This window comes from Lactuca sativa, chromosome 1, assembly GCF_002870075.4.
Source record: "Lactuca sativa cultivar Salinas chromosome 1, Lsat_Salinas_v11, whole genome shotgun sequence".
NCBI lineage: Eukaryota > Viridiplantae > Streptophyta > Magnoliopsida > Asterales > Asteraceae > Lactuca > Lactuca sativa.
This window is the reverse complement of record NC_056623.2, coordinates 195,442,018-195,514,106: the sequence shown is the minus strand read 5'-3', so window position 1 is coordinate 195,514,106 and position 72,089 is coordinate 195,442,018. Positions and strand designations below refer to the sequence as shown.

Sequence of the window (72,089 nt, the reverse complement as noted above, 5' to 3'; positions counted from 1 at the left end):
CTCTTGCATCAATTCAATTGAACAACATCCTAGGCTCTAATACCACTAATGGGTTTTGAGCATATCTACATTCCTATGTGATCATGTAACCCTAGTTGTTTTGGATCTAAGTTTTTCACTAACTGAACATGAAAATTGAATACCAAAGCAATAACCCTAGATCTAGCATACAACATTTGAAATTCACAATGAAATTGGGGTTAGAAGATTACCTTACTTGTTATGTAGTAATAACAAGAACAATCCTTGAAGATCCTTGACTCTTGAAAGCTTAGTACCCCAAGTGTTGCACCTCTAATGGAGTTACAAACACCCAATGCAAAGGATGAAGGATAGACAAGGAAATTTCAGTTAGGGTTAAGATCATCTGCATAGGGCTGAAATTCCTAGGGTTTAGAGGGTTTATATATGGCTAGGTTACTTAGTCTTGAAGCTGGACTCGAATAAGGAAACCCTAATTCCAACCTTAAGCCCAAAGCGACCCATGGAACTCCATAAGATGCCTTGGATGGAATCTTATAAGCCCAAGCAATAAAGTCCGTCCACTATCATCAAGAAGTCCTTAGGCCCAGTTTCACAACTATCAATGATTTGCAAAACAACCCCTCCATTATTAATCAGTTCCTTTAATCCCAAAATTAATATAAAATTGATTTTTGATTAAATGCCAATTAATAATATGATATCCAAATAATATATTAATCTTATAATATATTAATAAAATTATTTTGAGTAAAAATTTATTATTTCAAATAATAAATCCTACTCTCTCTCCACTAGTCATCCTGTCAAGTTGCATGAGTGAAGAAAACCCAAATGTACCATGCTACAGTCAAATCAAGTACATACCAATTATAGTTATGGGCTTAGACACCAATCCAACATGAATATGATGAGACCTTTTCACTAGTGACTAAGATAAAGTCTATCAGGATAATGTTTGCCATAGCTTCCTTTCATGATTATGTGTCACACCCCAAAACCGGAACGGCGGAAACGTTCTAGGATGGATGACGTCATGTCAAGTATCACAATACATGCATTATAGTAATCAAAGTACAACAACCATTGCATTAATAGTAATAGTTTTACATGGTTTACATATAATACATTAAAGCAATACAAGTAATAATATAGGTACAGCTTGGTACTAAACTGTCTTCGTCAAAAGCTCTGGGGATGTACCTGTCTAATGCTGACCTGAGAATACAAGTTATTTGAAAAGCGAGTATCAGCATTATTACAAATGCTGGTGAGTTCATAAGTATTCAGTGTCATTTTATTCAAATTACTTTAATAAAAGTGGTAGTTCTAGAGTATCCATTAAGTTAGAGTCCTTTCCAGAAAATCCTATATTTTCTTTAATAAAAGCAGTCTTCTACCAAGACTGGACGGAGTTTATGTGGTAAAAAGTAGTTTTCCCTTAATCGCTATCATTATCAAAATACAGAATTTGATTATTTAAAGAAAGCAAGAGAAATCAGGGAATAACATATGCCTTAGCAGTGAAGACTGTTAACTAAGGCAAAAGGAATCATAGACTCCAGGAGAGTATCGAACAAACGACACGCATGGCTCAGTCTAACAAAAGGAGACACAAACCCCAGACGGTACCAAATGAAAGGTACGGCTAGCAAGGTCTAAAAACAGAGGATACAGACCCTTGACAGTATCAAATGGAAGATACAGCTAGTAGGGTCTTAAAACAGAGAATACAGACCGCAGACAGTATCAAATGAAAGATACAGCTAGCAAGGTCTAAAAACAGTGTGACTCTGAGAGTGAGTTTCCAGCATATAGTGTAAATTGCTGGTGAAATACCGTTACCTTAAGGCCATGAATTATAAGGTAACCTGGGATACTCGTAACCATACTAACCGACACTAGAGTACTTGACGCCCTGCAAGCGTCTATAAAATATGACATTTGTCACCCCTTAGCTTGGTAGGCCGTGGACTGTAGCTAGCAGTCAGGGTGCGGGGGTGTCAATCCCGTATAGATCTATACACACAATGTCTGCTCTCCCTACAGGAGACTCTGGTTACCAACTAGACGACGGAGAAGGCCGTGTCCCGAAGATGCATCCCAAATAGTGGGTAGTGGGTTTCCAATATAAGTGTTGAACTAGAGGTAGAGACTCATAACTGAACTGACTAGAGTAAACCTATATGGCTATGCTCGTATACATAAAATATAACTAATGAATCAAACGACCTTCGGAGTGTATGAATGGATTTAAGGCACCTATATGGACCAATTTGGAGTTTACGGCCCTAACCAAGGGAGTTTACGGCCGTAAACTCCTATGGACATATTCCTTGGGTTTTTTAAGGGCTTAAGTGATAGAGAATAAATCCTATGTATTTTTCCAAGTCGAATGAAGGAGTTTGGGCACCATTTGGGCACTTACTGGGAGTTTACGACCCATGAACCACCTCTATGGGAGTTCACGGCCGTGAAATCCTATCCCTTTGGTTTTATTGAAGTTTAAGGCCCTTACAACAATGGTATTGCATTCAAGCTATTTTTCCAAGGCCATAGGGGGTGTTTAGGGCATTTCTAACACATGGAATTGAGTTTACTCCCCATGAAGGGGAGTTTACGGCCCAAGCAAGTTCTTGGGCAGTAAACTCAAGTTTACTCTCCAAAAACTCGTTCCAAGGTGTTCTAAGTCCGAATATGTAAGCCTAAAAGTCATATCTAAGCCTTAGGGGCAATTTGGAGGGGGTTTGGGGCTTAAAAACTCCATTAAATGGTGTTTACGGTCCAAGAGTGTTCTTAGGCCGTAAACACATCATTTTGTCCCTAATTTATGTTTTAAACTCGAATTTGCAGACTACATAAGCTATATAACAAGTTATGATAGTTTACCTACTCGTTTGGGGCTCGAAACGGACGATTTTTGGCTCAGGAAAAAGTTGTAGAGAGAGAGTTTAGAGAGAGAGTAAAAAGGTTGAAATGGAGTTTACTCTCCCTTATATAGGGTTTGGAGTTGAAGCTCAGCGGAAATTTACCCGATACTGTCGTTACACGGGGCTTTTGGTCGCACCCGATTTAGTGGTCGTAATAAAATTTAACTTTTTCCAAATTAATATGGAAATGTAAAGTAAGTGTCTTTATTTCTTTTATCACGACGTTAACGACATATAATATAAATAAATAAAACATTTATTTATTTGGCGACCTCTAATTAACGGAACTTTTATAAAATGGAATATTTCGTTAACGGTAACGGGGTAATGTAACGAAATAAACTTTGGGTTGTCACATCATCCCCCCGTTAGAGGTAATTTCATCCCGAAATTCAGGTCTAGGCAAGGAAGTAGGTATGAATGATAGAGGCAGGAGGGTTCTTCCTATTCGGTTTGTCCTCGCATTCCCAAGTGAATCTCTGGCCTGTGTTTGTCATTCCAACAAACCTTCACCTACGGGATGCGGATTCCGTCTCGTGCAGTTAGCGTTTTCCAACTGGTGTACCTACGAGGTTAGGGTTCTCAATGGTTTCTATCAAGATGAGTGGGATACGAAGAGTGACGTCGGGCAACACTGATCAAGTCTAAGGAGTGGATCGATCTGGTGTGAAACTCGTGGGATATCTGAAAGTAGTAGTGGTCTGACGAGGGGTGGACCAAATCTCCGTGAGGATTCTCAGATGGTCCTAAGCTCTAGGAAGGGTAGAGCTTTTCAGTACTTAGAACATAGTGTACTTCTATGGCAAGATCATCACTGGCGTGACCACCATTCCGAAGTTCCTAACGTTCTCACTCGTACTGGATGTGTAGTCCTTCAGGTTGGTTCTTAAGAAGCTCAAGTTGTCCTTGGTTTCACGTTTCCTGTCAATTGGCTTTTAGAGGCTTTCTAGGTCATTGGATGGGTTGTGTATCTATGGTATCTTTTTACTGTAGAGTGGCTATCTCGACCTTGTGCAAAATGAACCTGCACTAATGAATCTTGAGATATCCCTAATGGAAATCCTCAGGGTCAGGGAGATAGGGTTTCACCAGACGAGTGTTGGACTATCTCGGGAGGTGGTTCTACTATTTCTGCATGAGATAGTATTCGTGGAACACCTAATAGTCCAATGAATCTCTAAGACTTTGGTTTATTCTAGTGCGGAAAGCGCATGCTCCTACATAACCCCTCAACTAACACCAAGGCTGGTGTTAAGTCTATAATCTCTTCGGGATCTGGGTCATGAGGCTTAACGCAACTATTTTCGCACTTTGACCAAGTATTCTTGGCTGCGGAGGTTATCCTGTGGTTCTCGGTATCCTAGTGTTTACTTCGGAGAATGAAATCTATTGTCTACAGGGCGACGACGATTTCCTCCATGCGAGAGGTTGGAGGGTTATAGGCACTACTTGTTTGTAACAGGGTGGACGAAGTGCCTGAGTAGTGCGAACATCTTCTGCAACTACTTTTCCGAAGTTCCTGAGTGTTTCCCGGTCTAGGTCAAATCTAGTGAGTATAGGTTTCCATTACTCGGAACTTTAATCCCTTTACTAACTGAGGGTGTTAGCTACTATGTGGGCTTAACCGGTATGACAACAAACTTCGGATTTATGGTCATTATAGTAGCTCAACCTGCAGTGGTTATCTTGACTCCAGCTCCTATTTTATGGAATAGGATGAAGGGCTTTACCATGAGGTTCGTGGTAGAGCTCATACTTGGCTTAACCACTAATACTTGGTGTATGCAGGCCCTAGATAATTGAGGTCGGTAGGATGTTCAGTTGTGCGACTCCACCCCAGACCCACAACCCAACGAGGAACAGGGAGTAGGGAGGAAACACACATCTTAAATCTTTTTGATCTCAATTATATACCACCCTTACGCCTATACCTGGTTATAGTGGTCATTCCTATGAGTTCTATTCTCTGGGTTCACGAACCTGATGTGCGAGGTGCGAAGGGTCTTTCTGGGGAATCTATGGAGTATGCTTCGGATGGTTATCATCTTCTGGAGTATCTTGCAGTGTCCTTCGCTTCGGTTTCCATATGACTAAGAGGGGTCGTTCACAGCGCGCGGTACCTTTCTCCTGGGTACTTCGGAAGGTTTGAGATAAGAGGGACGACTGACGGATCGCATTAGGTTTGTTTATTTGTATTATGTTTAGGTTCGGAAGAACCTTTATTTGCCGACATGGCTACGGAGAAAGTTCTTTTTACACAGCACTAAGGATGTACACATGGTTGCACGAAGTCGAACCATGATCAATAGAGTCGTCGAAGTTGGCATACTTCGACATGATATAAAATGAGGATCAATAGAGTCATGTGTCGAACGAGCACACAAGTTCTAGGCGTCTCGGGTTTCGTCCTGTGTATCACTGCCGCGGATACTCAAACCGATAGAGTCGACGCGGAACTATAAAGTGTTCTAAGTGTTTCTGAGTAGAGTATCTTTTCATGAATGGATTCTCACGAGGCATTTCTATAATCGCCTAACATATACTAGTCATGTATAGTTAAGGTGGGGAGGACTGTTGACTGAGCGACTCCGCCCTAAATCCACAACCAAACGAGGAACAGGAAATGAGGCGGCATTCACTCACTCTAGGTCTATCCATCTTAACTATACATGGCCGTAACACATACATTTAGCCATTATAGTTTTACCTAATGAATTTTAAATTTTATAACAGTGTTGCGACTTTCTCCTTAATGGGGAAGTATTTACATTTGAATTAGCCTTTTTATATTTTGCGTTAGTTATCTGAGATTGAGAGACGTACCAAAAATCTATTGGGTTCCTTGATGCTTCTCCTTAAGCTGTAGAGTTAGGCTCCTCATGTGTCCTTGTCTTTTCCTTCGGTTAGGCAGTCCCTTTCGAAATGTCCAATCTCACCACATAGACGGCAAACTGGATTGGTCGTCACGTTGGTGATTGATGCAATACGCTCCACCGGAGTTCTGCATACGCAAGCAGTATGCCCCTTCATGTTGCACCTAGCACATAAGAGTTCCCGGCATATACCATGATGATGGTAGCTACACTTGCTGCAGTGGGGAAGGTTTTCTAGGTATGGTCTTTTTGAAGTCAGGAGGGAAGGATGGACAGGGGTATTGACTGCCTCAGCTCGTTGCCCTCCGGAAGGTCCTTGAGCTGAGGTACCTCCCTCCTCGATCTTGAGTTTTCTCTTTAGTGGAATCGGTTGAGGTTCTTGGGTGGCTGGGTATGCAGGGGTTGGTTGCTGCTGTCCATTGCTAGGATTGGAATTCCCAACAGGGCCCTTGCTAACATTGGCGTTCTTAGCATTCAGGTGATCCATGACAGCTGCTACGGCTGCCGAGACTGCAGCTTGGAACGTAGCTTCATCGAATAGGAGAGTAGGTTTCTTGCTTGCGGTCTGGTTACGCTTCTTCGGTGGCATGGTTTTCTACACGGAGAGGAATGAGAGACGATGGCTAGCTCTGGACATATCTGTCCTGACTGTATTAGGCATAAATTTTTCTCGTGCCTCGGGTACTGATTGTCTGAGTGTCAACCTACATCCCTATGATGTAGTCCTAGAAATCAAGGTAGGAGTATGGGTATCGGGAAAAGGCCATAAGATGCGAGTCGTTCCTACTAAGTTACCTTTTATACTGGGAAAGGTTTCACTCTCCGGCCTGGAGAGATTTGAGAACAGTTCGGAACAAAACCGCGGAAAGAGAGGCTTATGAAGGCTTATGGCTAAATATTCTCAATAGAGGTGCGGGGATCCACTCTAATCGTGTAACTAGCAACGGGAAACGACGATTTACCTAACACATAGCGTAAGTAATGTAATCACTAACTCACTATATTGTATTGTTTTAAGGGTGTATTAGCATGACGAACACGAGGGTAAGACACTTCTTGGGTTCCATGTACTATCTGCCTCGTATCTTTGATTGGAATCGGCATTGGTTTCCTTCGGGTAGTTACCTAGGGTTCTTTTCTCATGAAGACACATTGAATTTCTACTCCACCTTACTCCCGAATCCGACTCCGGCTGTCATCACTTCATGAAGGATGACTGGAAATTTCGGAAGTTTAGGCGAATTTCTCACCGATGTCCCTAAAAAGATATAGGTACTTGGTGAATTCAATAGTCTCAACCCAGTTCATTTATTTCCGAACAGTAAATCTTCTCAATGAACCTCTTCTGGGTCTGCATCAACTCTTCTGTCAAGCATTGAAGTGGATAGGGTTGTCTACAGGGTTCGTGCGAGAATGGAAATGTCTAAAGAATCCTAAAAGATTATTAACATTTCACTGGATGATCCATATCGAGTCCTGCTACGATTACACAGGGTATACAAATCATATATAGCTTAGATCCGATAGGCCTTCGAATATGTGATACTACTCTATATCCACATCCCAACGAGGAAAAGGAAGTAGAGCGAAACCACACATTCTTAGCTTGTGGGATCCTTATTATATATAACCTTGGGAGTACACTCTCTGTAATTGTAGGTATATCAATAAGGATCTTTTTAGTTCTTCACACAAGGTTAGTTATGGATCCTAAAATACCCCTATGGTATTTTAATTTCTTGTTTGGTTCTTATCTTCTGAATAAGGTTATGGGATTAGTGTAAATCTTTTAGTGTTCCAAAATACTCCTATAGTATTTTGACTTTATGTTTGGCTCTAGCATTCCTAGTTGGTAAGTTTCAGACATGTTGCACACCACTATCACTCCCAAGCACATGTTCATCGTATCTCGAATAAATGTTGTTGATCAGGTTACATTTATTCCAGCTTACGATTACATAACTGCCCAGGTTTAACGGTAATGCTCAACATCCAAAGACTTTTATTCTTGTTGTTCTTGTGATACTTGTCTTCGAGTGTTTAGGTTCTGGATGTTCTTATACTTTGGTAAAATATGGTTATATTTTAAAGTATAATTCTTGGTCAGAGTGTTTTATTGTAACGCCCGTAGATCCGGGCTAGTCAAATTAGAGGCAATAAGTGTCGAAAACGACTTTTCGACAGAAGCTTATAAATAATTTGAACCAAGTTGTAGTATATGTCACTAGGTTTCCGTACATATAAAGAACGCAGAAATCCGAGTTATAACGAAGAAGTTATGACCCGTCGAAGTTTCGTGACGGAACCGGCTCGATACCGGGAGGCGTAAATAGTGAATTTACGATAGAGCGAGATTTAGCCTTGGCGCTCTAAACGAAAGTCGTAGAATATGTTAAACTAAGAACTCCGATAAAAAGAAAGCCCAAATCTGACTTCGTATGAAGAAGTTATGATTTTTTGAAGTTTCGGATTAGCAGTGTACAACCCGAAATTCAAATATTAGATCAAGCGATTTTTAGCCGACACGACCTGAACAAGAATCGAATATCTCGTTAAGAGTAGCATAACGAGAAAAAGATGGGCGAAAACGGACGTCGGATGAAGAAGTTATGAGGAATTAACGGACCAATCTTGTCCCGGTCTGCTAAACATATAACTTTAAAAATAAAGTCAAAATTAGCCGACAGAGTCTAAACGAAAGTTGTAGAGTACGTCTCCACCTACGCGTGGATATAAAGAACGTCAAAAACGGAGTTCGTATGAACGAGTTACAAATTATAATAGCATATTTACGTATTAAAATAAAGTATAAATCATATATATGTACACATATATATACATATATATATATATATATATATATATATATATATATATCATTGGAAAGGTATCGACGATGCGGTCATTATAACACTAATGTTGAGTTCTTTCGACATTAGTTTAGTGCACATATTACATATATATATATATATATATATATATATATATATATATATATATATATATATATATATATATATATATATATATATATATATATATATATATATATATATATATATATATATATATATCATTAGAAAGGTATCGACGATGCGGTCATTATAACACTAATGTTGAGTTCTTTCGACATTAGTTTAGTGTAAATATTGTTAAATCTATTTAAAATAGTATTATAAAGGGGTGTTTAGTTGTTTATATAACTATAAGGTCATTAAGTAATTATGGAGGGTAGTTTTTGTAAATTCAATTACTATAAATAAGATACTTGGGCTCTCATATTTCTTGCACCATTCTCTTGATTCAAGAGTCTTTCTCTCCTTATCCCCCGAGCATTTCGGTCCCTCGTGATTCGACTTCTCTTTCTGTAGTTTTAGTATAGTAAGGTGAGCGCTGAAGCGCTGCACGAATCTTTCTTAGAAAGATTCAGCGACGAAGTTCTGCCCCTGCAGAGCCTGACTCCTAGCTAAAATCCCCTTGTAAGTAAGTTATGCTTACCCTATTTTAAATATAGTTTATATTTAAAATTAGTATTGTTATTATAAATTTATAATAAATATTTGAGCTATTATTATAACTTATATAAGTTTCGTTATAATATCTTTTTAACTACTAGCGGTACGGGGAATCTGGTTTAAAGGGCCGCATAGGGTTGTTGGACTTCAGAAGTGCTATATGCCAAAATGGTCCTGCCCTCCGGTGTTTTATGTCTGACCCATGTCTGTACATAGTGGTTGGAAAGTATTGTTTAAACGCTTATATAATAATAATAATAATAAGACTAATAATTAGTCACGGTAAATATTAGACTAAAATCTAGTGGTAATAATACTAGGTTTCGTCGAAGGAAATTATTTTAAAGTAAACGAAGCACTGTCTGAGTACCGAGTCACCACCTTCTCAGGTGAGTGCATAGTCCCTTTCATCTTACACATAGATATGAAGTATTTTAATATAAATTATGTGTTGTGTGTGCATATTGTCTGAATACTTGCTGTTTATGCTGGATGAAAGATTTTTCTACATGTTTTAAATGATTTAAACTATATATGTATTTTTTATCTACAAAATGTGTTGGGTAAAACATGGGTAGATGAAATAGTTGTTTTGTGATAACACGATGGGAGACATCAATGTTGTCAGTGATCCAGTCATCTAGTGGAGTATAGATGATGACCATGGGCGATACTAGACGGTCCGGTGGAACGCTAGTAAGCTCGTAACCTGTAGGTGTTTTTGAACTAGGTGCTCATTAGGTATTTTGAACTGAGTGTGTTCACTACGTATCTTTGAACTAAGTGTGTTCACTAGGTATTTTGAACTAAGTGTGTTCACTAGTTACTTTTGAACTAAGTGTTTACCAGATGTTTTTGACTACGTGTTAACTATTTGTAATCTATAAGCTTTGGTAACGATGGACTTCGTGCTGATTCCTTAGGATAATCCTTAGGAATGAATGAACAAGAAATAGCTGATTCTTAGGGTAGATCCTTATGGGTAAAGAAGATAATGGGGATGGGTAATTGGGTTTAATTGCTTGATTGTTTAAACATAATAATTATATTATTGTGGGTTGAAAACCCTATGTACTCACCAGGTTTCCCAACCTGACCCACTCAGTTTATTTATATTACAGGTGTTGAGATGAAGTTACATTACACTGAGAGATTAAAGAGATGTAGATCACTAGTGTAAATAAACGTAAGTTTTGTTTATGCTTATGTTTTGTATTGACGATGACATCCCAAATGTTTTAAAACGAATTAAAAATACTTTTCTTCGGGAATGCTTTGATAACGTATTTATCATGTTTTACTGGGAACAAATTCCGCAATATTGTTATTAAAAGAGGTACTCTGATTTTTATAAAGCATAAACAAAATCGGTCTTTTCTGGCCGTGAAAATGGGGATGTCACAGTTGGTATCAGAGCATTAGTTTAAGCGAACTAGGAATAAGGATTTATTTCTAGACTTAAACTTAGAATGCTAAGCGATGATTGTGAGGCGTGAGCACTAGCTTATTTTAGGAATGATGCCTAAATTGCTTTTATGTGCTAAATGATTTGTTATGCTATATTTTGATCGGATCCATGGTCTGTTGCCGACCGGATCTAGAAACCTTATGTGTTTAGGATTCTAAACGTACGAATACGATATTAGAACTAGCATATAAACGTTTCGGAGTGATAAGGACGATTTAAACGTCAATCCTACATAAAGATCTAGATTCACCTTATTCGGTGTATAGATCAAGATGGCAAGGACCCGTAGCGGAAACGTGAATGCAAATGAGAATAGGAACCAACCCCCAGTGGTTCAGCAAATACCTGTTGTAGAAGAAGTTGCACCTGAGCCAGTCACCATGGCTGGAGTTCAAGCCATGATTCGGGCTATGTTAGCTGAACAAAGGGAGGAAATGAGGCAGATGTTGAATAGGGACGAACCTACTATGCCCATTGAGCAACCCGAACTGATTCCCGAGCAATCTGAGGAAGGGAACTACAGCCGCCAAGTGAGTCAAGTGGAGACTCAATGTGAACGAAGGGACGGCCCGGAGAGGAGAAATGACAAGGATGGGCGAATGTACAAGAATTTCTTGGGTACGAAACCACCAAGTCTCTCAGGAAGCCCAAAGCCTGTTGAGATTATGGATTGGATCTCCGAGATGGAGATGGTGTTTGAGAGTTGCGACTGTAGCAAGAAACAGAAGACTGTCTTCGCTGTAAGACAATTGAAAACAAGAGTCTTGAGCTGGTGGAAGCTACTGGCAGATACGATGCCAAGAGGAGAAGCCCTAAGGATGTCATGGGAAGAGTTTTTGGAACAGTTGAAAATGCAGTAATGCTCAGAGATAGATCTGATAGACCTGAACAACGAGTTTTAGAACCTGAAGAAAGGGAAGATGAGTGTTGATGAGTACGCCACCGCATTCACCGAGAGGATGAAGCTATTTTCCTACTTGGTTCCTACTGAACTCTCCAAGATTGATAGGTTTGCTGACGGATTACCCACTGACTTTGGCCCAATGGTCAAAATGGCAACTACCTTGAAAACAGTTGTTAGGGCAGCTAAGAACGTAGAGGCCCAGATAAGAGAAAAGGGTCTAGAAAAAGATAAGGCAGGAGAGAAGCGGAAGTTTGAAGGATCTTCAAGGTCCAACAAGGAGAGAAAATTCTCAAAGCCTGGAGGAGGAGGTGAAGCAAGATGGTGTGATAAATGCAAGAAGAAACACCTTGGAAAATGCGGTGAAGAGGTGACATGTTTCAAGTGTGGAAAGTCTGGGCATTACGCCAATGAGTGTACATCCAACAAGAGGTTGTGTTATGAATGTAAAGAAGGGGGGCATCTTTCAAAGAATTGCCCAAAGAAGAATGAAGCAGCAAGGCCAAACACGCCACCAAGGCCAAGGGCATTTCACATGATCCTCGACGAAGCGGAAAACCATGCGAAGAATCAAGGATGAGGACTTCATATCCGAAGATCAAGTTATGCAGTAGCCATAGTATCGTATGATGTAGCCTATTAAAGGCATAGTCTAGGGTGAACTTGAACACCTATGTAATAGTTTCAAGAAATGATAAAACCTTTGTTTTGTTATCTGATGTGTTAAACTGTTATGTGATTTTCTTATATGGTGACTTGGAAAACTGCGAGACAATACTTGGGACGAGTATGAGTAGGTGTGAAAGGTAGTAGATGCATATACTACCGGAAGCACAGGACTCATGCTTGGATCAGGGTAAGTCACAAAGTTACCAAGAAGCTAGTAACTGATTTCGTTTTACTCAAGTATGTATTTACCATCGTTTCGGTAATGACTAAAAATATTGTTGATATTCCGACCCTAGTGGTAATATCAACTCGAGTCCGACTAATATGAGTATGTTACGTGGTTCAGAGAACCAAGTTCGATGTAGCACCAACTCAAGCCGGAAGAATTAATCAAAGCAACCAGTAGAGGTATCATGAAAAGTTGCTTGTAGCTAGAAATGTTACATTTTAAAAAAATGTGATTATATCACATTAGAACATGAAGGAAGGTATATCCTGTTTTGGAATTTAACTCTAAGAGACCTGACTCTAAATGAGCATCACATGAAGATAGGTCATCATCTGGAGTCTAACCTGAGATAGAAAGCAGGTGCACAATCGAGTACTGCTTACAGTCAATAAGTCTAAGAGATAGACTTGAAGGAATATAGAAGTTATAATTATTACCTAGGATGAAGAGATGACGCATGGAGTCATTATACGAACCCTATTTCGTTGATGATTCCGGGGCGTAATCATCCTAATGGGGAGATAATTGTAACGCCCGCAGATCCGGGCTAGTCAAATTAGAGGCAATAAGTGTCGAAAACGACTTTTCGACAGAAGCTTATAAATAATTTGAACCAAGTTGTAGTATATGTCACTAGGTTTCCGTACATATAAAGAACGCAGAAATCCGAGTTATAACGAAGAAGTTATGACCCGTCGAAGTTTCGTGACGGAACCGGCTCGATACCGGGAGGCGTAAATAGTGAATTTACGATAGAGCGAGATTTAGCCTTGGCGCTCTAAACGAAAGTCGTAGAATATGTTAAACTAAGAACTCCGATAAAAAGAAAGCCCAAATCTGACTTCGTATGAAGAAGTTATGATTTTTTGAAGTTTCGGATTAGCAGTGTACAACCCGAAATTCAAATATTAGATCAAGCGATTTTTAGCCGACACGACCTGAACAAGAATCGAATATCTCGTTAAGAGTAGCATAACGAGAAAAAGATGGGCGAAAACGGATGTCGGATGAAGAAGTTATGAGGAATTAACGGACCAATCTTGTCCCGGTCTGCTAAAAATATAACTTTAAAAATAAAGTCAAAATTAGTCGACAGAGTCTAAACGAAAGTTGTAGAGTACGTCTCCACCTACGCGTGGATATAAAGAACGTCAAAAATGGAGTTCGTATGAACGAGTTACAAATTATAATAGCATATTTACGTATTAAAATAAAGTATAAATCATATATATGTACACATATATATATACATATATATATATATATATATATATATATATATATATATATATATATATATATATATATATATATATATCATTAGAAAGGTATCGACGATGCGGTCATTATAACACTAATGTTGAGTTCTTTCGACATTAGTTTAGTGTAAATATTGTTAAATCTATTTAAAATAGTATTATAAAGGGGTGTTTAGTTGTTTATATAACTATAAGGTCATTAAGTAATTATGGAGGGTAGTTTTTGTAAATTCAATTACTATAAATAAGAGACTTGGGCTCTCATATTTCTTGCACCATTCTCTTGATTCAAGAGTCTTTCTCTCCTTATCCCCCGAACATTTCGGTCCCTCGTGATTCGACTTCTCTTTCTGTAGTTTTAGTATAGTAAGGTGAGCGCTGAAGCGCTGCACGAATCTTTCTTAGAAAGATTCAGCGACGAAGTTCTGCCCCTGCAAAGCCTGACTCCTAGCTAAAATCCCCTTGTAAGTAAGTTATGCTTACCCTATTTTAAATATAGTTTATATTTAAAATTAATATTGTTATTATAAATTTATAATAAATATTTGAGCTATTATTATGACTTATATAAGTGTCGTTATAATATCTTTTTAACTACTAGCGGTACGGGGAATCTGGTTTAAAGGGCCGCATAGGGTTGTTGGACTTCAGAAGTGCTATATGCCAAAATGGTCCTGCCCTCCGGTGTTTTATGTCTGACCCCTGTCTGTACATAGTGATTGGAAAGTATTGTTTAAATGCTTATATAATAATAATAATAATAATAATAATAATAATAATAATAATAATAATAATAATAATAATAATAATAATAAGACTAATAATTAGTCACGGTAAATATTAGACTAAAATCTAGTGGTAATAATACTAGGTTTCGTCGAAGGAAATTATTTTAAAGTAAACGAAGCGTTGTCTGAGTACCGAGTCACCACCTTCTCAGGTGAGTGCATAGTCTCTTTCATCTTACACATAGATATGAAGTATTTTAATATAAATTACGTGTTGTGTGTGCATATTGTCTGAATACTTGCTGTCTATGTTGGGTGAAAGATTTTTCTACATGTTTTAAATGATTTAAACTATATATGTATTTTATATCTACAAAATGTGTTGGGTAAAACATGGGTAGATGAAATAGTTGTTTTGTGATAACACGATGGGAGACATCAATGTTGTCAGTGATCCAGTCATCTAGTGGAGTATAGATGATGACCATGGGCGATACTAGACGGTCCGGTGGAACGCTAGTAAGCTCGTAACATGTAGGTGTTTTTGAACTAGGTGCTCATTAGATATTTTGAACTGAGAGTGTTCACTACGTATCTTTGAACTAAGTGTGTTCACTAGGTATTTTGAACTAAGTGTGTTCACTAGTTACTTTTGAACTAAGTGTTTACCAGATGTTTTTGACTACGTGTTAACTAGTTGTAATCTATAAGCTTTGGTAACGATGGACTTCGTGCCGATTCCTTAGGATAATCCTTAGGAATGAATGAACGAGAAATAGCTGATTCTTAGGGTAGATCCTTAAGAGTAAAGAAGATAATGGGGATGGGTAATTGGGTTTAATTGCTTGATTGTTTAAACATAATAATTATATTATTGTGGGTTGAAAACCCTATGTACTCACCAGGTTTCCCAACCTGACCCACTCAGTTTATTTATATTACAGGTGTTGAGATGAAGTTACATTACACTGAGAGATTAAAAAGATGTAGATCACTAGTGTAAATAAACGTAAGTTTTGTTTATGCTTATGTTTTGTATTGACGATGACATCCCAAATGTTTTAAAACGAATTAAAAATACTTTTCTTCGGAAATGCTTCGATAACGTATTTATCATGTTTTACTGGGAACAAATTCCGTAACACTTTTATTAAAAGAGGTACTCTGATTTTTATAAAGCATAAACAAAATCGGTGTTTTCTGGCCGTGAAAATGGGGATGTCACATTTATCCCTTTTGTATTTATAGGCTATATATCTTTTATGAATTGATATACTTAGCTCACTATAAACAATGCTCAGATACCAATTTGTCACGCCCCAAAACCAGAACGGCGGAAACGTTCTGCGGTGGATGACGTCATGTCAAGTATCACAACACATGCATTATAGTAATCAAAGTACAACAACCATTGAATTAATAGTAATAGTTTTATATGGTTTACATAAAATACATTAAAGCAATACAAGTAATAATATAGGTACAGCTTGGTACTAAACTGTCTTCGTCAAAAGCTCCGGGGATGTACCTGTCTAATGCTGACCTGAGAATACAAGTTATTTAAAAAGCAAGTATCAGCATTTTTACAAATGCTGGTGAGTTCATAAGTATTCAGTGTCATTTTATTCAAATAACTTTAATAAAAGTGGTAGTTCTAGAGTATCCATTAAGTTAGAGTCCTTTCCAGAAAATCCTATATTTTCTTTAATAAAAGCAGTCTTCTACCAAGACTAGACGGAGTTTATGTGGTAAAAAGTAGTTTTCCCTTAATCGCTATCATTATCAAAATACAGAATTTGATTATTTAAAGAAAGCAAGAGAAATCAGGGAATAACATATGCCTCAGCAGTGAAGACTGTTAACTAAGGCAAAAGGAATCATAGACTCCAGGAGAGTATCGAACAAACGACACGCATGGCTCAGTCTAACAAAGGGAGACACAAACCCCAGACGGTACCAAATGAAAGGTACGGCTAGCAAGGTCTAAAAACAGAGGATACAGACCCTTGACAGTATCAAATGGAAGATACAGCTAGTAGGGTCTTAAAACAGAGAATACAGACCGCAGACAGTATCAAATGAAAGATACAGCTAGCAAGGTCTAAAAACAGTGTGACTCTGAGAGTGAGTTTCCAGCATACAGTGTAAATTGCTAGTGAAATACCGTTACCTTAAGGCCATGAATTATAAGGTAACCTGGGATACTCGTAACCATACTAACCGACACTAGAGTACTTGACGCCCTGCAAGCGTCTATAAAATATGACATTTGTCACCCCTTGGCTTGGTAGGCCGTGGACTGTAGCTAGCAGTCAGGGTGCGGGGGTGTCAATCCCGTATAGATCTATACACACAATGTCTGCTCTCCCTACAGGAGACTCTGGTTACCAACTAGACGACGGAGAAGGCCGTGTCCCGAAGATGCATCCCAAATAGTGGGTAGTGGGTTTCCAATATAAGTGTTGAACTAGAGGTAGAGACTCATAACTGAACTGACTAGAGTAAACCTATATGGTTATGCTCGTATACATAAAATATAACTAATGAATCAAACGACCTTCGTACGGACATCCGATCCCACCAGACCACATCTCAACGAAGAAAAGGAAATAGGGCGGACAAACCTTCCTAAATCCTTCAATCATTATTTATATGCACCTATACAAGCACAGGCATACATCTAACTATGGTTGAGTGTGTAACAAGTGGAAACATATCGTGAAGTATAACCAAATTGTGATGTATAACCGAATCGTGTGGAATAACCGAATCGTGAATTATAAGCGTACAGTGTGGAATAACCAAATCGTGAAGTATAAGCGTATAGTGTGGAATAACCAAATCGTGAAGTATAAGCGTACAGTGTGGAATAACCGAATCGTGAAGTATAAGCGTACAGTGTGGAATAACCGAATCGTGAAGTATAAGCGTACCAAATATAAGTGTATCACGAAGTGGAAGCGACAACAGGTGAAGTAAGAGCGTCTAACAGGCATAAGCGACTACAAGTATAAGCGAAATAGAGGCAATAACAAGCATAAACGCATCACGAAGTGAAAGCGTTATCAAGTAGGAGTTTAAACTAAGAGGGAGTATCAAAACATGGAAGAAAACCTTTATACTTGAGAAAATCACAACTTGGTGTTCTTTTGCTAAAATAAGTTTGAAAACCTTTAGAAATTCTTTGGAAACTTTTCATAAACCAGTTTAAAATGAACTTTGATAAAACAGTATAAGTAAGAGTTTTGAACAAGTGAAAACCTTTTGGAAAACCATTTAGAGTATCCTACTTGGTAAAACAGTTTACAGTGTGGTAAATCCTTGTGCATGCGGGTTATCAATCACATGTGATTGATATGATAACTGGCATGTTTAACTTGTATTCCCCCTATAAAACATGTAAAAACATTTAAAAGGTTCATTCAGGGGTATGAACTCACCTGATATAAGTGGATCCGACGAAGGTGCCGGTTGGGTGCTCAGTGTCAAGTAAAGACTTGGACACACTTAGTGACCTATTTAACATATGATAACATATGTTCACATACAATTAGTATATATAATACTAATTAAACAAGTATACGCACCCTAAAGATCGGAAAACACTTTGGTTAAGTGTTTGGCGTGTCCCGGGTAACATTTAAGGGCTAGAATGACTTAGGAATGGAGTTTACTCTTCAAGAGTAAACTCTATATATCGAGTTCACGGGCCTGGGACAACTCCCCATGAGTTTACGGCCGTAAACTCATGGTGAGGGTGTTCTAGGATGCTTAAAGTCCTTATATCAATTGTGGAATTTTGCTAGGTCCAAATATAAAGTGTATGAATAGATTTAAGGCACCTATATGGACCAATTTGGAGTTTACGGCCCTAACCAAGGGAGTTTACGGCCGTAAACTCCTATGGACATATTCATTGGGTGTTTTAAGGGCTTAAGTGATAGAGAATGAATCCTATGTATTTTCCAAGTCGAATGAAGGAGTTTGGGCACCATTTGGGCACTTAATGGGAGTTTACGGCCCATGAACCACCTCTATGGGAGTTCACGGCCGTGAACTCCTATCCATTGGTTTTATTGAAGTTTAAGGCCCTTACAACAATGGTATTGCATTCAAGCTATTTTTCCAAGGCCATAGGGGGTGTTTAGGGCATTTCTAACACATGGAATTGAGTTTATTCCCCATGAAGGGGAGTTTACGGCCCAAGCAAGTTCTTGGATAGTAAACTCAAGTTTACTCTCCAAAAACTCGTTCCAAGGTGTTCTAAGTCCGAATATGTAAGCCTAAAAGTCATATCTAAGCCTTAGGGGAAATTTGGAGGGGTTTTGGGGCTTAAAAACCCCATTAAATGGTGTTTACGGTCCAAGAGTGTTCTTGGGCCGTAAAAACATCATTTTGTCCCTAATTTATGTTTTAAACTCGAATTTGCAGGCTAGATAAGCTTTATAACAAGTTATGATAGTTTACCTACTCGTTTGGGGCTCGAAACGGACGATTTTTGGTTCGGGAAAAAGTTGTAGAGAGAGAGTTTAGAGAGAGAGTAGAAAGGTTGAAATGGAGTTTACTCTCCCTTATATAGGGGTTGGAGTTGAAGCTCTGCGGGAATTTACCCGATACTGCCGTTACACGGGGCTTTTGGTCGCACCCGATTTAGTGGTCGTAATAAAATTGAACTTTTTCCAAATTAATATGGAAATGTAAAGTAAGTGTCTTTATTTCTTTTATCACGACGTTAACGACATATAATATAAATAAATAAAACATTTATTTATTTGGCGACCTCTAATTAACAGAACTTTTATAAAATGGAATATTCTGTTAACGGTAACGGGGTAATGTAACGGAATAAACTTTGGGTTGTCACATTATGGAATATGGCAGATGGATGTCAAAACTGTTTTCCTTAATGGGAAGTTGTCTAAGGATGTTTACATGAGCCAGCCAGATTTGTATATGCAAAGTTTCCTAATAGAGTGTGTAAGCTTGAGAAATCCATTTATGGATTGAAACAATCATCTGAGCGAAGATGAGTCTCGTGTATATATCAAAGCTAGTGAGAGTAGAGTAACTTTCCTAGTATTTTATGTTTATGACATACTCCTTATGGGAACTGACATTCCGACCTTGCAAGAAATGAAATCTTGGCTTAGGAAGTGTTTCGCTATGAAGGATCTAGGGGAAGCAGCCTATATTCTTGGGATAAGGATTATGAGGGATAGAAAGAAAAGACTTATTGGTATTAGTTAGAGTACATACTCGGACAAGATACTGAAACTCTTTAGTATGGAAAATTCCAAGAATGGGGAACTACCCATTCATAGTACTTTCAAGCTATGCAGTCAATATCGGTGGGATATCGATGGGATAGCGGTTATCGGTAGCTGGGAAAATAGCGATACTAAATAGCGGTCCAAAATAGCGGTACCGCAAATAGCAGCAATATTGACCGATATTTGACCGTTATTTGACTGATATTTGGCGAATATCGGTGGGATAGCAGTGAAATAGCGTTTATAGTTACAGTTTTAATTAAATCGCTTCATTTATTGTTAAAATACAGATATATGGTGGGATTTTTTTGGGATTGACAAACATTTGCTTCTAACATTTTCTAATTTACTATATGTTTTACTTAATGACCTTGTATCCATCCAATAAAACACGAGGTTACAAAGCCGCTACGTAATATAAAAACACCGATATCCCACCGCGATAACCTATATATCAAATATCGGCCCTTGACTGATATTTGATTTTGAACCGCTATAACTGCATAGCTATCAAGTTAAGTAAGACTAAAAGCCCCAATACATATGAAGAGATAGACAACATAATTCGAGTCCCATAAGCTTTGGTTGTAGGTTCGATCATGTATGCTATGACATGTACTCACTCTAATGTGTCTTATGCTTTGAGCATGGTTAGTCGATTTCAGGGCAATCTTGATAGAGATCATTGGACTGCAGTAAAGAACACTCTTGAGTATTTATGAAGGAGAAATGAAATGTTTCTATTCCTTAGGGGTAATGATACTTTGAGAGTGAATGGATATAGTAATGTCAGATTTTAGACGGATCGAGATAACTATTGTTCTCAGTCAGGGTAGGTAGTTTTGTTAAATGGTGGAATGGTTACTTAGAAGAGTTCCAAACAGGAAAAGGTGGCTAATTCTTCTTGTGAATCAGAGTACATCATAGCGAGTGAAGCATCAAAGGAATTGGATTTGTTGAAAAACTTCATCGGTGATCTCGGAGTAGTCATGACCATTCAAGATCCATTGGACTTTTCTGTGATAATGAAGGCGCGGTTTCTTTGACCAAAGAACCCAATGATCATGGTAGATCCAATCATATAAACGAAAAGTACCATTACATCATACATAGGGTTGAAGAATGTCATCTCCTGGAGAAGAGAGTATCCTCAGAAGATAATCTTGCAAATCCTTTCACAAATGCTCTGAGTAGGATTAAGCATAACCAGCATGCTATGAGCATAGGCATGAGAGATGATATTAGTTTTAGTAGTTAGTGTATAGTTTAAAACATGTAATAAAATAAATATAATTGATTTTGGTGATTAAATAATAGGGATTATTTATGATTATGGTTACTTCCTTTTCAATTGTTTATTCTTGTGTTTCGCTTTGCATGTTTTACTCCCTGAATGATTTGAAAATTTGAAACTACACAGTCGTACATACTTTTGGAAGTAAATAGTGAATCAATATTGTCATAAATTGAATTGTAGATTGCCTATAGAAGTTAGACATTGCAATAAGATTTGCTACACTATTCATGAGCACTTAGAAAATGGCGATTTTAAGTATTGGATAAACTCATGCTCAGAGAATTGCTTCTTGGATTATATCACAAGTAATTATGAGATGATAATATCTTTTATTCTTAAAATGGAGATATATGAGTTGTAATTTACAAATTTGGTTGTGCATTGGTGTTACAAAAATGCATTTGTAAAGTGATATTATAAAACATAGTGTTATGCATGATTTGGTGAGTAAAAGATACAACCATATAAGTCGAAGTTTATTCATTCCTTTTTCCCTAACAGGAGAAGCAATATCTTTGGCCCCCTCGGTGATTTGGTGTTGACATATAGTGATAGGCCCAGCCAGGACTGAATTGATGTGTTCAATTAGTAGTCTTACGAGGTCATCACAAATCAGGAAATTGGGAAATAGATTTTTAGACAAGAGATTGATTGTAATCCATATCTCATGTCCATACAATATTGTGAAGAATAGAGGAATATTTGATCACTTATCTTATGGCTGATATCTGATCAGATCATAGTCTGGTAGTTACTTTGGAAAGCACACTTACTTGTTTAATTTAGAAGTTATACTTGCAATTATAGTTATAGACTTATCCAATTGGGAGACTATTGGATTAGTTGTCTAAGACAATAACTAAATTGGTATATACTTTAATTAAAAGAAAAGTCCTTTTTAGGTTGCCCTCAAAACTAATAACCGAAAAAATGACTTTTAGAGGGAAAGGTTAATTTATTAGTTTATTAAATGATTAATAAATAAAAATAAATAATTTATTAAATTAATCAGAAATTAATTGGAATTACTTTTGGGGTTAATCGGATAAATTAAAAGTGCAAGGGCGTAAGCTCTAATTGCTCAACAGTTTAACAAAAGAAGAATTATGGAATGCTCCTAGGGTTGGCCGAATTTTTCATGGTAATCTAGGGTTTCTAGAATACTCCATGTGGATAATATGCATAATTAGGAAACTAGATAATTCCGCATTTGAAATAATATTATTTTATTTCAAATTAGGGTTATCTAGGGTTTTCCTATCAACTATAAATAGAGCCCTTATCCTAGGTTTTTGGCCACTCCTTTTCTTAGAAGAATAGCCAAAAATTTCATCCTCTCTCCTCTCAAGTATTATATAACTAGGTTTTGGGTACAAACCATTAGATACATTGGATTTGTGGTGCTAGCATTCCAATAGATCAAAAGAAAGGAACTACTTTGATTATTTGCTACAATAATCAAAAGGTATGTAAACCCTATGTAACTTCGATTATAGTAGGGCCTCCTTAGGGTTCTTGATGTTCAATTGTTTATTGTTATCAATAGAGAAAACTTAAATCCAAATAGGTTGCATGTGAACTTAAAGGTTAAGTTTTTTTGCCACATATTTTAATTATAACCTATAAAACCTATCACATTGGCCTTCAGCATAATACTGGTCTACCCGATTATATTGGCATTTAGCATGAAGCTGTTCTATTCTCAACTCCCACATAATATATTAACACTTATACAATAGTCAAACAGTCCAACATAGAAGGCAACTAACTAAACTAGTCTAATTTCCTAATAGCATACTATATGGAAACTACATCCTAACATACGTAGGATACATATCAGAGTATATAGTATTGTAAGAAAACTCACCTAGACAATTACTCATACGCTTAACAGCTATCATTCTGACAATTCAACTGGAGGGTAACGCATTCATCATATATTAACCTATGATACTATAACTTATTAATATCTATGGAAATCTGGTAGAAGTTATGTAACAGCCCGGATCTCCAGGTATCTTTTATGCTTATACTTTTGGAGTTTTGTGAGGGGAATCGGCGAGTTGGAGCTCAAACTCGACGAGTAGGATCGCGGTTTAGGATTTGGGTTCGCGCCCGGACTCGACGAGTCCAAGGAATGGACTCGGCGAGTCCTCGCTGTTTAATGAAACCCTAAATTCCCGGTCCTAAGCCCTATTTAAAGGACCTTATGGCCCTTCATTGCGGCTACATGGGTCTTGAGAGCACCAAAGCAGTTGAGGGATTCGTGTGAGTGAGATAAGAGGCTATTGTTCACCAAATTTGTGTGTTTTTGCAAGAAAGGAAGAGGAAAGTATAGCTAGAAGAGTTGGGGAGCTGGGATCTTCTTTCATTTCATCTGAGGAGGCTTCTTGAGGTATCATTCAGAGCTCATTTCCGTATTTTTGTTGATTTGGTCAAATATAGGGTTTCTTCATGCCTTATTTGCTTTGTATTGGAAGTGTGAGAGGTCCCATGGGGTTATGGTGCTTAGATCTGGACCTTAGTAGGTCCAGAGAGTCTCTAATGTCATGCTTTATGTCCTCCCTTTTGGGTTGGAGGCTAGGGTTGCCATTTTAGAGGTTATTTCTCCAAAAAGAGCCTTGTAGGTGTTGTATGCTAACCAAGATATGGACTTTACGTGATGAATAAGCTTAGGAGGGCCAGATCTATGAGTGGATGGTGCGGATCTGACCTTAGAAACTAGTTTGAGTTGATGCATGGCATGGACTCGCCGAGTCTGAAGAACAGACTCGGCGAGTAGCATGAAGATTGTCCTTAACCACTCAGTGAGTGGTCCTGCCGAGTTAAGGGTCGACTCAGTGAGTCAGGGAGAGTTAGTGAGGGTTGACAGTTGGACTGAGTCGAGCTGGGACTCGCCGAGTTGTTCTTGAGACTCGGCGAGTCGAGTCGTGGTGGCCCCGCGATTCGTGCCAGGTGGAACCCGTCGAGTCAGGGGAGTACTCGACGTGTCAAAAGAGAATCCTAGAGAGTTGGTGAATATGTATAGACTCGCCGAGTCGCCCTAATGCACTCGCCGAGTCCGGTCGAAGTTGACCGTTGACCGTTGACCAGAGTTGACTTGATAGGGGTAGTCAGCCTTAGTGGTAAAAGTATTAATAAAGAGATATATGATGTTATAGGAGGATTATAGCTCGGAGGATCGAGCACGAGTGATTTCCATGATTCGCGAGTTATCGAGATACACGAGGTGAGTCTTCTCACTATACTTTACCTTGAGTAGGTAATCAGAGTTATGTGTCAGAGTATGTGTATGTTATGTGTATGCTATGTGTTGTACTGCATGATGTCTATGTGATTTATGTTGTGCATGTTTATAGAGTTGGAACCGGAAGATTCCCAGAGTTAGAACCTGAGGGTTCATAGAGCTTGGGTGCACGGACCCATAGAGTTATAGCCTCGAGTGGCTAATATATGTTTATATGGTATTTTGGGGAACTCACTAAGCTTTGTGCTTACAGTGTTAGTGTTGTTGTTTCAGGTACTAGCGATGACCGTGGGAAGGCGCCGGCTTGATCTGTACACACGCATGGGATTTTTGATATATATATATATATATATATATATATATATATATATATATATATATATATATATGATCTTGGGATTTTGTATGATGTGAATTGGGATTTAACCTTAATGTTTTTATGAAAATTAAATGAGAAATGTTTTTATAATTTGCGAAAAATTATTTTGAAATTCCCGGTGTTACAAGTTAAATCTTTCACTAATCCTAAATATCTTTTCATGGCTATCAATTAAGGATCAGTCAGGCAAGACAGTTAGGAGGCATGATCATTTCGACATATAGATTTTCTGAAATCCAACAATCAAACCAATGTGACAATTCTAGAAACATCTCCCGTAAGTAGACCAATCATAATATTTAACTAGAGTTAATGACTAATGTGGAACTTATAGGTTTCTAATAATGATTGTACATATAAATATAAGTTACCCAAAAAGCATAGTAAGTGTAGCTTAACTTACAAAGATTCCTAGCGAAAAGCTGAAAAGTCGTGAGCAGTACTCTGACCCAAACACTTCTATTTGTTTGGCTCTTTGATTCTCCGGAGCTTTGCAAAGCTAAGATACTTCAAAACCTCAAAGAAAATACCTAAAAATCGGTCTAAGGGTTTGAGAGAGAATTCAGGAAAGTGTGAGGAGAAATGGGGAGCAATTTCAACATTTATAGGCGAATTTGGGGTTGGTGCACTATGCCTAGATCAGGGGCATGACGTGACCAAGCTTTTTTGGTACAGTCGCCATCCATAATGGTGACATGTGGTAGCTGTTGATTTGTTTGACATCGCCTCTTATAAAAGCGCACACCGCTCCCCGTGTGCACGTATAAATTTTTTATTTTTAAAAAAAATCATATAATCCTCATACAAGCTCTAATTTTTATGTTCTTTATATCCACACATATCTATCAACGAGTCCTATAACTTTCATTTACACTCTGTCGGCTAATTCTCACTTTATTTCTAAGGTCGTTTTTTAAAAGGCTTACACTGTTAAAACCCGTATAAAAATCATAACTCTTTCATACGAATTTCATTCTCGATTGTCTTTATATTGACCAAATCCTATTCACGAGATCTTCAACTACTATTTAGATTGTTTTGGCTAACAATAAAACCATTTCGAATTTTGATTTCTGTGTCCACACTGTTGCGCTGAAGCTTTGAAAAATTATAGCTTCCTCATATGAAGTCAAATTTGGACGTTCTTTATATGCACCTTCTTACTTTTACGATTACTACAAATTGCATTTAGATTACTTAGGATAATAGGCAATCTATCTCCGATTTGTATTTTACGATGCACTTTACCGTATAGGGCTAAACGCAAAACTTCCAAGAATCATAACTTCTTCATTCGAAGTCAGATTTAAGCTTTCTATATATTTATGGAAATCATATTAAAGTCTACTACACATTTATAATGGTTACTTTGTCTAAAAAGTAATATATCTCTACTTCAATTTTTATAAACAAACTGTTTATATTGAATTATATTCTAAAGTGAAAACGTTACAACTTTATCTAAAAAATTATGAGTAGAACTTCAATGCCTTCTTTCTTATATCTTTTCGAAACTTCCAGAGCATCACTAACCAAACTATAGCACGAAGTTGTATCATGAGCAGCTGAAATGTTCGAGGATGAGAGATAGAGATAAAAAGAGATATAGAGAGAGAGAGAGAGACTCTTAAATCAACATAATGGGGAAAGAGAAATGAGAGGCTTAAGCCTCCTTTTATAAGGACTTTTGGGCATGTCACGGCGCGGTTATAAGCACGTTGCATCACGGTGGTTGATCTTATCCTTCCTCTTTTTCTTGCATGCAAAGGTATGTTGAAGAGTGGGTGCATTTAGTGCACCATGTCGTGGTACATACGGAACCACGCCATAGTGATTTTTATAAAAATCACCCAATCGTATAAAAAACATAATTTTCACATATGATCTCCGTTTTCAACATTCTTTATATCAACATGTTCGTATCGAAGAATACTACAGCTTTTATTTTGAACACTTAGGCTAAAAAGGAATATATCTTGATTTTTTATAAACAAATGTTCATATTTTTTACTAATGCCAGTGAAAACGGGTGTTACAAATACTCTCAGAATTGCTTTCCAATGTTAAGTACTAGGATTTCTAGTATACATCTTCAACCTCCCAACCACATAAGCAATGTCAGAATGAGTGTTTATTATAACATACATCGAATAACCTATCGCTTGAGAGTATTCCAACTGTGATATTTCGTTTCTGTTGTTTGGAACCAACTCCATACTAGGATCCATGGCGGTACTCATGGGAGAACAATCGCTATAATTAAACCTTTTGAGAATTTCCTCAACATAGTGTGTTTGCGTCATAGCATTACCCTTGTTAACCCACTTAATCCTAATACCAAGGATCACATCAGCCTCCCATATGTCCTTCACAGAAAACCTTGATGAAAACAAACTTTTACATTCATCAACTTGAATTTCATCAGTGTCGAAGATCAACATGTCATCAACATAAAGGCAATTTATCACATGAAAACAGGATGAATTAAAATTATTATAAACACATGTTTTTGATTGGTTCAACTTGAAACCACATGAAAAAATGACCTCATCAAACTTTTGATTTCATTATTTGGGTGCTTGTTAATTCAACCCATGCAATGATTTGACAAGTTTACACACCTTATGCTCATTAGCAAAAACTTACAGATTTTTCATGTAAATTTTTCATCAAGATCTCCATTTAATAAGGCTATTTCAACATCCATTTCATGGATAATCATATTATGAATAGCTTCCAAAGCAACAAGCAACAAATGGTAGATATACGAGCCAACGATGCATATGTGTCAAAATAGTCAATATTAGGTTTTTGTATAAACCCTTGAATGACTAATCAGGCTTTGAACTTATCAAAAGTTCCATCTACCTTCATCTTCATTTTAAGGTCCATTTGCAACCTAAAGGTTTAAAACCAAGTGGAAAATCAGACAATACCCAAGTATTGTTCTCTAATATTGCTGATAATTCATCATCAATCACCACCTTCCAAAAGGCACCATATCGGGGCTCCATGGCCTATTTAAATTCCCTTCTATCATCCTCAATATTATAATAATATGAGTATTAAAATCTAATATCATCCCTAGATCCTTCCACCAAGTACAGTTGGAAGTCAAAACCAATTTTTTTGGCAATTCGACCCTGTTTGCTTCTCCGGACCTCTTGAGGTTCCAAATCTGATATACCTTCTAAACCTTCTAAATTTTGACCTTCATTATTGTTAGAAATCATATCCTTAGACCTCGAGATTAATGAAAATAGCATTTCATCAAAAATCGCATCATGCGACTCAATTACGATATTTACCAACATCGAATCATTAGGATCTATGACATACAACCTACATGACTTGAAATTTTTATCATATCCAATGAAAATACAAACAATTCCACTTTCTCCCAAAGTATTCCTTTTGGGCTCGGGTAAGTTTACAACCGCTTGACAGCCCTAAATTCGAAGATAACTCAAATTTCAAGCTCTTTTGAACCAAAGTTCATATAGGGTTGTGTTGATCCTTTTATTTAGGACTCTATTCAATACATAACATGCATTTAGACTTTCCTCTCCCCAAAAGACCTTACTCAAACCCAAGTAACACAACATTAAGTTGATCATATCCTTTAAAACTCTTTTTTTTAGTTCGGCAACATCATTTTGTTGTGGTGTATATGGATATGCAGTCTCATGGATGATTTCAACTGATTAGAAATATTGTGGATCCCTATATTCCCCGATCCGATGATTTCTAAGACATTTAACAGGATTTCTCAATTGCAATTTCACCTCGGTTTTGTATATTTCAAACTTTTCCAAGGCTTCATCCTTGGAATGCAACAAATAGACATAGCAAAACCAATTTGAATCATTAATGAAAGTAATCAAATACTTTTTATTACCAACAGGTGGAGTAGAATGAAAATCACAAATATCACTATGAATTAAATCTAAAATTCTAGAATCATGATTAGCATTAGGAAACAACTATTTTCTAATTTTCGTTAACATGCATATTTTACATAATTTAGCATTAATGTTAAAAGTCTAAATTATCTTTTGACATCATACATTCTTCTAAAATTAATATGACCCAAATGAGCATGACAAAACATAGAGTTATCAATTTTACAAGATGTAGAAAAAGTTGACATAAAAACAAAATTATCAACACAGGAAATGGTTGAAAAATATTTACATGAAACATTCTATTGCAATAATATCCAAAACCAATAAATGTGCCAAATCGAGATAGTATGTATCTATCTTATTCACAAATTGTTTACACCTATCAGAATTCAAACAACTACCACTAACAAGGTTCTTACGAAGCTTAGGAACAAAAAACTTCAAATAACTTAATATTTTTTTCTAGAAGTATAACTTAAGACTAACAATTCCAAAACCACAAATAGGTTGACTTGACTCATCGATACCCATCTTAAAGGTAAATCCATGGTGTAATTTCTTGAAACATCAACGATCTATGCACATATGGCTTGTAGCACCCGAGTTAACACACCACGTACAGTCATCATCTTTCACATAAAATGATTTATGATTTACTAAACAATAATTCTTAATAGAACTATTAAGGTTAGAAAAAATTTGACCTTATTTTGGTGCAACGGAATCCTTAGACCACGGTTTCCAACACCATTCATATTGAGATTCACCTGACACTCACGCTTAATGTCACCAGTCCTTAACATCTCCAACAAACCAAATCGTAAGGCTTCTTGTTTGGTTTGTTATCACCATCATACTTTCTTTTGTTGCTCTTTCCTTTGCGATTTTGATAGTTTTTTGTTTATTTCCTCCATGTAGACAGTGGATTGTCCAACATGAAGTTTTCACCTTGTTTTTGGTACAATCCTGAACACATAGTGATTCCTCAATTCGTATGTGACAACCGAGTTGTACCATTGAAAACTCTTCCTTTTTATGTTTTAAGTTATGTTTAAATCCTTTCCAAGATGGTGGTAACATTTCAATCACACTCGACACATCAATTCATCCATATTCATCTTGTATCTAGAGTGAACTGACCCAAAATGCAAAGGATTTCATTGCATTGTTCTGTAACATGCCTTGAGTCTACCATTTTATAGTTATTAAAATCACTAACCAAGAACTTCTTGCTAGAAGCATCCTCAGCGATATACTTAAACTCAAGAGTATTTCACAATTCCTTTGCATTGTCTTCATTTTGGTAGATATCAAAGAGAGGATTAGACATGTCGTTAAGAATGTGCCCTCTGCAAATGTAGTTGTCATTCTCACACTTGTAGTGGCACCTGATATGTTCCATAGTTTCATCTTCTTATGATTATGGTGCAGGAGTGCTTAGAACATGAACTTAGAGTTTTCAACAGAAAGCGCATCTTCTTCTGACATTGACATAATTCTTTTCCTTAGAACTTCTCCAACTTGTCAAACTTAGACATCATCTATTTCACTGATTCACTCATGATTCTAGAAGACGAAACAAATATCAGATTCAATTGTTAGGATTTGGGAGGAGAAAAGGGTTTCTGAAATCGATAACTTGTATCTGCTTGAAGGAACATGTGGACACTTTCCAAATATGATATTTCAATCCTATGTATGGGTTACATGAAATCCAGATTATGGGGATACTTTTTCAAGGAACAGACAGGATTCAAGGAACTGATAAGAAGTCACGAACAAGGGTTTATATAGAATTCGAATTATTCTGATTACCAAAGATAAATATCAATCAGCATGACCCTTGGACCCCACAAGGGGCCGCAGCCCCCTTAACCCCCTCCATTTGGTCGAACCAATATCAAACTTGTTTTATTCAATTGTGCAATCCGTACCTCCTAACTTGTCTAAATCGATAATTGAACTTTGTTGGTAATTTGTAAATTCCATTATACTAAAAGAACATGGTCACACTAAAATCACCAACATATGTTTGTACTTATCAACTCACATACACTTTTATATAATTAGTGTATCCACACGTTAAGGTCTTGCATATACCTCATGTTGAATATTATAATGAAGAATCTAACACTAATCTTAGGATATGACGGACAATTTTATACAAGGTTGCCATATTTATCTAGCCTTCTAGAAAACTCCATTGGGATTTTAATTATATATATTAGCCAATTGAATTAAGCTTTTTTAATCCATAATAAAAATTATGCTATTAAGTATGATGTCCTTCTATCATCACTTTGATTGTTTCAAGAATCACAATTATGTGGATTTTTAATAAAAACATATGCTAATTCCCCAAACCTTCTCTAAAATGTGTGACATCTCTATTTTTATGGTCAGAAAAGACCGATTTGTTTATGCTTTATTTTGAAAATCAGAGTATCTTTTAAAGAAATATGTTGCGGAATTTGTTCCCAGAAAAACATGATAAATACGTTATCAAAGCATTTCTGAAGAAATATATTTTATTCCTTCTAAAATGGTGGGATGTCATCGTCAATACAGAAACATAATCATAAACAGACCTTACATTCATTTACACTAGTGATCTATGTCTCCTTAATCTCTCAGTATAATGTAGCTTCATATCGACATCTGTGATACAAATAAACTCAGTGGGTCGGGTTGGGAAACCTGGTAAGTATATAGGGATTTCAATCCCACAATGTTATATATATATATATATATATATATATATATATATATATATATATATATATATATATATATATATATATGAACTCACAAGTATACAATTTCACCATGTATAAAAAACTCTTACCCCACCCCGTCAATCCTCTCAACGACACTGACCATTCTCTCGGATCTAAAATTTACCTTTTTACTTATTCCATACTCTGATATCAAGTATGTCTAATCCATGCTCTCGGATCAATAAATGTGTTCATTCCATACTCTCAGACTAGGGACAATTGACTATGCCTCAATCCATACTCCCGGATTAATGACAAATAACTATATCCTATCCATACTCTCGGACTAAGGACAATTGTCTATGTTTAAATCCATACTCCCGGATTAATGACAAATAACTATGTCCTATCCATACTCTCAGACTAAGGACAAATGACCATGTCTAATCCATGCTCCCAAATCAATGACATATTTTAAAGTTCAATTCTTTGTGTATATCTCACTAGTACTCATAAGAAGATACTACCCAATATGCCTCATAACTAATTTAGGTTTATTCTTTATCCTAAATCATCATATATTACCAGGTATGTTCTTTAACACGTATTTTAGGTAACATCAAATAATTCGCACATAAACATATATTTAATACTTCAATCAATACTTGTATTATAATCATGTTCATGAAAGGGACTATGCACTCACATGTTAAAGTGATGATTCTAAACTCGGGCAGTGTTTTGCTTCTAACGATTCTATTTTCCTTCGACGAAACCTAGCATTATTATCGCTAAGTTTTAGTCTAATCTTTATTGCGACTAATTATTAATCTAGATTCATCATTAACTTAAAGTCTACTTTCATGATCTATCAAGTAAGGAACAATCAGGTGGGATCATATCGGAGGTAGGGTCTGTTTGGTATACGAAGTATACTATTTGGAAATCCCACTTTAAGCTCCTCACTAAATCACAGCCTAGACATCATCACCGTAAGTAGATCAATCAGTATGACGAATTGGAATCACTGATAAATCTTGTTTATAGGTTCATAATAATGATATTATATTTAAATATAAGCTATATTTAAAGTAGTGTAGGCGTATCTCACTTACAGCGGGTTTAGCTAAAAACCAGGCTCCGCTGGAGCAGAGCTTCTGAGCCGAAAAAATCTTTTTCTTAGAGCCTTCGGGCGCTCCGGGGCTTTCCTCTAGTACCTTGAGGTTATTAGGGCTTTAGAGGGGTTTTGGGAGGTTTATAGAGAAGTTAGAGTGAGAGAGAAGTAGGTATTGGTGTGAGAAATGAAGGTAACATCGCAAGGTATTTATAGGCTGAAATATTGCTCAACTCGTTGAGTTAGAGCCTCCAACTCGTCGAGTTGGTGCCACATGTCACCCTGGCTTGGGGAGAAAGCAATGGCCCAGATTCAGCCATGTCACCCTCTTTGCAGTAGCACCCTACCAACTTCTAAACCACGTAACTTTCGCATACAATCTCTGTTTTCGACATTCTTTATATCCACACGTAGGTATTAACAAGATCTACAACTCTACTTTTGACTCTGTCGGCTAATTCTCGACCGATTTTAGATTTAACACTATGAGAGGATTATACTGTTAAACGACCGTGTAAAATTCAAAACTTTTACATACGGACTCCGTTTTCGTCTGTATTTTTATCGTTGAACTCTTATTAATGAGATCTTCAATTCTCATTTAGGTTGCATCGGCCAAAATTTGATCGATCTAAAATTCGAATTCCGGGTTGTGCACTGTTATGCTAAATCTGAGAAAAATCATAACTTCCTCATACGAAGTCAGATTTGGACGTTATTTTTATTCACGTTCTCGGTTTAACATATATTATGACTTTCGTTTAGATTTCTAAGACTAAAAAGTAATTTATCAAAAATTCACTTTTTACGTTACGCGGTGTCGTGTTTGTTTAGCCGTAAAACTTCAACGGGTCATAACTTCTTTTTTATAACTCGGATTTCAGCGTTCTTTATATGTATGAAACCCTTGTAACATATATTATAACTTAGCTAAGATTATTTATTCTAAATAATCTTCTATCAAAAAGTCATTTTTGACATTTATTGTCTCCAAATTAACTAGCTCGATTCTGCGGGCGTTACAAAATGTGTCACCTTTTTTAACACATTCAATTTCCAAATTAACCTTTGAGTAAATTACACAAATCATCCCTTGTTCAAGTGTAAAAAACAAGTTTGGTCTCTATTTTTAAAAATTAATTTAGACCGTCTCTTATCATGTTAAAAGTTGCACGTCTCGTCATTTCCATACATGAAATGACTATATTATCTTTTTTATTTATTTTTCATTTGCTTATAACTTATCTATTATTTTTTATTAATTACAATTTTCAGAAAATGAAATGTCCCCTAAAATTGGTTCTAACCACCTCTAGCCATCGGCTATCTCTGGTCACCAGACACCACCCATCCCAACCACCATCTACCTCCGACCAACCACCTCCAATCATCCCTTGTATCATTTTGATCTCTTTTTCTCTCCATGTCCTTTCTCAGCTTTAATAACCACCATTTGTCACCACTATCATCCCCTTTTCACCTCCGACAACCAACACCAAGTGGAGTACAACATATTGACAAAAGTTTTGTTGATGAATTGTAGATTTGTGAAAAGAGTGTGGTTCTGCGAACCTAGATAGTGCGGATATGGTGACGTGCAGGTGGTGTGACAACCATCAATTTCCGATCAAGTCAAAGTCAACCGATCAAACTGGTCAACTCATCTAACCCTTGTCTATTAGGGCTTACACTATGTACTATTGTGCAACTCACTATTTTAATAAGAAGTTATCACTTGGAAAGTTCATTCGTTTAGAAAATTCAAACCCTAATCAGGGTAAGTGATAAACTATTCGATAAAACGTTATTTCGTATCCCTCAGGGGCATAAAACCATCATAACTAAGCTTAACAGGGTGTATGAACCTTGTGTTGCAAAGCTAATCACCCAAAAAGGTCACAAACAAAGTCTCTCTTAACCTCTCCCAAATCTCTCTAAGTATGTGAAATCTCTCCCAAATCTCTTTAAGTATGTGACTCTCGCAAATCTCTCTAAGTATGTGAAATCTCTCTAAGTATGTGAAATCTCTCTATGTATGTGAAATCTCTCCCAAATCTCTCTAAGTATGTGAAATCTCTCCCAGATCTCTCTAAGTATGTGAAATCTCTCCCAAATATCTCTATGTATGTGAAATCTCTCCCAAATCTCTCTCAACTTTTTAGTCATCGGAGTCATCCCGACACTTATCTGAGCCAAAAACTACGCGAAACGGAGAGTTAACGCGAAAAACAGCCTCTTAGAGCTGAACCCTCTTAGGGCCGAACCTCCCTAAGAGGAGAGACCCTAAGGAGCCGAAACCCCCTAAGGATCTGAAACCCCCTAAGGAGCCGAAACCCCCTAAGGAGCCGAACACCCTTGGAACCGAACCTCGCATAAGCCAGAACCGAGCTTCGCCTTCGCCTCCCTTCCTCGCCTACGAACTTACCCGACCGAACCTCTCCCTCGGTTCTCACCTCCTAGCCGAACCCCTCTCTCTCGGTTCATCTCTAATGACCGAGCCCTCCCCTCGACTCCCTCCTACTTTCGGTTCTAAGCATCAGGGACCGAACCTCTGACCCAGACTTCGGATTTTCGCATGATTTTCCCGGTTTTTGACCATTTTCACGTTTTAAGCCCGTTTTTCGTGATTTTAACGCAGGATTTTCACCCAAACTTATATTTTCACATATAAAACCCCATATTTCCATAATTTAAACACACTTTTATGGGAATATTTATTTAAGAATAAAATATAGTAGGTAAGTTATGTGGGTGGAGTATTGACTTACCCTTTGTACAAGAACACAAGCAACCTCCCACACTCACTCCAGGGCCATACCCAGCCACTATTCCCCCATACCTAGTCAATCATTATCCTTTTCCCACCATTTTTCCAGCCATGCTCTTGAACAAAAGCTGGGAAACCCTCATCTCTCTTCCCACTTCGCTCCTCCTCCACCAAAGAACAAACTCCATTCTCTCTCTAAAGATTTCGAGATTTCCAAGGCTGATTTTCAAGTTCTTCATCTACTCTTGGTAAGTAAAATCATCCTTCATATGATTATTCCACCTTTTTCTACTCTAATCATAAGCTTCTTACACAAACTTCATCATATTTATGTTAGAACTTTGAATCTTTAAACAATCTTCTAAGCGTTCTTGAGTTGAACACTTCCGTTCTTCAACATCCATCCACTGAAATCACTCAAGGTGAGTTCATACCCCTACGTTTTCATGTTTTCTTCAAGTTTTAGGGGGAGAATACAAGTTAAATCACCAACAACATAACTAAACTCAAACAACAACTTTCAACAAAAAACTTAATGTTCATTCACAAACTATTTTGAACACCTTAAACTTTTTTCATTTCAAAACTGTATTAGGTGAAAATAGTTCAGGTTTATACCTTTAAAATGACTACATGCACATGTCCATACGATTTTTCTACAATTTATGGTGATTTTTACAAAACTGTCTATCACTGTAGCTACGAATTTGGACTAGTCTGTGAATATGAACATTTTTACGCCAGTTAAGGACTTCCAAAAATCATAATAAAAATTTTGAATAAACTAGACACATTTTCTAAGCTCTCAGAGTTTACGGATCTAGTTTTCAATCTCGTTTGAATTTTCTGTGATTTTTCTAAATCAGTGCAGAAATGGTAAAAACAAGTTCACAGATTACAACTTTAGTAACACTTTGTAACTTGTTGAGAAAAGTGTACAAACCTTGATGCTTCCATATTTTGCATAAGTTTTCTGTTTGGATACATTTATGTTATAGAAAAATGTTCACTAAATTGTAAGAATTCTTTATCATTACAATTAATGCATTATGAAGCATGGAAAACATAGAATCGTTTTGCTATATATATTCTACTTACATAGAAAGCGAATACTACACACAACAAACATTTGGATAAACTATAATAGGTATAGTTTATGTTACATATACAATACAAAAGAATACATTACTACAAAAAGGGGTTTTCACTACTACACTACGTAAATCTGCTAATGAATAAATTTGTGAGACATTCGCTTCACATTACTTCCAAGTAGCGCAACAAAAGTCCTTTAATTATAACCAGAATCTCTTGTAGGGAGAACGTGATAGTTGTATATAGATCTATATTGGGTTTGACAAACCCACACCTTAGCTGCATGCAACAGCTAGACCGGCAGGTCTGGGGTGACAAATGTCATTAACATTTCTGACGCTCGAAGATCGTCGTATATAAGGCCAACAAAGTCGTAGTATGGTTATAATAACTCACATGGGGTATTAACAAACATAAGATTTACGGGATTTTCATTTAAACTAACAAGTTCATGTCGATTTAAACTTGCATGATTTCAAATTTTAAATGGAAACTTACTAGTACACTATTAGTCTTGGTATTTTAGACTACAATACATTTTAGAAAGAAAATATGGGATTTTCTTGAACAAACATTACTTTTACAATAAAGGATTTCAACAGTTCATTCTAAAAGCTTATGAACTCACCAACTTAATTGTTAACACTTTTTCAAAACTACTTGTATTCTCAGGAAATCCGTAAAACAGGACAACCGCGGCTTTTGAGGATGGAACGCTAAGGCGTTAAACATTGTATTTTTGTCAACATAATGTAATTGATTTGGAAACATGTAAACTCATACTATGATGTAACTTTTTCAATTATATTTATGTTGGTTGTTTGTACTTTGAGCGCTATTATATTCGTTGTTGTGATACTATACATGAAGTCCTCCACCCCCGGACGTTTCCGCCATCCTAGGTTTGGGGATGCGACAGGTGGCGATAGTCGAGCAGATAAGAGAAAAGAGGGAATGAGAAGGAGATTGTGCTTTGTTTTTCCTTGCAACCTTTTTGTCAGAGTGTAGATCTGCTACCCTCTTGTCATAGTACATGTCTCCACCATTGACCACCATCACCTCCGGTAAGGGTGATGTTGTCTTGACAATGGCCCCTAACTACCCTCCTTCACCTCTAATAGAGGCGAACAGAGACACCACCTCCGACCTCCTTTACCTCCATCAGAGACACCGCAATCTTTACCTTCATCTGCTGCTGTGAACTTGAAATCTCGAATGCAAAAAATTGATGCATCTCCTCCTTTACTATCTTACTATTTGTAGTTGCTGGATCTACAACCCTATCATCGGAAAAACGAGACTTATGGTGCTCATTCCTCATCGATATCCCCCTTTCTTCGTGGTGAGGTCATCGTCTCCAACGACTAAGAGGACTGGCTCCAAATTCTTGTTGATCTGCCATGGAGTTTGGCTGAAGAGATAAATAAAGAGGGTATATGAGGTAGGGTTCATTCCTTTTAGTAAACAAATAAATATATAATTAGTTAAATATAACTAACAAATAAAATTAAATAAAAAAAAAATAAGGGAATAATCATTTTTTTTTGTCTGACTAACAATATTAGAGTTGAAGCATATAAGTTTCAAACAAACAAATGTCTATCCAAGTTAACTTTTTCAAATAAAAACCAAACTCACTTCTCTTAAACTTAGAGTTAGTCATAGCACTTTAAAGTGTGATGACTAATATCATGGCAAGACATGGGTTAAAAGCTAAAGAACATGGCAAGACTTCGATTGCAATACAATTCATGGCAAGGCAAGTTTCCTTTTTTGACTTAAAACAAATAGAACAAGTTAATAATAAAAAGCCAAAGAAAAATTACTAGGAATTTTCCTTTATTTATTTTCCCCATCATTTATTTGGATGATAATTTATCCTAATAGTCCTTAATATTAAATAGAAAAAAAAAATGTTAAACGGATCTTAGTAGTATATGTTGTCCCCACTGCTTCAAAGGCAAAAGGAACTCTAATACCATGAACAGTAAAATATGATTGCTTTATTCATCGAGATATATATATTTATAACTAAATATATAGAAAAAAGTACATTGATGATGAGCCTAAATGCTGAAATATATATAATACAATGAAATTAAACAATCTCTCATACATCTATGAATTAGCATCATCATCCTCATCCTCATCATTTTCCCACTCATCATCATCATCATCATCATCATCATCAGAGTTTGTCCATGAACTTTCATCTTCACTCTGCACATTATTTCTTGTTAGGACATTGTTATAATTTTTTAGATTTTACAAAAAAAAAAAAAAAAAAAAAAAAAACCTGTTGGGATTCCATGGATTGACCAAACAGCTCAATTTCCTCTGAGTTTTGAGCACCAATGTCCTTTATATTCTCAACACCACCCTACACACATATCATTATGAATATATTTTAATTATAATTAATGAATATTTTATGTGTAAAAATAAAAAAAAATAAAAAAACAACACTTACATTTTCGGCTTTGGTTTGCTTTATGTTGTTTTCCAACTCCGCCACGTGTTCAGTGAGAGCCTGTATAATTTTACATTAACATATAAAATAGTAATTACTTAAACTAATAATAAATAAGTAAATAAAATAATAAAATAATAAATAAAAACCTCGTATCTCTGTAGGGCTTTCCAGCGTTTCAATGCACGTGCTTTTGAAGGAAGGCTTCTAGGCCTAATACTAATTGGCCTCTGATAATTTTTTCCACGATAATAAATAATTGCATAGCCTTTTGGAACTCTTACAATATCTATTAATATTCCACCACTTTCATATTCTAAAAACCTTGCAGTTTCTTCAACAAATTCTATATCTTTTTGCTTTGATATAAGTTTTACAAGCTCTCGATGTTTCCAGTGTAAATGCATGTTTTCAATAACACCATCAAACACACCACGAATACCTAAAAATTTTAAATTCAATTTTAACAACAAATAATATCTCAAGAGAAAAGGTTAAATGCAAAAAAAGTTTCACCTTTTAAACAATTTTATGCATCAATGTTTTTTTCTTTTCTAACCAATTTATACAATAAATACAAACTACGCAACAAGGGTTAATCTTATGTTTTGAGTTTTTTTTTTATTAAACCTCCAACTTTATTTTTTTTTTTATGAAAAGACCTTGCATTTTTTTCGTTTTTTCTGATCTGGCCCTTTTAGTTATTTTTCTCTAGAAAAAGTTGGAAAATGTGAGGGTTTTTTAGGAAAAACTAAAAAAGTTGAGGGTTTATTTGGAATCGTTTAGAAGGTTTTTTTCCGGAAAGAAAAGGGTTAATCTCAAAAAAGACCTTATATTTTTTGTTTTTTCTGGATTAAACCACAAATTTATTTTTTTGCCTAAAAAAGACCTTGTGTTTTTTCATTTTTTCCAAGAAAGCCCTCAACTTTGTATTTTTTTCCGAAAAAAAAAACCTCAACCTTCCAAAATGCTTCGAAATAAACCCTCAACTTTTTTAGTTTTTCTCGAAAGAACCCTCAAATTTACTATCTTTTTGGGAAAAAATGACTAAAAGGGCCAAATCGGAAAAAATGAAAAAATACAAGGTCTTTTTCAGGCAAAAAATTCATTTGATGTTTAATCTAGAAAAAACACAAAATGTAAGGTCTTTAATGAGATTGACCCAAAAAAGAAAAACAAAGTTGAGGGTTTTTTGGAAAAAATGAAAAAATATAAGGTCTTTTTCATGAAAAGAAAATAAAGATGAGGTTTAATCCGGAAAAAACACACACACAAAATATAAGGTCTTCTATAATGGTCTATTATTATGCAACAATATTTTTACTGTTTTACCAACCAATATATATATAATATGCAACTAACATGAATCATGCAATCATGTTTCTCAAGAGATAAGTGGTAAAAATGTAAAATACTGCATCTTTAGAATTTTTTTGATATAAAATATGATATATATTTATTATTGATAGAGAAGAATTTACCAAGTGGTAAATAGGGCTTCATTCTTAATCCAACTCTTCTAAACATAACACGCTCTTCATCTGTAATTGTTTCTTGATCTTCAGGAGCACCTGAAGGAAGCCATGATTCTCTTATCTTTGCCAATTCTTTATCTGCTTTAGACCTTTTAGATTGAGCCTGTTTATTTTTAAATATATTTTCAAAAAACAATAAATTAAAACACATACAAAAAAATGAGGTGTAAATCATCACTACTTCCTCCTTAAGTCCTAACTTTTTTACAAATTTCCAGTTTTTCGTGATTTTCATAAATACTTTTTATATATCATGATGTCATTCGGACAAACATTGCATTTGTTTTTACTCAACCCGACCAATTTTATGTAACAATGTTTCATTTTGCTCCTAATCTTTCGTATGTGAAAAAGACGTAAATGCCCTCCTCATCAAAAAAATAACCTTACAGAGCTTGTCAAGTCCCATCCTTTCCAATTCTATCCCATCAAGCTTTTAAGGCTGTTTTTTTTAATATGAGGATGAGAAGGGCATTTTCGTCTTTTTCACAAACAAGAGATGAAAGGAGAGTCGGTGTCCTGTCCCACCTTTTTGGGTATGACAAAAAACAATAATTTTGTTCTTTTAAATGGAAAAAAGGACAAACACACTTACAATAAACAGCTTATGCTCAAGTTTCTTGACAACTCGAGTAACTTTGGTTTTGGATGCTTCTAGAAGCATCTTTTCATGTTCTTCAGTTGTCTTTTCTCTTCCCCATTGTGCTTGAGCTTGATAAAACTCAGCCAAACTCCCTGCAAGTGGAGTTGCTTCTCCATCTTTTTCAACACCTGCAACTGCAACTGCTTCAATTGCTCCATTTCTGACCTTTTCTTCTGCATCTTGAATCTCTTTTGTCATTTCTTGTCTTTCTACTAAAGCAGAAGCCACACTTTTGGGAACAAAATCTTTCCCTCGATAAATTACAATGTAATATTTGTTTCTCAACAATAAAACACCTCCTGTTAATCTCTGCATTGCAATCACTTCACTTGTTACAAACACATCATTTCCAAAATTCTCAAAAAGCAGGAAATAGCAACCTATTATTACTAATATGGGCAAAAAAATATATCAATATACTTTATTTTTTTTACACATAATAGCAATGTTCTTTATTTGTTAAAGACAAAATTGCCAATGTTCTTTATTTGCCAACATACTTTCATTAGCTACTACCAATATGGCCAATGTTATTTATGTGACAAAATTGCAAAAATGGTCCCTGTGGTTTGTTGAAAATTGCCACTTTGGTTCAAAAAGTTTTGGACTAGCACCACTGGTCCAAAACTTTCATTTTGTTGCGGTTTTGGTTCAAAAAATTTTGAAACTCTTTATAATGACAATTTTGCCCTTCCGGTGACAGTGGTTTCCAACAGTGGGGGTGGTTCCAGGCGAAGCATGAGAGAGAGAGAGAGAGAGAGAGAGAGAGAGAGATGTAGGTGGGGTTTGGATGGTTTATTCAGGGGTAGGTTTATATTTTGTTTTATTTTAATTAAATAACAGTAAAGGAAATAAAAAGAAAATGAAAAAATAAACAGCAAGGGCAAAAATGTCATTATAAAGAGTTTCAAAAAAATTTGGACCAAAACCACAACAAAATGAAAGTTTTAGATCAGTGGTGCTCGTCCAAAACTTTTTGGACCAAAGTGACAATTTTCGACAAACCACAGGGACCATTTTTGCAATTTTGTCTTTGTTAAATATTCATATTGTAGATAAAAATGTAAGTATGTTGCTATTAAGGATAAAAATTTGGAGATAAGTTGATGATTTATAACATCCTAATTCCATATCTTTCTATTACAACATTGTACTTTGATACATATATTGTACATTCTATTTTTTTCATATTAGAAATTATATACTTTGAAAAAACTACCCAATAACAGCAGTAAAATATGCTTTTGTTTTTGGATGAAATTGCTATAGTTCAGTAAATTTTTCAAACTACAATGCTGTAATAGGAATAAATGAAAGTATGATGCTATAATAATAATAATAATAATAATAATAAAATAAATAAATAAATAAAATCAATGGAAGTACGTTGCTATTTCCTCTTGTTTAAAAAATATGTTAATTTTGAGATGTAGTAAGAATGAAAAGTACCTTTAACTCCTCAGCCATTAACTCATTATTTGTATTCTGAATTCCACGTTTAACAGCAATTTTAGCAACCATGCTTTTCTCCCAAAGTTTCAGTATAGCAGATGCTAAACCCTGATGATTCCTGTTTCTCCCTATAAAAAAATAAAAAATTAAGAAATATTTCATATGCAGATTAAAAGAAATATGCCATTTTCTTTTAAACATTGGTTATCCAAATAGTATGAGTATCTCTTTTGGACTTAATGCAGAAAGAAGAATAACTAAAAGAGAAAGTCAAGAAAAAGAACAAGACAAACTTTCCCGATTATGTCCAACTGTTTACAAATTTACCCTCATTTTCTCAAATAATTTTTAAACAGAGTGCTTTCTCTTGACTTAATACAGAAAGAACAACTTAATGGAGAAAGTCAAGAACAACTTAATAGAGAAAGAACAAGAAAAACTTAATAGAGAAAGTCAAGAAAAAGAAGCTTTCCCGATTAAGTCCAAAATGTTTACAAATTTACCCTCGTTTAACTTTTCTTCTAGTTCCCAAAAGTTACATCATTTTCACAAATATTTTTTTAACATAGTGTTTCCTCTTGACTTAATGGAGAAAGTCAAGAAAAAGAAGCTTACCGATTAAGTCCAAAATGTTTACAAATTTACCCTCATTTGTATACTCCTTCCATTTCCACAAATGTGTAGTCATTTTCTCAGATACTTTCTAAACAAAATGAAAAAAGAAAAAAAGAAATACCAAGAGCAAAATGACAAGGAAGTGATTTAGCAAGTTTTCTCAAATTTGTCATCTCAGAATTGGTCAATCTTGGCCTCATTCCAGTGGGAAGAAGTCGGAATGGAGTTCTAAACCCCGGAATCGTCTGTGGGAGTAAATCAGCATCCACTGGAAGGATTCCAGTCCCCCACCATTCTTGAAACCTTGGACCTAATCTATCTAACACACTGTTGAATTCAGCTTCTTCTTCTGTCATGCTTTCTGCAACAACAGGTGTTCTTGTTGCAACACTAGTAGTGGCAGAATCGTTATTTCTTGTTGTTGGATTACTAGCAGGGGAAACATCAGGGACAAAAAGGGTATTATTGTCTTTTTCAGTGGATTCAGGTCTTGAAGAAGGGCCTGTGTAGTTAACTCCCCGGAATACCATCATCACACTTCCTGATTGCCATATGACTAATCCACCTGTTCGACGCTGTTATAAAAAAATATATATATTGAATTCATAGATAGAAGAAACAAAGAAAGGAATGTGTTTAGTTGGATGGAATGGAATGAGAAAAGAATGGAATTGATACATATATCTACTGTAACACTGCAAACAGATGCTTTCAGTAATGAAAAATCAACCAACCTGAACAATTTCATGAGCAGTTTTCATATCACGAGCTAACACTTCATGAAACTTGAGTCGAACCAACTCTGACTTCCTCCATTGATCATGAATCTTTTCAAGAACTGCCCCTGTAATCCCTGCCTTAGGTACTGAAATCCTCTCCCTAATCGTTGTACCTACTGTCCTCAACCTCCTCAATTCTGTATCTTCAAGTGTCAACTCAGCCAATGTTGGTGCTTTCATGGTTCTCTTCTTTACCCCTCCAATTTCCCTCCCTTCCTCCTGATTTCCCTCCTGTTCTCTCTCCCATGGCAGAACCGTCTCCTCATCGTCATCTTCAACCAACATTCTATCCGGACGAATCCAATCTCTTCTTAACAAATCTCCCAATTTCTCGTCTCCCGTCAAAGCCATTTCCGAAGACCCGGGGTATTCATTTTCCGCCTCTTCTTCTTCGTCATCGGAGCCCAGACCTAAATTCCGCAACCGAAGAACAATCCGGTCAATGGCGGTGGTCCTGGTTGAACCACCGGAAGCAGCAGGTTCAGAAGAATTACGAGTTTCAGACCGTTTTCCGGATTCAGGTTTGATAGAAGGGTTTGGTGGTGGAGAAGACCAATTGTTGAGCCAAGGGGAAGAGGGAGAAGGATTGGTGGTGGTAGAAGTAGTAGAATTATCAGTTGTTGAACGAATTGAAGGTAAGGGTTTGACAAGAGATGGTTTCAGAAAAGAAGAAGAGGAAGAGGAGAAGAAGAGTAAGTGAGAGTTACGAGGGAATGGGAATATGAATTTTGTGTTACGGAGTGGCACCGCCACTTCTGTTAGTTTCATGGTCGTTAAATGTTGGTGGCCGGTCTACTTCGTAGTCATTCCATCATTCACGGCGGAGGGCAGCGGCGGTGTTATTGCAAAGGGAGAGAAAACAGCAGAGTTGAGTGCGAATGGGGAGAGCTGAGTTTCGAGAGGACGAGGATAAGATGGCATGGTGCCATTTCGATATGATATTTTACCTTTTCTATAAAAATAATGTGATTTATATATTACCAACCTAGTATTAGTAGTATTGATTAAAAAAATTAAATATTAAAATATAAATAATATGTATTTTTTAAAATAAAATTTTGAAATAAGGAATGAAGAAATGTATTAATTGCAATTTAGTATAATATTTATTATATTTATACTTTAAATATATAAATATATAAATATTGTGTGGCTTTTTAATTTTAAAAATTGAAAAAAAAAAAACCATAAATTGACATATGGATATTATTTATTTAAAAAATATCAAAAAATGATAAGTATCAAAACTCATTATAAATTCACAAGTGACAAGAAAACATTCATTTATTGGAGAGAATTTCTATATTATGTTATTAGATTTTGGAAAAAAATTGTTTTCTTAAAGAAAATTTATAATATATATATATATATATATATATATATATATATATATATATATATATATATATATATATATATGATAATTAGTTCAAAATCAACTATTCATTCTAACTAGGAGGTGTTCTAGTCGTGAACTATCCCGGACTGTTTATTTATTATTATTATCAATATTTTAAAACCCGGGTCGACCCGGCCGGTTGAATCGGTTGGACCGTGACCCGGTGTAGAAGGCGGGTCAATTAAGACCGGTTTTTTGTACAAATACGAACCGGATCGAACCGGCCGGGTTTTCCCTAAACCGCGGTTCGACCGCTTATATCGAACCGGTTAAAAACGGATTGACCCGTTTTAATAGGGTTTGGATAGTTGGATACAAGTATCGAACGCCAAAACAACAAGCCGTTTGCGGTTTCTTTAATGTTTTTCAATGTTTAAACTTTGTGGACATCAAATTATTGGTTTTATATGTTTATGGATTATGCATGAAAGTAAAAATATATAAAAATAGAAAAAGATCATACACCGGGTTGACCCGGCGGTTCAACCGGTTGAACCGGTTGACCCGTGAACCGGTCATCACCCCGGGTCAACTAAAAACTCGGGTTTTAAAACATTGATTATTATTTTTATCTAGTTTAATAATTATTATTGAGTTTTCTTTAAAATTGACTTGATAAAAGTTTGATGTAAAATATTTTCAAAATCCCAAATTATTGTTTCTTTTTCATTCTTTTTTTTTCTTTCACATACTTCTAGTGGTTGTCAATAACAATAAATAACTTATTTTTGCTTTTAGTGTATTATAGCATTCTACTTTCACGTCTTTCCATTGTGGCATTCTACTTTTTAAAGTATAATGTTGTAACAGTAAAAAATGAAATACAATGCTATAATAAACAAATTAATGAAAGTAAACTGTTATTTTCTACATTTAAAAAAATTAAATGCAAGATATAACAACTTACTTTTCTTTATAATGATAAGTATGGTTGAAATTGGTAGGTACCAATTTATTTGTTCACTAAACCATATATCGTACAAATTATAGTTTGTACAAAAAAAAATTACCATTATCGTACCAAGTATAGTTGATACCAATTTGTTTGGTTACTATAAGTTTGGTTGGTACATGTTGGTAATGATATATACCAACTTATATGTGGGTTTTGTGAATGATGATTTATGTGTTCTTCAACATTGTGAATTTTCAATGGGGGGTTTTGTGATAAAAGTTTTCTAATGGTTGAGATTGAAAATTCATTCCAAAATGATATTATTAATTTCTATCATGAATTTATAAGTTAAAACGGTGGAGGAATATTGAACATGCCTATAAGTTTAAGACTTTAAACTTTACTAATTCATTAAATGCTAGTATCAAAGCTTGTAAATCATAAGCATAAAACATACTAAAATTTTAAATATACAATATATATATATATATATATATATATATATATATATATATACACATATTGAATAGGTTGGTATGGTACTACCATTGTATTGAAAACTTTGTACCACTACCGTACAATGATTTTGCAATATGGTACTACCAACCAAACATATTGGTTACCGATATTTTTAGATTGGCTGGTAACATGTTGGTTGGTTTCTCATGGTACATATTTGTCAGTCCTAATAATAACAACACACCGACACACATATAGGAATCTACGTGCGATTCTCTACCAAAAATAGCGCTTCCTAATCTTGAAAATTTATAACCATTTACTAGAAAGTATGTAGTTATTAAGGGTAAATATTAAAGTATATCACATATATTGGTAAAAACAGAAATGTAGGTTGCTATCTCTTGTGAATTGCCAATTTAAATGTGTATGAAATTCTAAAAAGATTGTGTTTTTGGCTTACAGAGTTACTACAAATCCAATATTTGAAACTGCGAAAGCAGAAATTGTAAGCATTGCATTTGGCGTCAACCTCACGTAGTACCTCAAATGCAGCATTAGTTGCAGCAAAGTTCAATGTAGAGGGGGTGAACAAAATCTTCAAAGAAAATTTTCTTAAAAAATAAAACTGTAAGTACAAAAATGTAACATGGGCAAATGAAAGTAAAATGTTTATAATACAATAATAAATGAAAGTAGTTTGTTATTTCAAGTAATGAAGGGTTTACCAGCTGAGTAAAATTCAGTTACAACATCCCAACAGATTCAATGATTCGTCCGAAGACAGTCTCTTGATCTAATGTCAACCGACTCTAAAAAGTAGATAAATTATGAATAACCAAATTTTCTTTAAAAAAATACAATAATTTTTGCATTTGCTAGTATTAATTTTACTATATTAATTATGCAATGTTGTAATAGAAAAGAATGAAAATAGGATGTTATAATAAACAAATCTATGAAAGTACATTGTTATTTTAAAGTATAATGCAGTAATAGGAAAATATGTTAGCTTGCTTACCAATAGTGTCTCGACTGTAAATCTGAGTTTTTTAGGTTCTTTTTTCTTGGTAATTTTAGCTAAACATTTCATGCAATTAAAATAGAATCTTAGCAAATTATATAGAAAGAAAGTGTCTTGCTTCACCTAACACGACATAACCAATTAAATTTGCATGAATTCTAATAAATGTGAGAAAAATATGACAAGGTAATGTAATAAAGAAAAGAAATTGTGCATCATATTTACTTTTACAATGTCCCAAATCTGCAACTTCTTCCAAGAAATGGATACCAACCTTTGACCTTGAAGCACCACGGCAGTCGTATTACTTATTGGCATATCATTTTGATTATGTGTTAAAGAATTGACTATTAAAAATACGTCGAGGTACAATTCATGAGTTATATAGATATTTGCATTTTTTAATGTTGGGTAAGTATACTATTATAGGTTTTATCTAAAAGGGTTAATCATTCGTTCTCATGCTAATTTTTTTAAGTCAGGGAGGTCGTTAGTTCCTTTTTAGCGGTTAGTTTTAAGGGGTATGGGTTGTGTAACGACCCAAAATACGACCCAAAAATTTTGTTTAATCATTAACAAAATCATTATATCAATACCATAAAATAAAAACCCATACGTCAATATCTCAAAATCATAACAAAGTATCACGAGAAAACTGTATCAAGACTGTATCAAATCATATCTATGAAAAGCTAAATCAACTCCCAGGACAAAAACTGAAGTTGTGGTGTGTGCGATGCCATCATCCCGAGCTCTTCTCTTTACTTGCGGAAGTACCTGAAACCAAAACTGAAATTGTAAGCACGAAGCTTAGTGAGCTCCCCAAACTACCACATACCATACAATAACATATAAAGCACATATTGGGCCTTGCCCACTGCATCGGACCGAGGTCCGGACTAACTGGGGCCTTGCCCCCTGCATCGGACCGAAGTCCGGAACTGACCGGGACCTTGTCCCTTGCATCGGACCGAATTCCGGACTAACTGGGGCCTTGCCCCCTGCATCGGACCGAAGTCCGGAACTGACTGGGACCTTGTCCCCTGCATCGGACCGAAGTCCGGACTAACTGCATCGGACCGAAGTCTGGAACTTACTGAACATAGCATAGCATAACATATCAACTAGCATGGACACATATACTGCATACTGCATCAGGTCGTAGCCCGGAACACATAACACATAAATCCTGTTTGAGCCACGAAGGCATCAAACATACTAACTACTACATTGGACCGAAGTCCGGAAACTACTGCTAACTTAAACGGGCCGGCATTGTGGCCTTAGACCCGTTCCTACTGGAAGGAAACTCACCTCGCGACGCTGATTGTTGAACTCCTGAATGAGAAATCCCTGACTGTTGCTCCGGCTGCTTTCCGGCTGTTATGGGAAATAAAACACTAAATCAGAATAGGGATTCTCATATGGGTAAAATGACCCTTTTACCCCTGCTATGTCATGGGTCACAATATGGCCCAAACCTTCAATTCCCTCTAAGTCCATCAATGGCCCCACTACAGGCCCACTAATGGCTCAATTTTCTATATTGGGCACAAAACCTTTTATTGGGCCTTACTCAAGCTCACTACTAATCCTTGGTCCATAACAACTGAATTCTGATGGCCACTAAGGCCCAAAGACCCTAAGTCTAAAACTCAGCCCACACCGAGGACCAAAACGCTCGAAGCCCAAACTGGCAGCGTATGCGGGGCGTACACCAAGGTACGCTGAGCGTACTGGCTGCTGGCTTGTACGCGGCGTGTACCTCCTTGTACGCCCAACGTACGACCCTGTTAAGCCAAAATCTCATTAAGTGCTTAATAATCCGATCCAGAAGCTACAAATCCAGATCCTAAGTTTGTTCCATAACTTAAGCCATAAAGTTGCCTACTTGATGGCTTACAAATCTCATAAAGGCTCAAACTTCCATAAATAACATTCTACTTCCATGGAGCTAACTAGATCTCATGCATGGTTTTATATAAGCCATAAAGATTAAAATTTTATTGCTAGAAAGATGTTTTTGAGCCTTAATGTTGGCAACCCAAGCTCCAAAACCGACTTACAAGATCAAGACTCAACCTTTGGATCTAAAAAGGTCCAAACTTCCATAACCTAGATCTAGAAAGAAAAAGGAAGAAAGTTCAGATCTTTATACCTTCCTTTGATGACCAAGAGGGTGCTAAGTCCAGATTCCTGAGCTCAAGCTTCTTCTCCAACTTCTTCTCTTCCTTCTTCACTACTTCCTCTCACTAAAACACTCACAAAAGCTTCTTCACACACACACAAGAGAGGATAAGAACGAATTAGGGTTTTATTGAGGGTGAGGAGACTGATGGGAAGACAGGGAAGGAGGCTATAATGGGGTTTATATAGCCCTTAAAGCCCTAAAATTAGGGTTTCCTCTGGCCGCGTACGCTGCGTGTATGCTTCTCATTCCCACATTTCATTTAGGCGTTACGCCCCGCGTACAGCGAGCTACGCCCCGCGTACGACTTATGGGCAGCCTAAGCCTTGGCCCAAAATCAAAGAGGCCCAATCCATAATATGAAATTCTATTATAGCCAAATATATGACTTGAGAATTTAAATAAATTTATAACTCGGAAGACGATCGCTACAAATCTCCCACACTTGAATCAGACTTCGTCCTCGAAGTTCGCTGCTACTGAATCTGAAAACAATTCTGGATAATGCTCCAGCATCTCCTCCTCTGATTCCCACGTCCACTCTGAACCCTTCCGGTGCTGCCACTGCACCTTCACTAGCTGAACCACCTTGTTCCTCAAGGTCTTTGTCTTTCGATCCAAAATCGCAACCGGTCTCTCAATATAATTCAGGCTGCTATCAACCTGAATGTCCTCTAAAGGTACCAGTGCTGACTCGTCCACCAAACACTTCCGCAACCGAGAAACATGGAAAGTGTTGTGGATCTGGATGAGCTCTGTCGGAAGATCCAATCGATAAGCAACCCGACCCACCCGGGCCAAAACCCTAAAAGGACCGATGAACCTGGGGCCCAGCTTGCCCCTCTTTCGGAATCTGATAACACCCTTCCAGGGTGACGCCTTCAGGAGAACCATATCGCCCACCTGAAACTCCAAGTCTGAACGCTTCCTGTCGGCGTGACTCTTCTGCCAACTCTATGCAGTCTCTAGTCTACTACGAACCTGCTGGATCATCTCTGTGGCCTTGACCACCACCTCGGTGCTCTCGATGACTCGCTGACCAATGTCACTCCAACAAATAGGGGTCCTGCACTTCTTCTCGTAAGCATCTCGAAAGGAGGACGGTCAATGCTCGCATGGTAACTGTTGTTATACGAAAATTCCGCTAACAGAAGATACGTATCCCAACTGCCACCAAAATCTAGAACACATGCCCGAAGCATGTCCTCGAGCGTCTGAATCGTCCTCTCGCTCTGCCCGTCCGTCTGAGGGTGGAAAACGGTGCTGAAATGGAGACGAGTACCCATCTCGTTGTGAAACCGCTTACAGAATCTGGAAGTAAAATGGACGTCTTGGTCTGACACCACCAAAACAGGCACTCCATGCCATGCCACAACCTCTCGCACATAGATATCGGCTAGCTTCTCTGCCGATATGCTCTCCTGGATCGGTATAAAATGAGCACTCTTTGTCAACCGATCTACAATAACCCAAATCGAATCCACTCCACGTGCGGTCCTGGGAAGCTTAGTGATGAAATCCATGGAGATGTCTTCCCATTTCCACACTGGAATGTCTAACGGTTGCATCTTACCATGTGTCCTCTGGTGCTCTGCCTTGACCTTCCTGCAGGTCAGGCACCTCTCCATATACCAGGCGACATCCCGCTTCATGCAGGGCCACCAATAATAGGGTCAAAGATCTCTATACATCTTCGTCGCCCCTGGATGGATGGAAAATCGAGACTTATGGGCCTCGTCCATCAATATCTGCCGCACACCGCACCAGTACGGTACCCAAACTCTCCCATGAAGGGTCAACAATTGTAACACCCTTTTATTTATTAGTTAAATAAATAAGTTAATGAGCGAATAATGGTCTGAAATAAATCAATTAATGAATGGCTTGTAGCCCTAAAACAAATAATTATATATGAAAGGATGGTCTCGAAGAGCTAATTGTCACAATATTTATGAAGTCGGGGGCTGCAGGGTAACTATTAAGACTTGAATTTTAATGAATGATTTAAGATAAGGGTTATTTGGTAAATATTGGACTTGTTTTGAAAATTCTTTATGGAGGAGGGATCAAAAGTGGAAAAAGGAGCTATAAGTTTGAAAGGATCACGGGACTTAAAACCCGTCACTCTTTCCCTCCCGTTGAGACGCAAGTAACCCTAGCCTCACTCGTTCAAATCGGCCGCCATCTCCAACCTTATACCTCCCTCCAGCCGCCACCTCTTTACCCGTCGAAGTCGGAACACCAACCATCAACCATCGAGAAGCACCAGAGCATCTGACGCTATTATTGCTCCAAGTTGCCGGTCGAGTTCAAACACTTCGTCGCACACCACCTCGCTGAAGAGCGCCGCCGCTGCATTTCTCGGTTGCTGCTGCTGCCCGGTTCCATTGAAGAGAAGACTTTGCCGACGTGGTTCGCAATAGCATCCCGCTGCTGCTGTTCCAAATGGCGAATATTCGCCGCCACTTCCAGTTCCCATCCTCCATTCGCCACAGCAACCCAATCGTCGCTAGGTGTCGCCACATCGCCGTTGCTGGAAGCGAATGGGAAGCCGGAAAGTCGCTGTGAGAGGCCGAGATCATCGCAGCCGCCGCCCATGGCCGTCAGATCCTATTGTCGCTACTCCTTCGTCACTGAGGAACCACGACATTGCTGTTGTTGGGTTCTAGTCGGAGGCTAGGGGCATTTTGTTGTCATCGTTTGCTGCTGTCTTTCGGAAATCACTACACCCCGCCGACGCCTCCATAAGCCACCTGCCACCGTGAAATGGTGGTTGGGCTAGTGGTCTCGTGAAGCTGTATGTGTGTTGCGATGTTGTGCACGAGTATTGGGATGATTTAGAGCTATAGAAGCGTTTTCTGGCCGGAGATCCGAAGAAAACCCCACCGCCACCATCGTGAGGTGGTGGCTACCACCATTCGCCGTTGCCGGCCACCATAGGGTGGTTGGGCATGTTTAATTAGTGTGTGTGTGTGTGTGTGTGTTTATTTGTGAGTTCATTGTAAATTGTAAAGCAATTGGAATAATGAAAGGAAAAATCAAACCACCACCATAGGGTGGTGGCTGCCGCCACCGGCCGCCGTGTCGGGTGGCGGTGTGCTTTGATGGTGTTTGGACTCGTTTGGATGATTAGACAAGGGACTAAAACCCTAATGGGCCTTTAAACCCTAATGGGCCCAATGAAGCTTAATGGGCTCTAATGGGCCCAATGTGACATCCCCATTTTCACGGCCAGAAAAGACCGATGTTGTTTATGCTTTATAAAAATCAGAGTACTTCATTTTATAAAAATGTTGCGGAATTTGTTCCCAGAAAAACATGGTAAATACGTTATTAAAACATTTTCGAAGAAACGTATTTATTTCATTTTAAAACGTTTGGGATGTCATCGTTAATACAGAAACATAAGCATAAACAGAACTTACAATTATTTACACTAGTGATCTACATCTCTTTAAATCTCTCAGTGTAGTGTCACTTCATATCAACACATGTGATATAAATAAACTGAGTGGGTCAGGTTGGGAAACCTGGTGAGTACATAGGGTTTTCAACCCACAATAATATAATTATTATGTTTAAACAATCAAATAATCAACCCAATTACCCATCCCCATTATCTTCTTTATTCTTAAGGATCTACCCTAAGAATCAGCTATTTCTCATTCATTCATTCCTAACGATCATCCTAAGGAAACAACATGAAGTCCATTGTTGCCAATGACACTTTGGTCAAGCGCAGCTGCTAATCTTGTCACTTAGGCACAGCTGCCAGAATTGGGACATTTCCTATGAGGCGCTTCTGCCGGTATTGACCTTTTAACGCCACTGTCATGGTCATAAGGCTCCCTATTAGGCACAACTGTTGATACTGTCCTTAGAGCGCAGCTGTTAGGACGTTTATCGTAGATCTAAAACATCTACGGGTTGTGGCGCAGCTGCCAGTGCTCATCTATAGGGTACTTGGTCCACTGCTGCCAATGTATTACCTATAGGGCACTAGGTCCGTACTACTAATGTTCCTCTATTTCAGCTTTTATCCCTCATCATTCATCTACCCATGTTTTACGCAACATATTTTGTAGATATAAAATACTTTATACAGTTTAAATCATTTAAAACATGTATAAAAATCTTTCACCAGCATAGACAGCAAGTATTAAGACAATATGCACACATAACACGTAATTTATATTAAAATACTTCATATCTATGTGTAAGATGAAAGGGACCATGCACTCACTTGAGGAGGTGGTGACTCGGTACTCGGACAGCGCTTCGTTTACTTTAAAATAATTTCCTTCGACGAAACCTAGTATTATTACCACTAGATTTTAGTCTAAGATTTACCGTGACTAATTATTAGTCTTATTATTATTATTATATAAGCGTTTAAACAATACTTTCCAACCACTATGTACAGACAGGGGCCAGACATAAAACACCGGAGGGCAGGACCATTTTGGCATATAGCACTTCTGAAATCCAACAACCCTATGCGGCCCTTTAAACCAGATTCCCCGTACCGCGAGTAGTTAAAAAGATATTATAACGACACTTATATAATTCATAATAATAGCTCAAATATTTATTATAAATTTATAATAACAATACTAATTTTAAATATAAACTATATTTAAAATAGGATAAGCATAACTTACTTACAAGGGGATTTTAGCTAGGAGTCGGGCTCTGTAGGGGCAGAACTTCGTCGCTGAATCTTTCTAAGAAAGATTCGTGCAGCGCTTCAGCGCTCACCTTACTATACTAAAACTACAGAAAGAGAAGTCGAATCACGAGGGACCGAAATGCTCGGGGGATAAGGAGAGAAAGACTCTTGAATCAAGAGAATGGTGCAAGAAATATGAGAGCCCAAGCCTCTTATTTATAGTAATTGAATTTACAAAAACTACCCTCCATAATTACTTAATGACCTTATAGTTATATAAACAACTAAACACCCCTTTATAATACTATTTTAAATAGATTTAATGATATTTGCACTAAACTAATGTCGAAAGAACTCAACATTAGTCTTATAATGACCGCATCGTCGATACCTTTCTAATGATATATACATATGTATATATATGTGTACGTATATATGATTTATACTTTATTTTAATACGTAAATATGCTATTATAATTTGTAACTCGTTCATACGAACTCCGTTTTTGACGTTATTTATATCCACGCGTAGGTGGAGACGTACTCTACAACTTTCGTTTAGACTCCATCGGCTAATTTTGACTTTATTTTGAAAGTTATATTTTTAACAGGTCGGGACAGGATTGGTCCGTTAAAATCTCATAACTTCTTCATCCGATGTCCATTTTCGTCTGTCTTTTTATTGTTACACTACTAATAATGAGATCTTCAATTCTCGTTTAGGTTGTGTCGGCTAAAAATCGCTCGATCTAATATTCGAATTTCGGACTGTACACTGCTAATCCGAAACTTCGAAAAATCGTAACTTCTTCATACGAAGTCAGATTTGGGCGTTCTTTTTATCGAAGTTCTTAGTTTAACATATTCTACGACTTTCGTTTAGAGCGCTAAATCTAAATCTCGCTCTATCATAAATTTACTATTTACGCTTCTCGGCGCCGTGCCGGTTCCGACGCGAAACTTCGACGGGTCATAACTTCTTCGTTATAACTCGGATTTCGGCGTTCTTTATATGTACGGAAACCCTGTGACATATTCTACAACTTGGTTAAGATTATTTATTCTAAATAATCTTTTTGTCGAAAAGTCGTTTTCGACCCCTATTGCCTCTAAATTGACTAGCCCGGATGTGCAGGCGTTACAATTATCTCCCCCTTTGGATGATTACGTCCCGGAATCATCAACGAAACAGGGTCATATAATGACTCCATACGTCATCTCTTCATCCTAGGTAATAATTATAACTTCTACATTCCTTCAATTCTATCTCTTAAACTCATTGACTGTAAGAGTACTCGATCGTGCACCTGCTCTCTACCTCAGGTTAGACTCCAAATTATGACCTTCAAGTCACAATCTCGATCCTTGCTGGATACGGACTTGAGATAAGTTCTTTTATTACTACTATAGATCGATGTGTCATATTTTAATGACCTATCATCGTATGTTGCAACACTTAGACTTAGGTCTCTTAGAGTTAAATTCTAAAACAGACTATGCATTCCTTCATGTTCTAATGTGATATAATCACACTTTAACATTAGGCATTTCTAGCCACCAACTTCCTTAAAAACGAGTGTGATACTTCTATTGATCGCTTTGATTTCAACCGTTTGGTTTAAGTCGGACGCTACATCAAACTTGGTTCTCTGAACCACACAACATACTCATCGTAGTCGGACTCGATTCGATACGACCACTAGGGTCAGAATATCAACAATCTTCTTAGTCATTACCGAAACGATGGTAACAACACACACGAAACCAATTACTAGCTTCTTGGTAACCTTGTGACTTTCCCTGATCCAAGTGTGAGTCCTGTGCTTCCGGTAGTATAGGCCTCTACTACCATTCACACCTACTCATACTCGTCTCAGGTATTGTCCCACAGTTTTCCAAGTCACCACACAAGAAAATCATATAACAGCTTAACACATCAGATATCAAAACGAAGGTTTTTATTATTCCTTGAAACTATTACATAGGTGTTCAAGTTCACCCTAGAATATGCCTCTAACAGGCTACATCATACGATTCTATGGCTACCTCATAACTCGATCTTTGGATGTCAAGTTGTCACTCCTGAATCCTCGCATTGTTATCTGCTTCGTCAAGGATCATTTGAAATGCTCTCGCCTTTGGCTTTGGCGGCACATTTGGCTTTGTAGCCCCCTCTCTCTTTGGGAAATCTTGCTTGAAGTGTCCTTCCTCATTACATTCGTAACACACCCTTTTATTGAATTTACACTCGTTGGCATAATGCCCATGCTTCCCACACTTGAAACAAGTTACTTCCTCACTGCATTTTCCAGAGTGTTTCTTTTTGCACTTCTCGCACCATCTTTCTTCACTCCCTCCTCCTCTAAACTTCCTGGTACTTGATTTGCTTCTCTCATCGGGCTTCGCAGACCCCTCAAACTTCCTCTTTTCGCCAACCTCGGTCTTGTTGGCGGCTCTTCCCTTGATCATCTCCTCAACCGACTTGGCAGCCCAGATAGCTGCCTCCAAAGTAGGTGCCTGACGCACTGGCACTGCATATTCCCATGGAAGTCCCTTTGCGTACTTGTCAATTTTTGTCAGCTCATCCGGAACAAGACGTAAGGCGAACTCCATCTTCTCTGTGAAGTTGTTGGTGTATTCATCAATAGACATGCTTCCTTTCTTTAAGGTAAGGAATTGGTTTTCTAGCTCGAGCAGATTTTGGGCTGAGTAGTACCTACGTTTGAAATGCACCAAAAATTCTGCCCATGTCAGTTGCAGGGGCTCATTGGGGCTCAGCGTCTTTCCCAAGGTATTCCACCATCGTACAGCGCCTCCTCGAAACTGACGCACTGCAAACGTGGTATGTTGTTTTCCCTTGCAACCGCACGTCATGAAAGCTAATTCCATCTCCGAGATCCAATCCATGACCCCGATCGGATCCTCCTTTCCAGTGAAAGTCGATGGCTTGCAAGTCAGAAAATCCTTGTACTTGCATCCATTCCTCTCGACTTCGTCATCTTGGTTGTTTTGTCGAACTATTGGTGGGTTGACTTGACCAACAGTCCCACTGTAGTTTCCTTCCTCAGTCTGCCCTTCGTTCAACTTGGGTTGTTCGATCTGAATAGTCGCTTCCTCACGATTTTGCTGGAGCAAACGTCTGGTTTCCTCCATTTGACGATCCAACATTGCTTGGATCATCGCTTGCACTCCTGCCATCGTTATTGGCTCAGCAGCGGCTACCACAACCGGTATTTGCTCAATCGCTGGGGGTTGATCTCGGTTCCCATTTGCATTCACGTTTCCGCTACGGTTTCTTGCCATCTTGATCTATACGCCGAATAAGGTGAATCTAGACCTTTACTTAGGATTGATGTTTAAATCATTCTTATCACTCCGAAACGTTTATATGCTAGTTCTAATATCGTAGTTAAACGCTTAGAATCCTAAACACATAAGGTTTCCAGATCCGGTCGGCAACAAACCATAGATCCGAACAAATAACAGCATATCAGGCACAAGCATTTAGCACATAAAAGCATTTAAGACACAATTCCTAAAATAAGCTAGTGCTCACACCTCACAATCATCGCTTAGCATTCTAAGTTTAAGTCTAGAAATAAATCCATATTCCTAGTTCGCTTAAACTAATGCTCTGATACCAACTGTGACATCCCCATTTTCACGGCCAGAAAAGACCGATGTTGTTTATGCTTTATAAAAATCAGAGTACTTCATTTTATAAAAATGTTGCGGAATTTGTTCCCAGAAAAACATGGTAAATACGTTATTAAAACATTTTCGAAGAAACGTATTTATTTCATTTTAAAACGTTTGGGATGTCATCGTTAATACAGAAACATAAGCATAAACAGAACTTACAATTATTTACACTAGTGATCTACATCTCTTTAAATCTCTCAGTGTAGTGTCACTTCATATCAACACATGTGATATAAATAAACTGAGTGGGTCAGGTTGGGAAACCTGGTGAGTACATAGGGTTTTCAACCCACAATAATATAATTATTATGTTTAAACAATCAAATAATCAACCCAATTACCCATCCCCATTATCTTCTTTATTCTTAAGGATCTACCCTAAGAATCAGCTATTTCTCATTCATTCATTCCTAACGATCATCCTAAGGAAACAACATGAAGTCCATTGTTGCCAATGACACTTTGGTCAAGCGCAGCTGCTAATCTTGTCACTTAGGCACAGCTGCCAGAATTGGGACATTTCCTATGAGGCGCTTCTGCCGGTATTGACCTTTTAACGCCACTGTCATGGTCATAAGGCTCCCTATTAGGCACAGCTGTTGATACTGTCCTTAGAGCGCAGCTGTTAGGACGTTTATCGTAGATCTAAAACATCTACGGGTTGTGGCGCAGCTGCCAGTGCTCATCTATAGGGTACTTGGTCCACTGCTGCCAATGTATTACCTATAGGGCACTAGGTCCGTACTACTAATGTTCCTCTATTTCAGCTTTTATCCCTCATCATTCATCTACCCATGTTTTACGCAACATATTTTGTAGATATAAAATACTTTATACAGTTTAAATCATTTAAAACATGTATAAAAATCTTTCACCAGCATAGACAGCAAGTATTAAGACAATATGCACACATAACACGTAATTTATATTAAAATACTTCATATCTATGTGTAAGATGAAAGGGACCATGCACTCACTTGAGGAGGTGGTGACTCGGTACTCGGACAGCGCTTCGTTTACTTTAAAATAATTTCCTTCGACGAAACCTAGTATTATTACCACTAGATTTTAGTCTAAGATTTACCGTGACTAATTATTAGTCTTATTATTATTATTATATAAGCGTTTAAACAATACTTTCCAACCACTATGTACAGACAGGGGCCAGACATAAAACACCGGAGGGCAGGACCATTTTGGCATATAGCACTTCTGAAATCCAACAACCCTATGCGGCCCTTTAAACCAGATTCCCCGTACCGCGAGTAGTTAAAAAGATATTATAACGACACTTATATAATTCATAATAATAGCTCAAATATTTATTATAAATTTATAATAACAATACTAATTTTAAATATAAACTATATTTAAAATAGGATAAGCATAACTTACTTACAAGGGGATTTTAGCTAGGAGTCGGGCTCTGTAGGGGCAGAACTTCGTCGCTGAATCTTTCTAAGAAAGATTCGTGCAGCGCTTCAGCGCTCACCTTACTATACTAAAACTACAGAAAGAGAAGTCGAATCACGAGGGACCGAAATGCTCGGGGGATAAGGAGAGAAAGACTCTTGAATCAAGAGAATGGTGCAAGAAATATGAGAGCCCAAGCCTCTTATTTATAGTAATTGAATTTACAAAAACTACCCTCCATAATTACTTAATGACCTTATAGTTATATAAACAACTAAACACCCCTTTATAATACTATTTTAAATAGATTTAATGATATTTGCACTAAACTAATGTCGAAAGAACTCAACATTAGTCTTATAATGACCGCATCGTCGATACCTTTCTAATGATATATACATATGTATATATATGTGTACGTATATATGATTTATACTTTATTTTAATACGTAAATATGCTATTATAATTTGTAACTCGTTCATACGAACTCCGTTTTTGACGTTATTTATATCCACGCGTAGGTGGAGACGTACTCTACAACTTTCGTTTAGACTCCATCGGCTAATTTTGACTTTATTTTGAAAGTTATATTTTTAACAGGTCGGGACAGGATTGGTCCGTTAAAATCTCATAACTTCTTCATCCGATGTCCATTTTCGTCTGTCTTTTTATTGTTACACTACTAATAATGAGATCTTCAATTCTCGTTTAGGTTGTGTCGGCTAAAAATCGCTCGATCTAATATTCGAATTTCGGACTGTACACTGCTAATCCGAAACTTCGAAAAATCGTAACTTCTTCATACGAAGTCAGATTTGGGCGTTCTTTTTATCGAAGTTCTTAGTTTAACATATTCTACGACTTTCGTTTAGAGCGCTAAATCTGAATCTCGCTCTATCATAAATTTACTATTTACGCTTCTCGGCGCCATGCCGGTTCCGACGCGAAACTTCGACGGGTCATAACTTCTTCGTTATAACTCGGATTTCGGCGTTCTTTATATGTACGGAAACCCTGTGACATATTCTACAACTTGGTTAAGATTATTTATTCTAAATAATCTTTTTGTCGAAAAGTCGTTTTCGACCCCTATTGCCTCTAAATTGACTAGCCCGGATCTGCAGGCGTTACACCCAAAAAAACCTTTATAGGCTTAATAATATTTCAATAGGCTTAATAGGCCCAATAAAGCCCTAATTGACATAAAAGGCCAACAAATTGATAAATGGGCTAATATTTGAATTGGAAAACCATAATGCCAATAAACCCTAATTTGGGGAATTAATCGGGACACACAGGAATTATTTAATAATTTGGAATATTAAATAATAATCAATGGTGGAAATTAATCTAAGCAATATTGGACTTAATGGATTAAGTCCTTAATGGGTTAAGTAGGAAACTTAACCCTAAACATCATTTTATGTGAAACCCTAATTTCACTTGGGTTTATTGTTGGGCCTTCTTTTTGGGCCTTGATGATTGGATTATAAATGGGCCATCCAAGATCAAGCAAATGAACTAGAATAATTAATGGGCTTGGTGGTAAGGCCCATATGAGGAGTTGGGCCTAATTTGGAAATTTGGGCCATAGCTTGGGCCTTTATGATTATATGGTGTTGGGACTTAGAATGAGACCATGTTTAGGCTTAGGCCCAATTTGGAAAATTGGGCCATGTGTTGAGCTTTGATTTCCTAGTTGACTTTGGGTCTACGGGTTGGGCCTTGGGCTTGAATAAGCCAAGCTTGGGGTAATGTAATTATCCAAAGTAAGTGTTTATGGTTATGTAGTGGGACCCAATTATTAATTGGGTGATATTTTGATATTGACAGATCGGGAATATGTCATCCAGCAGCTAGGGTTGAGTCTGCGGGACTTCAACAGTGTGGGATTGTGTCTACGGGACTTCAGCAGTGTGAGGTGAGTTACCTTCCAGTAGCGGTGGGTCTACGGCCACAATGCCGGCCTACCAGTAGGATTGTATGATAGATGTTTGTCTCTGTGATATTCATCTTGGTTTGCTACTACCTGTGATATGTTATTGTGCTAGTATGATATGATGCTATGTGCTAGTGACAGTAGGAGGAGATAGTCCCCCAGAACACCGGTCGATAGGGCCGAAGGGGCGGTCATGCCCAACCATGCTAGATAGTTTATGAGATATATGTGTTATGTGGTAGTGGTAGGGGTGAAATAGTCCCCAGTATCCGGTCGAGAGGACCGAATGGGAGACCAGCACCCAGATATGCTAGTCAGTATCCGGTCGAGAGGACCGAAGGGGATGCAAGCTCCCAAATATATTGGTCAGTATCCGGTCGAGAGGACCGAAGGGGAGACCAGCACCCAGATATGCTAGTCAGTATCAGGTCGAGAGGACCGAAGGGGAGGCAAGCTCCTAGATATACCGGTCAATATCCGGTCGAGAGGACCGAAGGGGGTAGGTCGGGCACCCATATATGCCTGACAATATTTGTATGTTATGTGATTGAATGGTATGTGGTATGTTGGGGGAACTCACTAAGCTTCGTGCTTACGGTTTTCAGTTTTGGTTTCAGGTACTTCGTGTTTAAAGGAAGGGAGCTGGCTTGATCGCAACGCATCACACTATGGTTTTCCGCACATGAGATCTTTGGGATTACACTTTGATATTATTTTATGATAACGCGTTTGATTATTTCTACTTTGGTTTTGACATGACATGATATTACGGATGTTATATTACACTGTTGGTTTTATAATGACGTATTTAAAAATGAAATTTTTGGCCTGTATTTTTGGGATGTTACAAGTTGGTATCAGAGCCTTGGCTTGAGGGATTCGGGCACGCTCTCGGGTGTTTCTGAACTCAAACTAAGGACTTGGTATGAAAATTTTCAAAAATAAAATCATTTTATAACAGAAGTTTGAAAAGAGAAAATAACTTTTAAAAGAACAAGGTGTGTGATGCGTGCAATCAGCCGAGCTCAAGTAAGTCTTCCCCAAGATATCCATATATGTTATAAGATGTTATGATATGATATGCTTATGAGAACTGCATGCTAGATTAGGGCTAAGGATCTAGGAGGATGCCTTATATGCCTATTATATGTGCTTGTAGACTTGCATGCTAGTACTGATCAGTCAGTGATAGGATAGCTTGTTTAGGTTATGCCTGATTGTATGAGCCTTTTAATTGCATGTGCAAATTCCTGATTAGAGGATAAAATGGTTTGATTGGAATATGATGGTTAGATTTTCCATTGTCTAAATGTTGCTTGCTTTGTGCTTTGTGGGACTCTTAGTGACGTGAGTTAGCCATTAAGTGAATATGCTAAGTCACATGTGGCACATGTTGGATAATCTCAAAGTGATAGATTTGATCCTATTGCGCAGCTCTTGTTTGAGTCTAACCGTTATAGGGATGAGTCTGTTACTTGAAGGATTATCTGATCTTTGTTGCATGTGGCTATATTCATGAGGTAGCTAGTTAACATTACTGGGAATCTTTCAGCAGCTGAGGACTAGGTAAGTTCGGGAACCTAGGGAAGCCTAGGATATATTTCAGTGAGTTAGTAGTGAGGCTCAGTTAGACTTGGGTGTACCAGTTGAGGAAGTGACTTGGAGGATCCGGGAGGATTGCTGAGAAAAGTATGGATAGGTGTGGAAGGTAGTATTGGGCCCGTACTACTGAAAGCACAGGATCCATACTCGAATCAGTGAGAGTCTTGGAGAATCTAAGAAGCTTCAGGGAAGAGTTTGTGACCCAGTTTGGGGACAGAGGATGTTCCAGTTGTTGCAGCTTAGCCATTGGCAAGCGAGCTAGTGAGCGTGACAGGGTGCCAGACCCTGAAGGATATGATTTCTAAGAGTTGCAGATGCGGGATCGATTTGGGAGCACCCTGGAAGGAAAGGTGTGTGCCAGATGCATATAGTAGGGGTCTCGGGAAGAGACCCATGATTTCTGATCATCGGGTGAAAGGCCGGCAGGGCCTGAGTTAGTGCAGTGCATACGAGAAAGTACACGAGGGAGTTTGTCACTCCAAGGGTTTAGGCTGCTACAGGTGTGGCAGGGTTGGTCATGTCTGCAGAAGGTGACCAGTATTTCCCCAAATGTTGCGAGTATGTCATCTTCTATTGCTACTAGATGGATGTTTGGGATACGCATCGCGTTGGAATTGTGAGTGAGTTTGAATAAGTCAGACCTCGGGTCGGTTTTTCTGCTAGTGCTTGGGTTACCAAGGATCATATATGCCATCCTGCATGCCGAAAGGTCCTTGATGAACCCAAAGAGAGACGCATCTTGAGAAGTGGGTTCCGTGCATACCATTATCATTTCGGATCCTTGTCGGGATCTATGCAGGAGTATTATTTAAGGGATACTCGATCAGGGTTGGAGTGATTGTTCTCCAATGAAGTCAGCGTTCAGAGGTTCTATCATTGTTTCAGGTATGGTCGGAAATTGTTTATGGATGAACTTTGGAGTTCAAGGCACTACCGCTGCTAGGATGGAACTGATGATAGGAAGAGGGTAGTCTCAGTCGCGGATGTTAGATGCATAAGTGGTTGGTCACTGGATGATCAAGAGAATTGTATTTTCGCATGAGCTGTGTTCGGTTAGAGTTCAGTCGTACTGCAAGATTGGGAGTGGGAATGAGGATTCGTTAGCTAGAGTGAAGATTAAGGTCTTCAATTGACAGCATGATAGATGGATTGAGGTGTCTGACTAGATTAGATTTCAAGAGTACTCATCGAGATTTCTGAGGATGGGAGATCTCAAGGTTTAATCGGCGATTAAATGCTAGCATTGGAAGGCACAAGTTGTCATCGGCGGGATGTTAGAAAGCGAGAAGGATTGGGAATCCTTCAATTCTCAAGTAATGTGAAGGCTTAGTCGAATCTAAGTGGGGGAGAGACTTTTTATAAAATTCTCCAAATGTGAGTTCTGGTTGCGCAGGGTGCAATCTCTTGGGCACCTTGTCAACCAGAAGGGTATTCTAGTTGATTCGGCCAAGATAGAGGCCATGATACAGTCGAAAATTCTGAGGTCTCCATCCGAGATTCAGAGTTTCCTGGGTATAGCAGGTTATTACCGGAGATTTACAAGGGAATTCTCCGAGATTGAGGTTCCTTTAACCAGACTGACCAAGAAATCGGTGGCCTTTCGTTGGGGGCCTGAGCAGCAGGCAGCCTTCGACACTATCAGGCTGCGGCTGTGCGAGGCATCGATTCTCACCCTGCCAGAGGGTGTAGATGATTTTGTGGTTTATTGTGATGCTTTGATTACGGGAATGGGTGCGATACGGATACAATGGGGTCACGTGATAGCAGGTTTTGGGAACCAGGTTAGAGTTCCGGTTAGGACTCAAGTTCAGTGGTGTGTTAGGTCGAGTGCGTGTTCGACCCGGGTTGGAAAGTGTTGTAAGACTACGGGGGTAGCCGTAGCATTCACTAGCGATCATGTACTATGGAAAGTGTTGTAAGACTGCGGAGGTAGCCGTAGCATTCACTAGCGATCAGTTAGTATGGGAAGTGTTGTAAGACTACGGGGGTAGCCGTAGCATTCACCAGTGGTTAGTTAGCATGGGAAGTGTTGTAAGACTATGGGGGTAGCCGTAGCATTCACTAGCGGTCAGATAGTGATAGAGTGTCGTGAGACTGCGGGTGTAGCCGTAACATTCACTAGGTTGATAGATGGCATGAGCGTGTTGTTAGAACGTGGAAGGAACAGTAGTACCCACCAGTTCGGGTGCAGCAGTGAGGATATCGAAACCCACAGATTGGAATTCAAAATTTCCTAAACGGATTAGATCTGGTTGAGCCAGTGATACGACTGTAGGAGTGCCACTACAGCTGTGGGATCAGGGAAGCAATGGACTGTATAAGATTGCTTGTGATATAAAGCTACCATCTGTTAGGTAGCAATCACTTTTAGCTTGTATTTGGTGACGTCAGGGTTTGACATATGGACCCGATCGGTTGGATCAGGAGACTGTTAGAGTTGCAATGGTATGTCAACTAGTGGCAACTAGTTCCAGAGAAGGATTTCGTTCAGAAGTTGTGTAAGACGACAAGGTGGGAGTCCTATTAACTCCGCAGCCGGGCTGGAACCTGATATTTCAGATGATGGGTGAACAAATTGAGACTAGGGAGGTCTCGGTAGATTTTGGAAGGCAGTCTTGTGGCAACATACTACTTCAGGCAGTTCAGTGTTCGGGCAGTTTCTGCGTTTGGGCAGTGTTAGTATTTATCACTCACAGTGGGATCAGTTGAGCCTTGGCCAAGTATAAGTGATCTGCAGGGATAATTGGGTATGTGAACCTGTTTTATAGTGAGAACCTAAAGCTATCAGAAGTTGAGTAGCATGTTGATGGATGAACAAACTGGATTCAATGATAATGATTCAGTATGAGTGGTCTGTCAGGGAATTAGACCATCTCGAGATAGTAAATTCAAATGAAGTAGATGTGATCCTGTTGCGAGGAATTCGTTCATATGAGGATATTATGGCTTTACGAAGATTGGTCACAACTATCGTGGGAAGGCTAGGGTGAGCCCAAGACGGTGATCATGCTACTAGAGTGGTTGGGCAAGCAAGGAATGGTAAGGAATGATTTCGAGGACGAAATCTAATTTAAGTGGGGGAGAGTTGTAACACCCGTTTATTTATTAGTTAAATAAATAAGTTAATGAGCGAATAGTGGTCTGAAATAAATCAATTAATGAATGGCTTGTAGCCCTAAAACAAATAATTATATATGAAAGGATGGTCTCGAAGAGCTAATTGTCACAATATTTATGAAGTCGGGGGCTGCAGGGTAACTATTAAGACTTGAATTTTAATGAATGATTTAAGATAAGGGTTATTTGGTAAATATTGGACTTGTTTTGAAAATTATTTATGGAGGAGGGATCAAAAGTGGAAAAAGGGGCTATAAGTGTGAAAGGATCATGGGACTTAAAACCCGTCACTCTTTCCCTCCCGTTGAGACGCAAGTAACCCTAGCCTCACTCGTTCAAATCGGCCGCCATCTCCAACCTTATACCTCCCTCCAGCCGCCACCTCTTTACCTGTCGAAGTCGGAACACCAACCATCAACCATCGAGAAGCACCGGAGCATCTGACGCTATTATTGCTCCAAGCTGTCGGTCGAGTTCAAACACTTCGTCGCACGCCACTTCGCTGAAGAGCGCCGCCGCTGCATTTCTCGGTTGCTGCCGCTGCTCGGTTCCATTGAAGAGAAGACTTCGCCGACGTGGTTCGCAATAGCATCCCGCTGCTGCTGTTCCAAATGGCGAATATCCGCCGCCACTTCCAGTTCCCATCCTCCATTCGCCACAGCAACCCAATCGTCGCTAGGTGCCGCCACATCGCCGTTGCTGGAAGCGAATGGGAAGCCAGAAAGTTGCTGTGAGAGGCCGAGATCATCGCAGCCGCCGCCCATGGCCGTCAGATCCTATTGTCGCTACTCCTTCGTCACTGAGGAACCACGACATTGCTGTTGTTGGGTTCTAGTCGGAGGCTAGGCGCATTCTGTTGTCATCGTTTGCTGCTGTCGTTCGGAAATCACTACACCCCGCTGACGCCTCCATAAGCCACCTGCCACCATGAAATGGTGGCTGGGCTAGTGGTCTCGTGAAGCTGTGTGTGTGTGTGTGTGTTGCGATGTTGTGCACGATTATTGGGATGGTTTAGAGCTATAGAAGCGTTTTCTGGCCGGAGATCCGAAGAAAACCCCACCGCCACCATTCGCCTTTGCCGGCCACCATAGGGTGGTTGGGCATGTTTAATTAGTGTGTGTGTGTGTTTATTTGTGAGTTCATTGTAAATTGTAAAGTAATTGGAATAATGAAAGGAAAAATCAAACCACCACCATAGGGTGGTGGCTGCCGCCTCCTGCCGCCACCGGCCGCCGTGTCGGGTGGCGGTGTGCTTTGATGGTGTTTGGACTCGTTTGGATGATTGGACAAGGGACTAAAATCCTAATGGGCCTTGAAACCCTAATGGGCCCAATGAAGCTTAATGGGCTCTAATGGGCCCAATAAAACCTTTATAGGCTTAATAATATTTTAATAGGCTTAATAGGCCCAATAAAGCCCTAATTGACATAAAAGGCCAACAAATTGATAAATGGGCTAATATTTGAATTGGAAAACCATAATGCCAATAAACCCTAATTTGGGGAATTAATCGGGACACACAGGAATTATTTAATAATTTGGAATATTAAATAATAATCAATGGTGGAAATTAATCTAAGCAATATTGGACTTAATGGATTAAGTCCTTAATGGATTAAGTCCTTAATGGGTTAAGTAGGAAACTTAACCCTAATCATCATTTTATGTGAAACCCTAATTTCACCTGGGTTTATTGTTGGGCCTTTCTTTTGGGCCTTGGTGATTGGATTATAAATGGGCCATCCAAGATCAAGCAAATGAACTAGAATAATTAATGGGCTTGGTGGTAAGGCCCATATGAGGAGTTGGGCCTAATTTGGAAAATTGGGCCATAGCTTGGCCCATTATGATTATATGGTGTTGGGCCTTAGAATAAGACCATGTTTAGGCCTAGGCCCAATTTGGAAAATTGGGCCATGTGTTGAGCTTTGATTTCCTAGTTGACTTTGGGTTTACGGGTTGGGCCTTGGGCTTGAATAAGCCAAGCTTGGGGTAATGTAATTATCCAAAGTAAGTGTTTATGGTTATGTAGTGGGACCCAATTATTAATTGGGTGATGTTTTGATTTTGATAGATCGGGAATAAGTCATCCAGTAGCTGGGGTTGAGTCTGCGGGACTTCAACAGTGTGGGATTGTGTCTACGGGACTTCAGCAGTGTAAGGTGAGTTACCTTCCAGTAGCGGTGGGTCTACGGCCACATTGTCGGCCTACCAGTAGGATTGGATGATAGATGTTTGTCTCTGTGATATTCATCTAGGTTTGCTACTACCTGTGATATGTTATTATTCTAGTATGATATGATGCTATGTGCTAGTGATAGTAGGGGGAGATAGTCCCCCAGAACACCGGTCGATAGGGCCGAAGGGGCGGTCATGCCCAGCCATGCTAGATAGTTTATGAGATATATGTGTTATGTGGTAGTGGTAGGGGTGAAATAGTCCCCAGTATCCATTCGAGAGGACCGAATGGGAGACCAGCACCCAGATATGCTAGTCAGTATCCGGTCGAGAGGACCGAAGGGGATGCAAGCTCCCAGATATACTGGTTAGTATCCGGTCGAGAGGACCGAAGGGGAGACCAGCACCCAGATATGCTAGTCAGTATCAGGTCGAGAGGACCGAAGGGGAGGCAAGCTCCTAGATATACTGGTCAGTATCCGGTCGAGAGGATCGAAGGAGGTAGGTCGGGCACCCATATATGCCTGACAATATTTGTATGTTATGTGATTGTATGGTATGTGGTATGTTGGGGGAACTCACTAAGCTTCGTGCTTACGATTTTCAGTTTTGGTTTCAGGTACTTCGTGTTTAAAGGAAGGGAGCCGGCTTGATCGCAACGCATCACACTATGGTTTTCCGCACATGAGATCTTTGGGATTACACTTTGATATTATTTTATGATAACACGTTTGATTATTTCTACTTTGGTTTTGACATGACATGATATTACGGATGTTATATTACACTGTTGGTTTTATAATGACGTATTTAAAAATGAAAATTTTGGCCTGTATTTTTGGGATGTTACAACAGTCCTCGACTGTCATAGTCAAAGGAAGCAACTCGGCCCACGATCCTCTCACACTTCTGCCTCTCCTCCTTGAGGCCCTCGACCTGTACCTCTCTGATATGCTCCAAAAATGGAGTAATCACTGTCATCCTCAGACATATATCCCTGGTCAGGGCTGCTGCCGCCTTGCGGCTCAAGGCGTCGGCCACCATGTTGGCCTTTCCTGGATGATAAAGGATCTCACAATCATAATCCTTCACCACATCTCACCACCGACGCTGCCTCATGTTAAGATTCAGCTTATCTATGAGATATCTCAAGCTCTCGTGATCCATGTAGATGGTACAACGGACCCCATAAAGGTAATGTCTCCAAATCTTGAGGGCAAACACCACTGCCCCTAGCTTTAAATCATGCGTAGGATAGTTAGCCTCTTGAGGCTTCAACTGTCTAGAGGCGTAAGCTATCACACGACCTCTCTGCATCAACACTGCTCCCATACCTGTGATCGAAGCATCACAATAGACTACGAAATCCTCTACTCCCTCTGGAAGGGTAAGAATCGGTGCCTCGCATAATCTCTGTCGGAGGGTCTCGAATGTTGCCTGCTGCTCAGGCCCCCAACGAAACACCACCTACTTCTTAGTCAGTCGGGTGAGCGGTACAACTATCTTGGAGAAATCCTGGATGAATCTCCTATAGTACCCTGCCAAACCTCGGAAGCTCCGAATCTCAGATGGAGACTTCGGGACCTCCCACTACATCATGGCCTTTTCTTAGCCGGATCAACCAGTATACCCTTCTGGTTGACGAGATGCCCAAGGAACTGCACCTCACGCAACCAGAACTCACACTTGGAGAACTTCGCGAAAAGCCTCTCCCTCCTCAAGGTCTCTAGCACCTCCCTCAGGTGCTCCTCATGCTACTCCTGCGTCTTGGAATAAACCAAGATGTCGTCTATGAATACTATCACAGACCGATCCAACATCGGCCTGCATACGCGGTTCATGTGGTCCATGAACGCAACTGGAGCGTTGGTGAGCCCAAACAGCATCACCACAAACTCATAATGACCATAGCGGGTCCTGAAAGCGGTCTTTTGCACATCCTCATCCCTAACCCGCATCTGATGATACCCGGAGCGAAAATCAATCTTGGAGAACCAAGATGCTCCCTGAAGCTGATCAAACAAGTCATTTATCCTCGGGAGTGGGTAACGATTCTTCACCATCACCTTATTCAACTCCCGGTAATCTATACACATACGGTGCGACTCGTCCTTCTTCCTTACGAACAAAATTGGTGCTCCTCAGGGTGAATTGCTCGGCCTGATAAAACCCTTGTCCAGCAGCTCTTGCAGCTGCATAGACAACTCCTACATCTCTGGGGGAGCTAACCGATATGGTGCCTTTGCTATCGGAGCCGCACCAGGAATCAAGTCAATCCTGAACTCAACCTGCCTCTCCGGGGGTTCTCCCGGCAAATCCTCTGGAAATACATCCGGGTAGTCTCGCACTACCAGAACATCGTCAATTGTCGTCTTGCCCTTCTCCCAGGCATCTAAAACATAGGCAATGTAACCGGCGCAACCCTGCTGGAAGTAGCGCCTCGCTCTCGCTGCTGAACAGAGAACTGGTCCGCGTTGTGGCCTCTCGCCCTGAATCACTAACTCTCCCCCACTGGGAGTGCAAACCTTCACTAACTACAACTCACAATCAATCATAGCCCCTTTGGTGCTCAGCCAATTCATGCCTACTATGACCTTATTCCCTCGCAGGGGAATAAGGACCAAGTCCACCGAAAACTACTCCTCGAATAACTGAAGAGAACATCCTCTGTGCACTCTCGCAACCTTAACGGTCCTATCATCTGCAATCTCGACCTCAAGTGGACAATCCAGCTCCCCTGGAGCTCTGCGAAACCTCTTGCTAAGCGCAAGCGAAACGAATGATCGGTAGCCCCCGAATCAAACAATATTGTGGCTGAAATGCCGTTCACTAGGGACGAGCCTATACAAAACATATAATCATAAGAAACAATCAATAATAAATGCAGAGATAAGGAAAAAGACATACCGGTCACCACATCAGGAGTCGCTCGCGCCTCCTCTGCTGTCAGCTGAAAAGCCCTACTCTTCGCCACTGACGTCTCAGCTCGGCCCTGGCGGCCGTCTGTAATCCTCAAGGTAGTAGGGGCAGGTGCTGACACCTTCCCTGCTGTAGCTAAACTCGGACACTAGGACTTCTTATATCCCCTCTGATTGCAATGGAAGAAAATCAGATCAGTCGCCGCGGTGGTGATAGTAGTAGCTGTACAATCTCTGCTCATATGTCTAGTCCGACCGCACTTATAGCAGTCGGCACTCCCTGCCTTGCACGCCCCATCGTGCAATCTCCCACACTTGCCACATCGACCATGGCTCTGCTGACTCCTAGATCTGTGATCTTAAACTTTGGGCTTTTTGCCCGAACTCCCTGTACCCGAAGCCGCCTCTAGCTTCCTCTTCATCTCCATCTCAAGGTCAATCTCTCTCTCCCGATCCCTAGCAATCATGTCATCTAGCGTTTTACAGCTAGACCGGCTCACAAACTGGCGGATGTCACTCTGCAGCATCTCATGATAACAATCCTTCTTCATTTCCTCATCAGTTGCGTACTAAGGAACGAAAAGCGCCCTCTCCCTGAACTTGGCGGTAATCTATGCCACTGTCTCTATAGTCTGGGTGAGGTCCTGAAACTCCCTGGCTAACTGTTGCACCTCAATAACCGGTGCGAACTAAGCTTTGAACCTGGCAGTGAAGTCAGCCCAAGTCATAGCATCCAAAGCTGAGTC

The 72,089-nt window shown here is 38.4% G+C and overlaps 1 protein-coding gene across 1 annotated transcript; it reads right to left on the bottom strand.

The window, feature by feature from the left end:
* Window positions 1-38,326: 38,326 nt before the first annotated feature.
* LOC111891897 (CRM-domain containing factor CFM3, chloroplastic/mitochondrial) lies at window positions 38,327-44,784 on the bottom strand. The gene is made up of 9 exons (XM_023887958.2): window positions 43,795-44,784; window positions 43,182-43,635; window positions 42,443-42,573; window positions 40,946-41,302; window positions 40,297-40,453; window positions 38,965-39,257; window positions 38,816-38,875; window positions 38,642-38,725; window positions 38,327-38,565 (listed from the first exon to the last, which is right to left on the bottom strand). The coding sequence occupies exons 1-9, from the start codon at window positions 44,605-44,607 to the stop codon at window positions 38,464-38,466; spliced, it is 2,451 nt and encodes an 816-aa protein (XP_023743726.1). The 5' UTR covers window positions 44,608-44,784; the 3' UTR covers window positions 38,327-38,463.
* Window positions 44,785-72,089: the final 27,305 nt, after the last annotated feature.

Coding starts and splice junctions, on each gene's coding strand:
- LOC111891897 (XM_023887958.2), bottom strand. CDS start 44,607: ATGAAACTAACAGAAGTGGCGGTGCCACTCCGTAACACAAAATTCATA. Junction 39,258..40,296: donor GAAGCCCTATTTACCACTTG/GTAAATTCTTCT, acceptor TAAAATTTTTAG/GTATTCGTGGTGTGTTTGAT. Junction 38,566..38,641: donor AATCCATGGAATCCCAACAG/GTTTTTTTTTTT, acceptor AATAATGTGCAG/AGTGAAGATGAAAGTTCATG.